The sequence below is a fragment of the Medicago truncatula genome, chromosome 7 (assembly GCF_003473485.1).
Source record: "Medicago truncatula cultivar Jemalong A17 chromosome 7, MtrunA17r5.0-ANR, whole genome shotgun sequence".
NCBI lineage: Eukaryota > Viridiplantae > Streptophyta > Magnoliopsida > Fabales > Fabaceae > Medicago > Medicago truncatula.
In genome coordinates this window covers 36002910-36071710 of record NC_053048.1, presented here as the reverse complement: position 1 = coordinate 36071710, position 68801 = coordinate 36002910, and the positions used below count along the sequence as shown (strand labels likewise).

The 68801-nt window shown below is 33.3% G+C and overlaps 6 protein-coding genes and 1 non-coding gene across 18 annotated transcripts; 3 read left to right on the top strand and 4 right to left on the bottom strand.

Moving 5' to 3' along the window:
• Window positions 1–11594: 11594 nt before the first annotated feature.
• On the top strand, window positions 11595–17092 carry LOC11433194 (uncharacterized). 3 transcript variants are annotated; one of them, XM_039828330.1, is made up of 8 exons: window positions 11595–12259; window positions 12701–12997; window positions 13319–13386; window positions 13556–15164; window positions 15281–15420; window positions 15552–15729; window positions 15914–16033; window positions 16147–16311. In XM_039828330.1, the coding sequence occupies exons 2-8, from the start codon at window positions 12847–12849 to the stop codon at window positions 16158–16160; spliced, it is 2280 nt and encodes a 759-aa protein (XP_039684264.1). In that variant the 5' UTR covers window positions 11595–12259; window positions 12701–12846; the 3' UTR covers window positions 16161–16311. The 3 variants fall into 3 exon arrangements, with proteins under 3 accessions (XP_039684264.1, XP_003623967.1, XP_024627312.1); XM_003623919.4 differs by having other exon boundaries at window positions 11596–12214; window positions 15914–17092; XM_024771544.2 differs by having other exon boundaries at window positions 11596–12259; window positions 15914–17092.
• Window positions 17093–24260: 7168 nt separating this feature from the next.
• TRNAN-GUU (transfer RNA asparagine (anticodon GUU)) lies at window positions 24261–24332 on the top strand. Its single transcript has one exon. It is a non-coding gene; the product is annotated as a tRNA-Asn (tRNA).
• A 4599-nt stretch (window positions 24333–28931) lies between these two features.
• LOC11435596 (uncharacterized) lies at window positions 28932–33527 on the bottom strand. 7 transcript variants are annotated; one of them, XM_024771332.2, is made up of 6 exons: window positions 33422–33527; window positions 32318–32465; window positions 31991–32205; window positions 30747–30828; window positions 29742–29821; window positions 28932–29639 (listed from the first exon to the last, which is right to left on the bottom strand). In XM_024771332.2, the coding sequence occupies exons 3-6, from the start codon at window positions 32116–32118 to the stop codon at window positions 29378–29380; spliced, it is 552 nt and encodes a 183-aa protein (XP_024627100.1). In that variant the 5' UTR covers window positions 32119–32205; window positions 32318–32465; window positions 33422–33527; the 3' UTR covers window positions 28932–29377. The 7 variants fall into 7 exon arrangements, with proteins under 7 accessions (XP_024627100.1, XP_024627101.1, XP_003623964.1 ...); XM_024771333.2 differs by having other exon boundaries at window positions 32318–32470; window positions 33422–33516; XM_003623916.3 differs by lacking the exon at window positions 33422–33527 and adding an exon at window positions 33070–33355.
• Window positions 33528–35681: 2154 nt separating this feature from the next.
• On the top strand, window positions 35682–48756 carry LOC11442155 (mediator of RNA polymerase II transcription subunit 12). The gene is given in 14 exon segments (XM_003623915.4): window positions 35682–35935; window positions 36752–36899; window positions 37012–37226; window positions 38605–38667; window positions 38889–38994; window positions 39242–39310; window positions 39453–39506; window positions 39851–39958; window positions 40502–40648; window positions 40736–41083; window positions 41204–43566; window positions 44072–46684; window positions 46913–47225; window positions 47814–48756. Coding segments are annotated over 12 exon segments (6741 nt in total). The 5' UTR covers window positions 35682–35935; window positions 36752–36899; window positions 37012–37098; the 3' UTR covers window positions 48243–48756.
• A 755-nt stretch (window positions 48757–49511) lies between these two features.
• On the bottom strand, window positions 49512–53114 carry LOC11436941 (rop guanine nucleotide exchange factor 3). 3 transcript variants are annotated; one of them, XM_024770018.2, is made up of 9 exons: window positions 52875–53112; window positions 51934–52308; window positions 51581–51700; window positions 51333–51487; window positions 51102–51176; window positions 50723–51013; window positions 50468–50623; window positions 49906–50250; window positions 49512–49818 (listed from the first exon to the last, which is right to left on the bottom strand). In XM_024770018.2, exons 2-9 carry the CDS (start codon window positions 52265–52267, stop codon window positions 49696–49698), a joined length of 1599 nt encoding a protein of 532 aa, XP_024625786.1. In that variant the 5' UTR covers window positions 52268–52308; window positions 52875–53112; the 3' UTR covers window positions 49512–49695. The 3 variants fall into 3 exon arrangements, with proteins under 3 accessions (XP_024625786.1, XP_003623962.2, XP_039683377.1); XM_003623914.4 differs by lacking the exon at window positions 52875–53112 and adding an exon at window positions 52412–52558; XM_039827443.1 differs by lacking the exon at window positions 50468–50623 and having other exon boundaries at window positions 52875–53114.
• Window positions 53115–58404: 5290 nt separating this feature from the next.
• Window positions 58405–63719, bottom strand: LOC11427527 (gibberellin 20-oxidase-like protein). 2 transcript variants are annotated; one of them, XR_005642865.1, is made up of 3 exons: window positions 63612–63719; window positions 61030–62624; window positions 59444–59542 (listed from the first exon to the last, which is right to left on the bottom strand). XR_005642865.1 is itself a non-coding variant. In XM_003623913.4 (2 exons), the coding sequence occupies exons 1-2, from the start codon at window positions 60260–60262 to the stop codon at window positions 58933–58935; spliced, it is 969 nt and encodes a 322-aa protein (XP_003623961.2). In that variant the 5' UTR covers window positions 60263–60766; the 3' UTR covers window positions 58405–58932. The 2 variants fall into 2 exon arrangements, 1 of the variants encoding a protein (XP_003623961.2); XM_003623913.4 differs by lacking the exons at window positions 61030–62624; window positions 63612–63719 and adding an exon at window positions 59904–60766 and having other exon boundaries at window positions 58405–59542.
• A 3118-nt stretch (window positions 63720–66837) lies between these two features.
• Window positions 66838–68070, bottom strand: LOC11427526 (uncharacterized). Its single transcript, XM_003623911.3, has one exon. It carries the CDS (start codon window positions 68068–68070, stop codon window positions 66838–66840), a length of 1233 nt encoding a protein of 410 aa, XP_003623959.3.
• Window positions 68071–68801: the final 731 nt, after the last annotated feature.

Below are 68801 nucleotides of genomic sequence, written 5' to 3'. Positions count from 1 at the left end.
TACAACCAATGGAAATGGTGTCGCATTTGCGAAGGTTCTAAGGATGGTTGGTGTAGTTGTCTATGTATTCCACCATCTTGAGAATAGTGAAGTTAGGATTTGTCGGACGCTGAAAATCATCTTTAAAAATGGTTTTGTTCCTCCACATTCACATGTACCAGCACGTGACTAGAAAAATTGACGTCCACTTCTTACTTTGAGCGCCAAACAATTTATAATTAATATTCTTGAAGATCCAGACCGTGCAATTAAAAAAAAAAAATTATTTAATTTAAAGGGACTAACCTAATCCATGTTTGGATTGCAATAAGGCAATCTTGTAAAACATGAAGAATAATTTCATTGTCCCTCAGACACCCAGAGGCAGAGGGTGACTAGAGTAAGTTCAAGAATAGGATGTAGAGCATGTGCCCCCCATAGAGGACCTAGTTCATTTCCTTTCCCTGTTTTCTGTAGAATTTTTTTGATTTGAATCCTTTTTAAAATATCATTTTTTTCTTGTTAATTTTTCCATATTCCACACTTCAAATTACCATAGTCACCTTCTTCTAGGACCCGTTTAAACAAAAAAGATAGAAAAATAAATAAATAATGAATAAGATGTTTTAGAGAAAACATGAATTAACTCATGGATTTTATTCCTCTTCAGAGACTCATGGATTTTATTACAAAAACAAGGGGTGCAAATAGAAACTTCCTTTTATAAGGCTAAAGCTCCATATGCGTTGTTTTGCATCAATAACACATGGAGTTGCTTTATACATTCTCTTATGTTACTTATACGCCACTCTTTAGCACAATCATTTTTTTCTTTCCATAAATTACCCTTTTACTGAAGCTATATTTTTCTGTATCTCGAAATGTCTTCTTAAATTAAATTTATAGAATGAAAAAATAAACCATTAAGTTTGGTTTTGAAATGCATAAAATATAGGTTCCAAAAATTTATAACTAGAAAGCATTTGAATGTCTTCAATCATCTAAAACTTAATTTTGACACATATATTTTATGTATTTCGAAAGTGTGATTGTAATTTACATATAAGTTTGAAACAAAATAAAATGTGTAGGAACTACAAAGATCAAAGGAAAATAAAATGTTCATACTATAGCAAGAAGTTGTTGATTGATTAGTCTTTCTTTCGAAACAAAGTTTGATGAGTAAAATTACGAGCATTCTGAAAGTTAATATAGAGCATTTTAAAATTGATTTTTTTTTTTACTACATATCTTGTGTTTTGTAATTTAAATTCTAATAACCAAAAAAATATGGAATTTAAAAATTAATTTTCTGGTACCCATCATAAATGAGTTTCAAATATAAATTTCTAAAAAAAGTTATTTTGACAAAATAAGGAAGTGTGTAAGAAAAAATAGAGATGTAATAAGCAACTTTAAAATACAATGGATTCTCATATGACTTGCAGGTGCCAATTAAGCCCCTAAGTCTGTAAAATCAAACCAGGTGACTATAGACATCTTTTATCTTTGAAAGCCTTTTTTATACCCCACACATACCTTTTCACTCCACAATTTATCAAAAATCTCATTTTTACCCTTTTTAATTTTGTTTATTTTCCCTAAAAAAAAAATTATTTCCTCAGATTTATAAATTTTTTTGAAAGCTTAAATTTGAATTTTATAGAATTTGAGTTTTCAAAAAAAAAAAAAAAAGATCTGACTTCAAGAGTTTTCCAAAATGTGCAAAAAAAACTTAAATTTCAATTTTGCAGAATGCACTTTTTATCCCCCAAAAACTCTCAAGAGTTTTTCAAAATGTGCAAAAAAACTTAAATTTCAAATTTGCAGAATGTACTTTTTATTCCCAAAAACTCATACATTTTAGAAAATTGATATTTGAATTAGCCAAAAAATCCAGATAACTAGAGAATGAAAATAAGTAAAAAATTGAGAAGAGTATAAAAAATAAGTAAATGTGTATTTCTGTAGACGAACCAGGTGTGGAGTAAAAAAAAAGGAAAATGATGAATGTCTCGAAAACAAGCTTCCCGAGATTTTTACGACCTTTATAAAACAACCCTTGAATTGTGGTAACTGCCAATTATAATAAATGGAGCCTTTTTTTTTTTGTTATCACTGAAATTGCTTTTCGTGATGCAATCAGGATAGAATTCTTCAGGATATGGATCCCCTCCTGCCTTCAACCATCCTGCGGTCTCTCCTGTGCAATCTGAACCGTTAGATTAATCCAAATGTTGAGACATAAAATTAAGGAAGTGATAATAGAGGAGAGAGAAAACTATGCACCGCTTATTTTTTCCCTTCAGTTTTCGTGGGTTTTCTTCCTCAGTCTTCTCCTTCTTCAGCAGGTTCCATGGAGACATATAATCATGGTGATTGAACCTGAAATCTCCTATCATTATTTCAGTGAATTTGAATACTCCTTTGAGCAATGTCGTTCTTCTTGTTGTATCTTGTAGTACTTCCATCCATTTCCATAAAACAAATTAATTTAATTTGGAATTGAGATTTGATATTTGAATTGAAATTACCAATCAGGGGTTTCAACGAATTAGGGAGAGTAAGGAAAGAATAACCTAACAATGGAACAAAACACACAAGGCGATGGCACTACCATAGAATTAGGGGTTTTTGAAATGATTTCTTGTTCTTAAAATACTAATTTTGAGTAGTAATGAACACCCCAAAAATTAGTTCCTCATTTTTACATGAGGACCCAGCTTTTACGGTGACGATTCATGGCGGTGGCGTGGTCTTACAATGGGGCACCACCTTTACCGGCGGAGGAGGCTGAAGGCACAGTTCCTCATCCATCGTCGAAGTTCTTCGATCCTCATCTCTCATCAATTACGTTTTTTATTATTATTTTCTCCTTTATTCCCTTTTGTTTCTAGCCGTTACATGAATCCGACGGGTGAAAACAATGCATGAGAGACTGCAGGAGAGAATGTGGCAGGAGATGATCCGGATCCAATTCCTCAGGAGATATAGCACCTCCCAAAAAAAAAATCAATATTTGGTTTCTAGAAAAAAAAGTATACATGTGATATTGATTACAATCAAAATACATTAATTACAATGTTAACGCATGTTTAGATGAGTAATTAAAGAAAGACAATAAGTTATCGTGAGCTTAACTCAATTGATAAGGACAATACATAATGTATGTGTTATGATCCAAAATATCACATGGGACATGTGTCACTTGATCCAATAATTAAGGGAATAAAACTAACAAGAAAATAATCTCTTAACCTTCTAAAAAGGAGACCAATGATAGGAAGCAAAGGCATGAAGAAAAATGATGAAAGTCTCTCCTTTCTCCCTTTGGTACTCTCTTTGAGGGTAATGACTTAAGTCTTTGGACTAAGTCTTCTTCTATCTTTTCTTTAGTATTTTTATGTACCAAGAACATCAATTTTAATTGGGTTCTCAACTATCAATTTTACTTTTGAATTAATAATCCATTGCAAATCTCTATATTTCACATTCTCCATTTTGGAAACCCTTACATTGGTGCTTTCATTATCGATCTCATAACCTCTCGATCTATGGAGCTATTAGTGTTTGATGGAAATTATGATGCCTACTTTTGGGTGCTTTGTGTTAACAAATACTGCAAGGTGCAGGGCATAACATAGAAGGAGAAAATGGTGCTTGCTACAACAACAATTACTGGCAGTGCTCTCAAATGGTGGTGTTGGTGGTCTCCTCGTCATCCTGGGGTGAGTTGGAACACGTTCACAATTGCACTTCTGTGGCGTTTTAAGCCTGAAGATCGTTGTATCTTGCTGGTAGTCGACGACAACGAAGAGGAACCAGATCAAGAATCTTCACCACTGATGAAGCTTGATGACAGTTGTGAGGAGTTGAATGATGTTCTCAAAGCTTAAGATGTTTCTCTTTTATCCATAGAGGAGATTGAAGTGCCTCGTGTTGTCAATGCTCAGATTTGGATCCACACGTAACAACTAATGAGTTTACCGAGAAGCCAAAATCCGATGATTCCCTTCCCATCGACGGTTCCTTGCCTCCACACCATCTTGTTCGATTCCACGGCTCTGATTCATTGGAGGATTTTCATCTCAATACCAAATTCAATTTCCCCCAATTCTCGCAACAATTTTCTTTCAATACGACCTTGTTGCGAAATGATATACTATGTAAGGTCTCTACAATATGTAAGGTCTCAGTTCAAACCCCGAAAAAAAAAGACAACAGATATAAAGATTGGTTCTCAAAATTGTGAATATGATCTAAATAATTGTGAGCTAATAAGCACGTTTATAAAACTATAATGCATCAGTCAAAATGATCAATATGTTAGGTTAATGTAGATTCCACTTGATTCAACTTCATCTTTTGTGTTTCCATAGAAGAAGAAAAAATTAGGTTTGGTTTGACTTGCATGGATGATCCCTACCTAAGCATGTTCTTTATTACAAGATAATGGTAACTTCTACTATTTGGTTGATAATAACATAATAATGTTTTGGTTGAACACTCTAATCAAAGTAGGGCACTGGCTACAATTAGAGAGATAATGTAAATGTGTATGTGAACTTTAATCAATGGGTACCCTAAGGAACATGCTATGCTTGCTCAAAGTTGAGTTAAGTTAATTGCCACACTTCATGATATATTTGTACTTCGAAAGAGTGATATTAACACATTCTTTAATCCATTTTTATGTATTAACGTGTGTTGTTATCATAATTCTTGTAATTTAATAGCTTACATGGACCTCTATAAAGGAATATATATTTTTAGTTTTTTCTTATGTGGAATTAAATATAGTTTTTCATTTTATAAACATTACTTGTAGGCTGTAGCTCATATCTAAAGAAGCTAAAAGGCAGAAAAAAAGAGAAAAGAATAAGCCACGTGAGAAAAGCCAATTAAAAGTCCCCAACACCAATCAAATAAAGTGTATTAAGATAAGATGAAATTTGTCGGCATTGAAATATTAAATGCTTAATACATCACTCGATCCTTTAATTTATTTTAATTTTTCAGTTTGATCCCTTAACTATTAAATGTTTTAATTTGGTCATTATCTTGCTTTCGTCATCAATTTGATCGTATTTTATTAATTTTAAATCCCTAAAAAAGTAAATCATTGGATAAAGGAAGTTCATCATATCTTACCGTATCACCAACACTTAAGTATCTGAAATTTAATTTTAAAAATTCAAAATATAATAAAAATTCATTTATATTAATTTAGAAAAATAAAAAAAATTCAGGATTTTTTTTTTTAAAAAAAAAATCTGGAAAATTACTTTTAATTTTGAAAGAAAAATTTGAACTTTTACGGAATATATTTTCTAATAATTAGCCAAAATCGATTTTTGATAATTATAATTCAGATTTTTTTTTGAAATCAAAAAGATTTTAAAAAATTCTAAAATTTAATTTTCAAAATACACAAAAAGCAAAAATTCAAAATTTTTAAAAAAAGGTCAGATTTTTTTTCGAAAAAAAGTTTTTAAATTTTTTTTTTACAAAAAAAAATTGGAAAATATTTTAACTTTTAAAAATCTGGATACCAATTTAGAAAAAATTCAGATAATTTTTTTCAAAAATTTTATTTCAGAATTACGATTATTTAAAAAATAATTTTTTCTACGAAATTATGAAGATTTTATGATTTTGGCTAATTATATATTTCGAAAAAGTTCATATTTTTCTTTCGAAATTAAAAGCCATTTTCCAGAATTATTTTAAAAAAAATCCTGAATTTTTTCAAATTTTTTTATTTCTAAATTAATATAAAAGAATTTTTATTATTTTTAAAAATTAAATTTCGGATACTTAGGTGTTGGTGATACACGGTTAGATATGATGAACTTCCTTTATCCAACGGTCTTCTTTTTTATGGATTTCAAATTAAAAAAATAGGACCAAATCGATGACGAAAACAAAGATAAGGACCAAATTAAAACGTTTAATAGTTAAGGGGTCAAACTGAGAAATTAAAATAAGTTAAGGGACCGGGAGATGTATTAAGCCAATATTAAACGAGCATTGAAATTTGTTATCAAAACTCAAAGGGTTAGAGCACCCAAATGGAATCCATAAGTAAAAGATTGACTCATTTACAAGATTTACTCAAAGGTGTATATGGATAATAACGATGGCGAATGTTTATAAGTGATATATATATATATATATATTTGTAAACACTCTTTGATGATGAGACTCTGTAGCCTAACTTATTTATTTATTTATTTATTTTTTTATCAAAAAATAATTTGTATATAAATGGTTATAAAATTACAAGAATTATGATAAATGGGTGCGGGTGCGGGGGAACCCAGTTTTTTAGTTCAGGGGCGAGGCTGAGGGATGCTTATACCCGCCCCGCATCCACCCCGCCTCGTCTCCCTTATTAGAATTTACCTTATTATATTTAATAATAATAATCTTATACATGTTAACTTAGAAATATGTATCAAGCTCTTTTAATATTTGTCTTGCTCATTTGAAAGAGGTTTATTAGATCTTTTATTATTAACTTTTTTTTTGTTGATATAAAAAAAACGAAAAAACATAATTTTTTTATTTTTTCTAAAATGCAGTTTCGCGGATGGAGTAGAAAAACCCATCTTTATTGAGGGTGGGGGTGAATGTTTAATTATTACACCCAAAAGGATCTAGGAGCAGGGGCGGGTACATAGAAGCGGGTGAAGGACGGAGCCGATAATACTTAGACCCGCATCATCCCGTCTTGTTGTCATGTCTACTAAAAATAATCCACTCTCAAATTACAACTGATTAAAAGTCTAAAATAGTCTTAAAATTTAGAACCCATGTGTCCATCTTTCTTATTACGATATACATAATTTAAAAATAAAAAATAATAATTGTATAAAGAAGTCGTGTTTATCGCATTAGGTATCATTAGGAAATTGGAAAATCACAAACTTTTATAAATTTTTAAGAATAGTTTATTCTTAATCAAGGTACACATCAAACCATGAGAGACCAAACTCGGCAACTCCAATAAGGAATCTCCACATTTATACCCTCCAAATTCTAAATTCTAAAGGATGATTAGTTGTTAGAAAGTTGTTTAACCCTATCTTAACTCCTATTTTATGTAAGCTGTTTTGTCTTATTGTGAAACCAATATGGTCTCTAAGCACAGATTGATTTTTAGCTCTCTCTTTCACATTTTTTTTTTTTATATTAATTTCATATTTTCCAATGCTCCTTATCATTCCTTTCTCCATCTTTGCCTAATTTCAAATATATAAATAGGCATAGTACAAAAAGATAAACTGTGCCAAATGACTTTTAGATTAGTGATGAGTGTGTATCTATCAAACTCTTTTTAGGGTCAAAACTATCGAACTCTTTGAACATTAGAAACCAAACTATGAATGTATCGGGTGTGTGTTAGGTGAGTTTTGGACTCAATTTGTTCAACAAAAATGGGTTATGTTGAGTTGAATCTCATATTGAAGAAACTCAATATTTTACAAATTCAAACTTAACCATAGCTTTTTTCACAAAATATTTATTAATTACCCATTGCAACTATGGTTGTTGATTTTACTTTTATTTTTCTTCAATAGCATATATATTAATCATTAGATTAAGAACCGTTTTTATAACATAGCATGTATAAAAGAGGCAGGCAAGGAGAATCCAATGCTTAAAGATAAGTGGCTTTTTTCATATCTTTGTGAATTTTCAATTTATTTATTTTTGGTTCAAATGAATTTTCAAAATTTAATAAGTTCTATAACAAGTAACAACGACTACTCTTGACTAGGTTGACCTTCAACTTTTAATATTTGAATGCTACAAAAATGGCATATAAATTATTTTTCAAAATTAAAATTATAGACTATCAGTTACAACAAGTCACATAATAACATGTTAACTACCACCTTTTTTGTCCTCTGCACCAACACAAACACTGCCAAACAAATTAGACAAGTACATATAAATATATAATAGATTGATAATTATGTAAGAAATGACATTTTTTTTTTCCTAATTAACATAATCACAATTTGAATGAATGTGCCTCCTCACCCTCACCCACCACAAAATAATGAAAGATCAAGACAAAAAGGTTGACCAAGTAGTAAGTAGCACCGGAAACATAATTAATCATCAATAATATAATCTTTCATCCCTAATCCCATTATCATATGCATTATATTATATGGTCATTTTCTAAGGCATCTTTTTACCAGAATTATTGCTTCATATTCAAGAATTGGGATATGAAAGGTGAAATTGCTACATGTCTCTACCATACCATGCATGTAACTAAGATTGAAATATTTGGTACATGAATAATTGAATTAGGAGTGAGTGCTTATTTTTAAGTTCTTTGTGGTCCTCAATTATGTCACCCACCAGCCCTTCACTTTACCTTTAATTATATTGTATATGGCTTTGAGGGAAAGTTATAGAAATGAAATGACCGTTTTCACAAATCTACTATGCTCACATATGTCTCACACAGTAATAAGTGATTTTGTTTAGAGCATCACCAATGGTACAAATAGTGCAACCAAAAGGTATAGTGTTATCATGCCACGCCAACTTTATGTACTTTAGCATATATTTCTATTTAATTCAATTATACAAATATATAGTTATCAGTATGTCTTCCATGTACAGGTGGCATGGAAGCCACATATAATGATAAATTGAAGTGAGTACGTAGCATTCCTGAGTATTAAAGAGATTCAACAAGAATTCTACTTCAGACACAGAAAATAATTATTGCCTGATTTGTATGCAAAAACATGGTATCCCATCCCTTTCTCCAAGTCATGATTTCACAATATATGTGTAACTAATGAGTTAGATATAAGATTAGATTCCATGTCTTGTGGTCCCAAAGATATAATCCTTGAGACCTTTTCCAATTACTCAAAACAAAAGCTGTATTGATGAGTCCAATAGATTCCAGAATTATGATACAGGTGCTACATGTGAGAACAAAATATATATGACACATAGATAATTGATTGCTTGTTAAGTACTATCCAATCCATTTAATTTATTCATGACTAATTAACCACCATGTATATGCCTCACTAAAGTACATACAATTAGACATGAAAAAGAATTGCACCCTTTATTTAATATGATATGATATTTTTTATTTTTATTATCATTATGAAAACCATGCATAATATTAATTGAAGTGCCCCCAGCTGGAGCTGGTAGTAGAGGGGGTAATACTACAATACAAGTATCACTAACTTTTGTCTCACAGAGGCATAGATTAAACAATTAACAAAATTGCTCTTCTCCCACCAAAAAAAAGTTCACTCTCATATAAACTGATCAAAATACCCTCATATGATTTAGGTCACACATGTGTTAAATTCAACGTGACTTTAAGTCGCTACATTAATACATCCCACGTGAGTTAACTCATGTAGGTTATAACCCCACCGTAAAATAACTCATGTAGGTTATAATACAGAGTAAGTTAACTCATATACGATATACTTCAGTTTACCGAAGTTGAGTTATTTCAACAATTAATTACACCCTTGAAGTTTGGGAAAAGGAAAAATAAATGTGGACCCAAAGTTAGCTATTTCTAGGCCCAACTGCTTCTCACATGTTGCAAAACCAGAAATTAATCTGCAGCATGCTTCACACCTATAAAAACATGTCCCCACTTGGTATTAAGGTATTAAGATATGTTTTCGTAACAGAAGCAGTATACTAGTATTGTTTTTTCATATAAAAAATTTGTATCGTTTTTGAGTAGATAGGTTTTATATGACCTGCATAAATATTATTTTTATTTCTTATTTTATACTATTTCTTAGAAAAAAATGATACACTATAATATAATGGATTTAGGTTAACTAAAGTATGTATATAGTTTCCTTAAAAAAAGTATGTATAAATTTTAAAATGAATTTTGTATTTTGAGTTGTGACTCATGGTCATTGATTATGGCGTGCTTAAACAGTTTAGTTCAATTATATACTATTAACACAAATTACTACTATTGGTCATTGATCATTTTCAGCATTAGACCTTTTTATAATGAACTTTTACAGTTGTCACCAAAATAAAATGTGTGTTTTAAATAAATGTGTAAATGTAATTATTGATAAAAATGTTGATAATTTGAAAAGAAAAAATGAAAATGTTAGGCCGGCCTATAATTTGTTGTGAACTGTACGTAATTTTTTTTTGTTTACAATGATAAAAGGAAGAAACAACAAAACAAAACGAAAAAAGGTAACTACTCCTGAAGGAACAAAGTGTCATCGACATTGCTTATGAGAAAATTCATAAGAGCAGTAGGAGGCGACTCATAAAGAAGAAGATCAACATTAGAATAAGATTCAAGCTTTGCCATGAAGTTTGCACGCTGTTTCCCCTCTCTAAGAGCGTGAGAAACCGTCACATTGATTTGGTGGAGCAATTGTTTTATGTCTTGGATAAGGACAAGCAAACTCCGCATAACCCAAATCATTTGCCATGGTTTATACCGAGATAGATAGCAGAAAGTTCAGCCAGCAAGATATCATCTAAGTCTGGAATAAAACCATAGAAGCCCGCAAGGAATAAACCCGAGTTTCCATCCTGAATTGTATATTTATATGTTGCAAACTTTTAACTTACTTATTTTTTATAATTATCAATATTAATTCTTGTACCCTACAATATATGGAATGTTTGTTCCTATGAACTTAACTCAATTGATAGAAATAATGTATAATATATGCAGGGGTCGAGGTTCGAACCCCAAACACCCCACACCTTCAGTATTTTCACAACCAACTATGTGCCTTCGTGATTTCTCGGGATAGATTTTCTCGCAGTATATAATAGTACTAAATTAATTATACTAAAATACAATCAAACATGACATAATTAATTATATACCTTTATAATCAATTTTGATCTTTCTACAAATGGAACCAAACATATGATAATCCTCATCACTAATGAGTCCTCGAGATGAAACTCGCCTAAATTTTTGGTTTGCCAAAAAGATCTGTAATTGAATATCATTTTTGTTTATTTTACTTTAACGAGTTTTTTATTCTAATATGATTTTCAACATATCTTTTTGATCGACTAAAAATTTAGGCAAGTTTAAACTGTAGTTGAAAATCATATTTGAATAAAACTATTATTTGGAGTAAAATAAAATACAAAAATTGAGTTAAAAAATTACTTGAATGAAATAAATTATAGATTTATGGAGGAATATAAATTTAAATTAGATGATCAGATTTAAATATAATACAAATCAAAGAATTACTGAGTATGAATTCTACTAGGAAGAGTACAAGACATACCTCAAATAGAATTACCTTATTCAAGAAGTAATGAAAATAAAAAGTTAATTGAAAATCACTCTTAAACCTGTTTTTACATAAAGAGTTTTGTAATCAATTGCAGATTCAATTCCTATAATAGATATCTGCAGTTACGCTCGGATAATATCTGATTCACACCAAAAATAAATAATTGGATCATGTAATAAACATTTATGTTGAGTAGAATCAAATTACAATCACATCATTAAAAATACAAAAACTATATGTGGAATGTGGACCCAACATACGTAGGATACCTTAGTGTTAGTGTCTCTTTTCTTCTTTCTTCCTTTTCTGTCTGTCCTTCAACATAACCAAACCCTGTCTTCTTCAACAACACCCCTTCCCCCACTCTCTCTCTTTCCCTTTTTTTCAATGCTGGGTCGGTGCAACTTTCCATTTTTCTTCACTTTTTCGCTGTAAAAAACAAACCCACTTGAAAAAATCCTTCATTTTTCTTGTCTATACTCTTTGCAAAATTTGTAGCAGAATTCCACCATAAAGTTATATTTTTCATTGCTTTTGCATTCATCAATTCTGTTTTGCAAAAATCATTGAGTTTTATCTTAGTTGGTGCCAATCTTTTGTGTGTATTTGAAGCTTTTTTCTATTTTGTGATTATAAAACTTTTCCATTAAGTTTAATCATTAGTTTTTTTTTTCAATATTGGAAGAAAGTTGAGGTGGAATCTCTGAACTTTTGAGCTGTAAATCTGTTGCAAAGAGTTGGTAATTGAAAATTTCAGCTTTTTCTTTGAAATTTGAGTTAATTAAGGCTTGTGCATGAAGAAAAAAGGCATTGAATATTGATACCTTTCTCTCCAAAGGAAGTTTGTATTGTTCTAGCTAGATAGCTTCATTCAATTGTGATACTTTGGGAATGAAATTGGAATTCCTTGATGCTTTGTAAGTGAACTCATCAAGCTTTTACTCTTTCAGCTTGAACAATAGGTACTTAGTGTTAGTTGCCATTATTTTCAGTCTTTCTAACTTGATTTAGTTTCATCTTGTTCCATTTTCTAACCCAAATTTGTGTGTTTTGAGTAGTTGATGATTCATATGACCAAACTATATACTACTCCGGACTTAAATATAAGCAGAATTCGGTCAAATATGGACCGGATATGGATCAGATACATGTACTTCTTTGCTTATATTTAAGTACTAAGGGAGTGTGTTATTGAGCCTAAATTTTTTAATCATGTGACATGGTTTTTTGAATCAGATGATTTAAACAAACTTGTTTAGCATGAAGAGATTAGTTTGGTCTGCAAATATTTATTGCATTATTTGTCCCTTCTTGTTTGGGTGTTGTTCACAAACTAAGATTTTGGAGCATTTTCTTGACTATTAACTACATTTGTTTATTGAATGTGTTTGTCCATCTATCAGGTTATGCAAGATTGTACCACTGAGGAGTGTCGTTTGAACATAACCAACAAAAGGCTTAGATTGCCTTTTTAGCATCAAAGGAGAAGGAGAATTGAACCGATCGATTCAAACGGAAGTCAACTGTGCCAAATCCAAATAATTTCAATATGGCAAAGAGGTCTCAAAGATTCCCTGTGCAGTATGAGAAAGATCAGTCAGGTTGTATGTGGGGATTTATTAGTATGTTTGATTTTCGCCATGCTCGCTTTACTCGGAGGTTGATTGCTGATAAGAGGCACAACAACAAGCATGCTCTTGGTAATGTTTTGATGAAATCAATGTCTGACTTTTTACTTCCAAATAATTTGTCAACTTTGCTCTTGTCATATGTCTATATCCAAATAATTTGTAAATATATAATAAAAATGTGGCCGTGCTAAACAATTTGGACTGGAAAATCTTGATATACTTTTGTGTTTTTCCGCATATCTTTTCAGGAATACATTGTTTTAGAAGTAATGGTGCCATGTGTGATGTCTGCATATCACTCAATGTTTGAGTTCATATCGTTCATCATAATATGCTTTCGTTGCAAATAATCATCACATTCGTTAAGCTTTTATATTTTTCTTTCTACAGGTGCTGTACTTACCAAGAACAAATTTGAGGCGTTGAGCAATTTGGATGAAGAATATCAAGCCAATTTGGTAAGTTTGTTCATCTCTATGATTATCCAACTCTGGATCTTTTTTCTTTCTTTCAGCCAAAAATCTGTAGTTTAAATACACGAAAATTGAGCACAAGTTGCATTGGATTATGATTTCCTTACATTATGCATAGTCATGTGCTGATATAACGGTATCGTTTATGTTTCAGGACAGAGGAGAGAGTAAGAGACTAACAGTTGCAATTGATGCTGACAAGCTTAGTGTGAAGAAACTCATAGAAGAAGAGATGTTCATTGACCAGGATGAAATAAAGAATCAAGGTACTGATTTAGGGTCTGAAGATTCCCTGAAGACAGATTCTAAAAGAAAAAGAAAATCTCGCAAGAAAAGCCGAGATATGGACACCAATGATCCGAGTGCGACTTTGAAATCAGAATTCTCACATAATCAGCACTCAAACCAACAATCTAAAGATAATATTGATTTGGACAAGATAATGGAAGATTTTTGTCAAATTGAACGTGCTTGCTCCTTGATGCATGACGATGATAATAGCAAAAGTCATGATCAGTCAAATCAAAAGAATGTCAATTCTGAAGAGCTTGCAAGAGATGCAATTCATGATTTTGTGAATCAAAAGATATTGAATGGGAAAGATATGGTAGAGGATAAAAAATTCCTTTGTTCGAATGAAGTAATGGAAACACTTCAGGTTATAAGCTCGGATAAGGAATTGTTTCTAAAACTTCTACAAGATCCAAATTCACATTTACTGAAGTATATTCAGGAATTGGAGAATGCTCAAGGGAAAACTGAAAAAGAATACAATTCTGTTGCTAATTCCAACTTCACCGAACAAGACCTTCACAATCTAAAACAAACTAGGGAGATTGTCAGCCGCAAGCATCGTAAATTTTTCTGGAAAAGGGTAAAATCTCCATCGAAAGTTCCAACAAATAAAAATACAGAAACTGAGATTCCAAATAGAATTGTCATTCTGAAACCTGCACCAACAGGCATGCAAAATTCAAAAAATGAAAGCAATGTTGATTCTCGTGATATTGTCCATTACAAAGGTCCTTCTTCTGTGAGAGTTGGTTCACATTTTTCCCTTACAGAGATAAAAAGGAAATTTAAACATGTTATAGGAAAGGAGAAGCATGGAAACCACGAACGAAATGTTGAACGTGAAAACAACGGCTCAAGAGGAAAAACCATTGGTAACGATAAATTTGAAATGAGATCTCCTAATAAAGACCGTTTCTTCACTGAAAAAATTGCAAGACCTATGTTTGATGTTGTAAAAGGAGACAAGATTGCTACAGTGAAAGACTCCAAATTTAATGCACAACGTGAAAGCGGTTCTACTAAGGGAAAGGTTTCAAACATATACGTTGAGGCAAAGAAACATTTATCTGAGATGCTAGATAATGGAGATGATAACACAGGCATTTCTAGCAGCCAGATTCCTAAAACCCTTGGCAGAATACTAGCTCTTCCTGAGTACAACTTCTCTCCTCTTGGGAGTCCTGGAGGGAATTTGGAGCATCATCTTGTGACTGCACATTCAAGACTTTCATCTTCAGATAAAACTCTGGAGGATAATGAGGATCACTTGTCTCCCAAGGACGCAACCTCTATTGATCAACCAGACAAGGAAACAAGTAATTCAGCAAACCAGTCAAGTGTTTGTGGTGAAAATGAAAGATCTAATGAAGTACTAGAAATTGAGTCAGAGTCAACTTTCTCGCATGAACTTGGTCATGTTGATACTTCCGAAGCCGGTTATTCTGTTGGAGATGAGATAGTTGCTGAAGGTACTAGTTCAAAGTACATGATTCAAATTATAGATGCTATGATAAACTTCAGTCTGTGTGTTCTTGAGTACATTTACTTGTATTCTTTCATTTATCCTATCTTAATTTTTGTGCAGGTAATGTAGAATTCACAAAAGATATAAATGTTTTGGAATCTTCCTCGAATCCAAATGGTTGTATTGCCGGAAAGGACCAACAAAATCATGATATTGCAGAAATTCCTGATGATGGTAGATGTTCTGAGTGCTTGAATGAGGTGATTTCACTCACTTGAATATATGTTAACATAAATCACTGATTTGGGGATATCTTTGCTAAGATTGCTTTCAAAGCCTCTTTAAATTTAAGATTTTTTTTAAAGTAAACTATCATTTGATTCTTTTACAGGATGTAAAAGAAGAGAATCAACCATCATCTCCACTGTCCTCCCCTTCTCACTCTTCCATCACAAATACAATTGAAGAGCTAGAAAGTAGTACAGATGTATCTGGTCGACCAAGTCCTGTATCTGTACTCGATATACCGTTCTCCGATGATGACCCTGGCTACTCCGCATGTCAGCCTGGTAAAATTCCTGCCCTAGAACCTTGAGGATCATCTGGCTATGTTCTTAAAGTTCAAATAATATTTTCAAAACAAGATATTCCCTGCAGATAGAGACAAGTTGGAAGTGTTTTAGAAAAACCAACTAACCTCTTTCGTTACCATATCAAATTTAATCTTGTAACACATTCATTCATGATTTTCAGTTAAACTGCGAGTACAGCCACTACACATTCGATTTGAGGAACATGACTCTTCACCAGTGGAGCGATTCGATAGAGGAAAATGTTGTTTTGAACAAAATGAATTGATATATGAGTACATAAATGCTGTCATCCACACCGCTGGCTTGACACAAGATCAACTATTGATGAAATGTCTTTCGTCGGACAAGATACTAGATCCTTCGTTGTTTGATCAGGTAGAGTTCTTCTCAAACATGCTTTGCCATGAACAGAAGCTCCTATTCGACTGTATCAACGAGGTTCTCATGGAGGTTTGTTGGCATTACTTTGGAGTCTCGCCTTGGGTATCATTTGTAAACCCTAGTATAAGGCCAACTCCAAATATGAAAAAGGTTATTCTCAAGGTCTGGGAAGGAGTGTGTTGGCATGTCCTTCCTTTGCCCCCACCGCACACTTTGGAACAAATTGTCAGAAAAGACATGGCGAGAAATGGAACGTGGATGGACCTTCGACTCGATGCTGAAATAGTTGGTTTTGACATGAGTGACACCATTCTTGCAGAACTGATGGAAGATACAATATTGAGTCTTGTGAGTCAAAGTACGGAAAGTTAATGTTATGTGCTTCAATTTGAATTGAAGGACAGCGAGAGCGGCATTAACTTGTAGATGACAAATCAGAGGAACATCATGCACCGGAGCACCATTAACTTGCAGAAAGTTAATGTTTTGTACTTCAATTTGAAGGGAGGTAAAAAAAATTATACATCATGCAGGAAGAATAATGAGGTGTCTTAAACTTTTTAAGGCATGAATGGACTTTGGTACTATTTTTTTAATCATTCATGATGGAACATATAATGAGAATCAGGATACTCAATAAGAAATCATGAAGTCACAAAAAAATGTAGGATGCTAGCCAGTCACTTGCTTCTTGCAAAAGTACTAAAACAGCAATTTTATTTGGTGTGACATACTTCACCCTGTGAGGGCTAAAGATGTTTGATTGTAGATTTTGTAAAGTTTGATTTGCTGATCACATTACCTGGTGTGTTATTTTTTTGTTTGACACGATACTTTGTATATTTGTTTTTTGGTTTAACCTATTGTATTGAGTGTGTGTGGAAATAATGAAATGTGAACTCAGCTTACCATAGTATCCAAGAGAACAAGTAGAAATATGAATAATATGTGACAATAAGCAGCTGGATGACTGTAGGATACTTCGAATATGTTTATCTGAATTATAGTTTACTGATTTTGCTTCTTTTTCATGTACCTTTCTTCAAGGGAATGAGATGTTCAACATCAATCTAATTGAAAATCAACACAAATATCAACGAAAGAGAATAAGCTTTAATACTTTATTGAATATTATTCACTTCACAAATGTGTTATTTACATTGCAATATAAGTCGTATTTATAGAATAAAATGAGGTAAGTTACAAGTACATAGTCATAGAGAGCCATAAGACCAAATGACAATAACAAATGAATATACGTATTCATTCATAGGAGTTAAGGGATATAGAAAGTTTAGGAAAAATGGACATCCACACTTGTATTTAATATTAGACTATTACTTTTCCCACCTTGTTGCCTTCTCGCGCGCCCTGCAAAAATTTCATAAATTCCAGATTGTTAGTGTTTCCGAAATATATAATCCAGACAAATACGATATGAATATTTTGTGTCTTTCTTTAATGTCAAGGGTCTCTGTTGACCGTTATACGACCCCCGCATAAGCTGCAATGCAATTACAGGGGTCGTATAAGCGGTCAACAATGACCATGACACCGCTAACACTCCTAAAATCTACCTAAAAAACTAAAAAAATTTGAAGAAAATGTAAGAAAGGAGGGTGAAGAAGAATGAAAAAAATGTTGAAGATCCAAGCCTTTTTATAGCCTAAAACAAGTCATAGGTAATTTGGAAGTCAAGGAAAACGTGTTTTTCGTTCAAAACCGTCCAAAAAACGTATTAAAACTCCACTAACCGACATAACCTTTGGTGAAACGTCACCGGCCAAAATGTTACTGAGGGTTTCCGGATTTTATAATCCGGAATGCATGAAGCTATTCCGGATTTTAAAGTCTGAACTATATCAGACCCTTTTGTTTGGATTGTTTTCGATGCAAATGCCTTGAAAAAAAATAGAACAAAGGTACATAACATAAATTGAAGCAACATAAGACAAATAAACGGTTAAAAAAAACCATAATAACAGAAATGATGAATCTTTTGGGAAGGTGTTTTCAAGAGGATTTCTTTGAGTTAGATCTTGTTGCCATGCCAAATGACATATTCATTTGGTAGGCAGCAAGATCTAACTCATAACAATCTCTTGATATTTTTGAGTTATCTATGTATCAAGGAGGCATCAAGGAGTATCTATATATTTTTGACAGCATGCTGAGGATCTTCATCATGCTGTTATATAGAGATCTATATATTTAAAACAACATGAGAAAGATTCTCATAACAATGACAAAAATTTGCATGGTCTCTTTGATGTGCTTGTTTGTATTTTTGACACATACAAAAGATCTTCATCATGCCGTCAAACAAAAAGCTAACTCATTTATTTGCGACATCATGAGGAAGATCCTCAGCTTAATGTCAAAAATTTGTGTTTGTGTGTTTTGATGGTGTTGAAGCTGAAAACCGGAGAGGATGTATTTATAGAGGTCCTTGGATGTTGTGGACCACAAAAACTCCTGGTGCAATGTGGTCTATACAAAAGAATCCTATGTTGAGGTATTCCGGATTTCGTTTTCCGAAACACACATACGCCCTAAGCAAATCCGGATTTCGTAATCCAAAAATCATATCTTTGGTTATTTTATCGAATAAATGAACATATTTGACGTAAATTAAAACATAATTGACGTAATATATATATATATATATATATATATATATATATATATATATATATATATATTATTCAAAATATAATGTAACAACACATAACTAACACGCAATTAAAACAACATAAAACACGGGATTAAGTAAAACATAGCACATTATCACGGATCATCTAAACTAACTTCATCCTCCTCTGGTCCCTCCAGCAGAGCCCGAATCTCTTCATAGATCCTGGTCCGGTGCAAAATTTTCAGAATTTGTTCAGCAGATCTAACCAACGAAGCGTCCAACTCGATCGGTCCTCTTGTACTGTGCTGACCAAAGACAAATAACATGGTACGCATGTCGTCGTCGTTCTTGAGTTTCATCCAGCTGAAGCGATGAGATCCGGCTGAGTTGGACGATGGACATCGATATTCAACTCCGACCACCCTCCTCGTGTCTTTGTGATTGAGTTGATGGTTGATTTGATCCAGCTCATCCTTCAGCCCGGAGAGGGTGGCATCGTCTCGAATCCTAAACAGATGGGGTGGTGTTCCACCGCTGTAGTAGACTGCTGCTAGCTTGGTGTTCGGATCAAAGCTAGAGAATTCCATGTTTTTTTGTCTGATGTAGTTTAATTGTAATGAAAACAGGAACCCCTATTTATAGAGGTATGTGAGCGTTGTGGACCACAAAAATTGTTGGTGCAATGTGGGACACACAAAAGAATCAAATGCTGAATAAATCCAGATTCTAAAATCCGAACGAACCCTCACCATACTCAAAGTCCCAAGTTTCCCTTTGTTCACTCCAGTATCGTATGTTTCCGGAATATGAAATCCGGAATATATGTGTATTTCAGATTACACCATAAACTTTTTCAAACATTTTGGACGGTGGTCAAGTTGAAAAACGTGTTTCTACACGTTATTTGACCGGCATTGATGGCTTCCCCACGTTTTTTTTAATCCCCCTCCCCTATAAATATGCTTCATTTCCTCACAAATACTCACACCCTCTTCTTTCTCCTCTTCTCCTCTACAACGATGTGGTTCCATCGTTGGCCTTTCATACAAAGAGGCCTATTTGGAAATTCACCAGGGGTTATATGATCAGTCAATAGGGAAGGGGTCTGTCTGGGTGTGAGGTTGGTTTGCATGGGTGTCATGTTGACCATCATGGTCTCTTGTTCCCTAGAGGCCCCTGTGCCCCCTCTGTCTCCCCACCAATACCAAAGCTACTAGTATGTTCTATCAGGCAGCTTTGGTTTCTTCTTCCCCCCCTCTTTCCTCTCCACCGATGGCTGGAGCCACCGGTATTGCTTATGTAATAAGTTAAGAGTAGAAATATATTTAGGATCTTATGTAATAAGCTTAAAAAGCTTGAAAATTATTGTAATGTATTGTTCATATATTAATAAAATGAGTTGTTTTTATGTTTGTGTCTTTTTATTTCTGTTTTTTTTTTATTTGCATTTTATTTTACGAATTTTGAAGATTAAAAGTGTAACACCCCGTTTTCCCAACATAAAAATTTCATAACAATTATCAGAGTATTCAACACATAACGGAATGCTACACTTCTTAAAAATCATAAATGAGATAATTAACTAATTATCTTTCCAAAAATCATCAACATATTAATTCAAACTTTGCAGCGGATTAAATTCATTAACATAAATAAGTCTTTGGCACGTAGGCCTCATTAAAACATCTCTTAAAATATCCAATTTAAAAACATAAGCAATACGTAAAGGAATAGAAAATAGCCACAAAATATCTCATCCCGTTACGTATCAGAGCATCCTAAGACTCAGTGAGGAATAAGTCACTCACGACAGCAACACCAGCAACCTACTAACGATCACCTGCAAGTTACTCATACGAAGAGCAACATTTCCAAGCAGAAGGGGTGAGATTTCACAAAATAATAATATTAAGCATATAATTCAACAATTACATTTTACAACCTAAAATCATCATAATATTCATCATAGACATTAATATATCATATATCACATCTTTAATAGTTCATATAAAGAATCACAGCTTCAACAACTTGGTAACTTAAACATCTTTGACTTGACAAAGGCGACTCTAACTTGACTATGCAACTTAGACCTCTTATATGCATGTGGTACCAATCCAGGGCATCAAGCCCCCAATGTATTTGAGCGTAAATAGGCTCCCAGGGCATCAAGCCCTCAACTTTATTTGAGCGTAAATAGGCTCCTAGAGCATCAAGCCCTCAACTTAAGTGAGCAAAGGCTCCAGTGAAGGGATTTTAAGAGGGGATTTTCAAAATTTTAATCCTCTTTGCAGAAGAAATCCCATTGAAACGGATCTTGATTAAATCATTAATCACAAATCAAACAGAAACTTAAACATTTTAAGATTCATGTGTTTACCTCTTGAAGAGCAGAACCTTTGTAGAAGAAATATTTCTGATCACGAGCAAAGCAAAGCAGCGATGCCTCTACTCAGTTCACACGAACATAACTTCTCTGATGACCGGTGCTAGCCAATTCCAACGAAGATTCAGAGAGAACAAGGTTTAGAGAGCGGCGGCTAGGGTTTCACAACTTTTGTGAATTAGGTTAAGCACTCACAAAAAGTTAGTAATGCTTCAACACAAGGGTTCTATTTTTTTATAGAATCACTTGTGTGGACAACAAGACAACACTTAAATACACCGTACCTTACGGTGGACCGCGTTTCTCTATTTTTCGTAAATTAAATAATAAAGTCATATTTAATTATTTAATTAATAATAAGTCTCACTTATTATTTTATAAATAAGTCTTACTTATTTATTTCTCTCATCTATCTGTTCTTTGTGTGTGACCCTATAGGTTCCCGTAACGTTGACAATAATATTAAATCACATATTTAATATTATAAACAGTGAGCGGTATCTAGCAACACATCGCTGCTACCCAAGTGACGAGAATGTCATGTGATCTGACGAAACCTTTCTGTGATAATGATCATGTGTATAATTACCCTTTTGCCCTCATGTCTATATTGAACACAAGGCATAGACCGTGTCATCCTTGTCTAGTTCAATATTGGGCCCGTAGACATTTCTCCTGTTATGTAGGAGGGGCAAGTTCCATCTAGGTCACTCATGTCCCTCAGCATGATTCATGGAGTACCCATCAAGCAACTTTATAGTCATCCTGTTACGGACAACGTTTGAATGGTGACAAAGCACTCGACTCCAACATCTAGGGTACATAGTGGTTTCAGGTCGAAGGGTGGAATACACCACTATCACTATGAGAATATCTTATGACACTTTTCATAACTTTTACTATGTAGTATTCTCATGGCGGATCAATCCAATATAAATATTACTCCTAATATTTATATCTATGTGAAGACTTGATAACTCTTTATCCATGATCTGTGAGATGTGATCATCAGTCTACCTACATAATAGTCTCTATGCTTTAATGATATCCCACTTCTCAATAAAGCTTGACTACGGATACTTTGAGAATAGTTTCCTTATGTTTAATGGGGTCTCACAATTAAGTTATACTTAATGTTCCATTAAACTGACTAACTATTCTAGGGACTTTATTATTTTGAAACAAAACAAAATCAATAAAGAAATGCCTTGTTATTATATATATTCACAATATATATTTATATCAATATTATGATACAAAACCAAACCCAATCAATATAGATTGGCTATTAGGGCTTACTCCAACAATCTCCCACTAGCACTAAAAGCCAATCAAATATTAACTCAATATCTATTGGTCAAGTGTTAGTATCAAGCACACCATGGGCAAGATACTATACTAGCAGATAAGGAAATCTTTCCTATGTTGGTAGGTTATACTTCTTTCAATTTCCACTTTCAATCTTCTATCGAAAAGAAATTAAAGTGTCAAAGTATACATTTGGATCATTGATGAGATCAAGTTTTCATTGCTCGCAAGATTTAAACCAATTTTACCTCATACGAGATCAATGGAATCTGCAACGCAAGAAACAAATGTTTTCACTCAGTTATGAGCTAAACAATCCAAATCATATATATTTGACATCTGTAATAGAAACAACAACTATTTGAAGCTTGTACTTTTACAAATTTCATAGTTGATATCCTAGCATAACATTTATTCCAAATTACGATATGGATATACTGTACACCGATATGAATTTGAGTTCATAATATAAAGGTTTGCATTCGTTGTGCTGTTATAAGCTTGAATTCATTTTTAGACCGTGATTTGTCATTTCATGCTATGTGGGAAACCTTAATGATCCAAAAAGATATATGAATTTTATATGCTCCATTAATTTACTGTAGTGCTTTTTCGTAATATAAATGTTTGTACTCATTGTGCTTTTATGACCTTTTTGCCACTGCTATATGGGTTGCTTCAATACTTCTCTATTTTTGTCTTTGAAGGTTCTGATGTGTTTTAAAGATGGTGAAACACGCTCCTTTCATCTTCTTTAAAAAACGAAATATAAAAAATTTGCAGTTTCTCCTTCAACGGTAACATCTCTACACTTTTTCAGGTTTTAATTCTTGAATTTTTTAATAGTGGAATTGGTAGTACCAGAATGATTCAGCAAACTCTGCTTTTGTATGGATACCCTTTTGGCACCGATGTCTTGAAAGATAATTTATTCGTTGGACTAGGTAATGGAATTTTCACAAACCTTTCTGGTTTTTTAATAACTGGTACATGTTGTTAGGCTACTAACCATTAGGGTGCCTTGACAACCCTAAAGGAATGAATCTGTAGAAATTTTTTGTTAGATGGTTAGATGGATCTAAAAGGAATACCGTGGCCAATATATTCATAATGTAATCCATTACTCGATGACCGAAAGGAATTAATGAATATTATTTGTTTAAAAAATGGTGCAAGTGTTTGGATGCCTCGATACCCTAAAGGAAACACGATGAACAATTCATTCATAGTGTAAAAGTTGCTTATTGCCCTAAATGTGTTATTGGTATGAATTTGTATTCTTAATATAAAGGATGGATCCGTTGTGCTCTTATGACCCTGAATGCAATTTCTTAATTGTAAACTGCCACAATGAGATGGAACATAGGATGTCTCGATGACCCGAAAGGAATAGGAATCATGGATATTTTCGTTAGCCCAGATAATGGAATTTTCACAAACCCTTCTGGTTTTGAAAGGACTTTTGGCATCGATGTTTTGAAAGACAATTTATTCGTTAGCCAAGGTAAATGGAATTTTCACAAACCCTTCTGGTTTTATTGGTACATGTTGTTAGGCTAAACATTTTCACAAGAACCTTCAATCCTCTGCTTTATACAAATATAGGCAAATGCGGACGCAGAGATCGATTGATCAATATGAATCTCGAGAGTGGATGGTTGACCGCTGCACGGAGTGGCTTGCTATCGTTACCTTTTCTCCTGGTGTATGTCGAAAAGAATCACAAACCCTTTTTTGTTCGATCATAGGTTGGTGTCCAAGGAACGAGAGTCGGCTTCCTTAACTTAAGTCCATTGTTCCTTAGTAGCTCAGGGGTAGAGTGGTCGGCTGTTAACCGATTGGTCGTAGGTTCAAATCCTTCTTGAGGAGAATTTTGAGTTATCGCTTTTCTGACCTAGTGACCCTGTCCTTCCCCTGAGTTTCTAAACTAGCAGAATAGTGGGACATCAAAGGTGGAAAGTTTATTGTGTTTTTTTTTCTAGTTGAGACAATGAAAAGAACCTGCATGTTAGAACCCAATATGAGGTATTTAAGTAGAACATTCTTATTACATAGATACCTTACTAATTACGCAAACACCTTGGCACTGCAGCGACCGAAGTCGTGAAGTGCTGGTTTGTCATTTCAAACGTGCTAATATATTTGGAGAAGTGTGCCTCTAGATTCCATGAGAATAAGTAGTGACTGTAATGCCCCTTGGCCCTTACCCTTAACATCATGAGAGAAGTTATACATGGGGATAAAATAACTGTGATTTATCAATAGGAAATGTGTTGAAGCTTTTTTTATGTAATTTTTTGTGATAAAATATGACATGTGGAAGCTTTTTGAAAAAGTAAATTTAATTTGAGTTAAATACTTTGGTTGTTAACTTGAGATCTATATGCAGCGAAGGTAAATTTTCGGCTGTGCAAGCTGATAGCTGTACTTGAGATCTATATATAGCTAAGTTAAATTTTCAGTTGTACAAGCTGATTTGGGCTAAAGCCCAGATCTCGGGTGGCTCACATGCGTAAAATCTTCACAATCTTAGAGTCTGATGCAGTGGGTGGTAATCATCTTTGTTGATGATCTTTGCATAAATCATTCATGTGATGGTTTAATCCTACTATTTTTTAACCATTTTTTGTATCCCTTGATCATGCATGTATGCTAAATCAAGAGGAGGATTCTTGCTGGCGGTCAAGCAAAGACGACTTTGGAAGGAAGTTCTCTTTTCCCTCCAATTTCAGGTTTAGAAAACTTTGGAAGGAAGTATGGATGATTGATGGATACGTTTGGTACTGATAATCACACACTACATTAATTCCTTTTTCGGTGCTTTTCCTATTTCGCTTATCAACGTCATCTTGCCTTTCCTACTTCGCTTATTAAATATATGAATCACAAAAAACTTCTATTCCTATTCGCCAAACATTAATGTTTGGCGGATAATTCTTGTATCCTTTCAGCAAGATAAACAATGCCAAAAAGTAAATGGATGAATCAAGAAATCTTAGATCATGGTACTTCTACGTTTTAGATTTATATAAAACCTATTACTTTATTAGTGCTATAGCACAAAAACAATTCCCCTTTCTGAAACAACATCGCAAGCATAGTAGCTAGTAAGAAGAGAGATGCTGCTTTTAAAAAAATGTCATCATAAACATGAATATAAATATAAATATAAATAACTGAAACATCTTCAAGTGATTAAACAAGTTAAAGAGGGATGATATATGTAAAAATAAACTAATTGACTTAGGGAAGTGAATGTGCACGTATGTGGAAGAAATGTAACTTCGGTAAGAACTGAGTTACGAGTTTGATGAAATTTGGTTTCTAGATTTGTATAGATTTTAGTTTGTTTACGAGTTTGATGATTTTTTTGTGAATTTTTAATTATGTTTTGATAAAAAAGAATAACAATGTTGGTTTTTTATAACATAAACGACTAAATCGAAAGAAAAAATAAAAGACGAAAGTGTTAGCCGATTATAAAAAAAATATTACATGAGATTAAGTTAATGGACGAATTGTGTAATTTTGCTTATAAAAATTAAAATATTAATCGCTCAAAAATTATAATAAATATAAAACAGTAAAGCCAGTTAACTAATTTTTTACTGGAGAAAATTAACTAGCTATATTCTAGTATGCCCACAAAGTCGAGATTTTTAACCTCACATATGAAAAGGAATAATGATCACACATTATTTTTTGTACTATTACTGATCTAAAGATGTAACTAATTGGTCTCTCAACTTTATTGTTTCATATTTAACGAAATGTAAGACCTATTGTGGGTTTTTAGTGTCTCCACCAAAAAGTGTGGGCGTACTAAACATAAAATTTATGAAAATGTTTATATTTCCTCATTTTTGTTCTAAAATAAATTTATTAAAAACCAATATTTATCATCAAACAAATTCAAATTATAAATTTTGATACTCCAACGGTGAAACGAAATACATATCAGCATCACGTGGACGGCACATGAGTGCTTCGTGGTGCTTTCCCTATATTTTTACCTCTCTTCATCACTTCTTGCATATGTAACATCAGAAACATTGTTATTGGAACTCCTTCTTTTTATTGTGACTGTCCTTCTTTTTCCTTTCTTTCTATGTTATTGGAACTCCTTTTAATTAATTTATTTTTCTTTGGCATGCTTTGTTAATTTTCGTTAGTTGACAATTTAATTAAATGTGTCCTTGAACAAGTTCTGTCTTGGTGCTAAAGAGTTCAAAGTGGTATAAAGAAACTTATCAGCAATTAAAAGTTAGTAAAATGATTCGATTGAAATTGACTTCACACACCAAAAAGGGGTGGAGACTTTGTTATCTCTGACCCACATATTGTTATGAGAGGTGAAAGAAATTAATAACTCTGTTAAAGGAGACAAACATAAAGGTGTTGAATTGAACACAAAAAAAAAAGAAAAAAAAAAGGTTGAATTGAAATGATTTTTCTTTTTTTAAATTGGAGCCTTCATGTGATCTAAATATACATGTGTAACAAAATTGCTCAAGCAATGATGAGTTTGTGAGGGAAAACCGTGATTCCACCTCCACAAAACACACTCTTGGTCTTGGAGGCCTAAGAGTTTAAGTTGTGACAAAAACACCAAAAAAGAGATTAGTCTCGTAGTAAATTAAAAGGAACGGGGTTTTAGGAGTATTGAGAGATTATCTTGTTAACGTGAATGCTTTTTAATCGATCACTCTCCTAAATTTATTCGTGAACAATTTTGCCAACATTTTATACACATCTTATATTCTCTGTTGATTATATTTTTTAGGGAACAAGACAGTGAATGATACAATGCAATACACCCTTTAACGAGAAGTTGAATAACAAGGAAATCACTCTTGATGTCGTCCTAGCAATCCTTGATAAATCCAAATGATACACAGTCAAAATCGGACTTTTGAGGCCATCATAATCCAACATTGTGTGTGTTTTTAACCTCTTCACTAAACCATCTACCCGTGCTAACGCACCGGTCATATGGAAGGTAATATTTGACGGTAATAGATAACAAAATAGTTTAGATGAATGTCATAATTGTCATATAGTATTTCATAACATTAAGAAGCATAGACGTTGATACTGTACCATAACATAATTAGGTTAAAATTATGTTAAGTATATCGAGACGGATTAACATTTATAAGTAAGAGATCTCCCAAAAAATAACATAATTAGGTACATAATTTTATTTTACTTTAGATAAACATTAAATGCAAAAGCATTAGGTTAAGTATAGCGAGACGGATTAACATTATAAGTAACGTAACATAACAAGCTAAGTACAGATAAGTTAACATTTATAAGTAAGAGATTATGTTAAATATAGCGAGACAGGTTAACGGTTATTCCTTTCCAAAAATACAGCTTATAATTAGGAACATAATTTTATTTTAAATTAAATTAAATCTACAGTTAATATAGTAAAGTCACGCGAAAAAATTAGGTTAAATCTAGGGTTAATATTGCGTGTTAACTTTTAGAAATAAGAGAGAGGGGACGACTTCCTTTTGATTTTAATAAAAAATAGGTTTATTTTGTTTTTCATAAAAAATAGGGTAATTAGTTTTGTTTAGGTTTCATAAAAAAATAAGGGTCGATTTTCTCTTGTTTTTAATAAAAAATAGGTTTGTTTTGTTTTTCATAAAAAATAGGGTAATTAGTTTAGTTTAGGTTTCATAAAAAAATAGGGGTTGATTTTCTTTTGTTTTTCATAAAAAAGGGGATCAATTTTCTTTTGTTTTTAATAAAAAATTGGTTTTTTTTTTGTTTTTTAGTAAAAGGAAATAATAGGAGTGATCTACCGTTTTTTTTTTGTTTTTTTGTTATCCCATAAGTTGTTCCAAAATATAAATATTATTTTTTTATTGGATAGTAGTATGCAAGTAGTCACATGATTTTTTCATGTCCGCTTAAAATAGTTATCATGATCTTTTTTAATGAGTTGTATCTGATAATTTTTTTAACAAAAAATCAAATTAAATAGTACTGATAGGCCGGCCCAATTTTTGTATGGGTTAAAAAAGCTCAAGTGTGACCCATTTTTTACAGCTCTTATTGCTCCACCTCAAATGGAAGTTTTATTTGGAGGGAAAGATAAAATCGTCCTTATTAAAGGAATGGCCTATTTCTGTAAGCTATGGAACATTAGCTGGTTACCTGATGGCATTGGTTGCATCATTAGGCTTTGTTCTTGCTCATCATAGTAGGTTGCTACATGGTAGAAGTTAACTTTCATCCATCTTTCTATTAAAAAATAAATAATCATTTTGGGATTGTTTGTGTTATTTTGTTGACTGAAGTTTGAGTTTCCATGACCACACATAACGCTAATTCATGGAAGAGATAAGAGAGTATTATCTGGTACTGACAATACATCACAAGATCTATAAGCTACTTAATCTAATGGTTCTCAAATATTGGTCTAAGTTGGATCACTAAATTCATGGGTCCAAATTATACAAACAGAAAAACCATATATTGATGTATGTTCCACAACAGGAGGCACCAATCATTTGCTAAAATTAGTACAAGTTTAAACGTTTACAATGACAAACAGACCAAATATATACCACAATACATATCATTTCCAATTTGAACATTGCTGTTTATTTCCCTTGTCACAATTAAGATCCTTAACAACACTAAGAGGGGATAATTAGAATGTGGTCACTAAAACCAGGATTACTCACTCATCTAGGAATTCCTAAGGTAGCTAAGTTGCCAATTTGGTAGGTGAAGAGCTAAGTTACTTTTGAATATTCTCCTCAAGTGAAGAACTACATTCCAACAAATGGCTAATGAGCAATGGCTTCCAAAAGAAAAGTACTGCAGACAGCAAAGTAAATGCAAAATAAGCGAGACAACGCAAAGCCTACATAAAAATAGGATTCATAATAGTGTCACTTCTGCTTCTTATTTCCCGGTATAGATAGGGTCACAGGAGCTGGTGCCTTCCTCTTTGCAAAAGCATTAGTTCTGCTTTCGTCTTCGTTGTCTTCATCATCATCATCTAAAACGCCACAGGAGTTGGTGCCTTCATCTTTGGCAATATTGGCTGCTTTTCTTTTTTCAGCAGCCAATTTGGAATGCAATCTCCTTTCAACGGGATCATCTGAAAGCACTACATTGGATTGTCGTGGTACTTTTGCACCTAGACCAAGCCTACAAAGACGTGTGATGGTAAAACATAAAGTAGTTAAATATCAAACAGATTTGCAAAACCCAAATTGTTAACAACTTAACAGCGGTGGTGATTATACTGACCTTTGAGGTCGACCCTCCGTATCCACATTTGTTGTTTCATCACCAGCAGATCCGCTCATATTTTTTACCCATACCTCAGCCTGCCAATCAGAAATAGTGACAAGTAAATCACAGCAGCATCAAGCAATTCACAATATTTGATAAAATCCCTCCTAGATTATACTCAAAAAAATAAAAAAATTAACTTTTGAGCTAAAAGGAATTTGAAGATATACATGAGTTATCCACTCACCCGAGTTTGTGACAAGATTTGGATTTAAACATATTTTTTTACTTTGAGGATGAGAGTGAGAGTGTAGATAAAGAATTATATTACAAATCCAAATCAACCATAAATTGGTTCATACTGAGATCCAACATAATGAATGAAAATTTCACATATTTCTTTCTGAAAATTTCTCAGGAGATCAAGAGCCACGGCAAAGGAGCCTGTGTGAAAATTAGAGGGTAGTGGAAATACACGTAACTTCCATAACAAATAAATAATTTTTTCAATCTTTACTTGCATGTTAAATTAAGGTTACCAATTTTTAAAACACTTTCAATTTCATAAAATAAGATTATGGGAAAGAAAACAGATTTTGTTATAAAATTGAACATCATAAGCTAAGAGACACTAGGAACGAATTTTGCATTTTATTGAAAATCAAATATCACTCCTCTGTTATTTATTTTAGTTTTTTTGAAATGCAGCCTTCTAAGATATCTTCATAATTTTGCATATAATCAACACACTCACTTCAGAAAGTAAATATAAATCAAACGGAGTAAATCCTTCAGAAACATGGAAATCATTTTTTAGAATAAACTCCGGAAAACAACTATGTTGTTACCTAATACTTGCCGCAATCTTAGCAAACAGATCTAACAAAACATTCATCGCTATAAGTTACTACTCCAAAATCTGAATGAATGCATATCAAATAATTCACCAACCACTTCATAGACATAAAGTACATAAACCTTATTCTTTAGTAATAGCAAATGAGCAAAGATAATATTTACCAATTTCAAGGCCTTATTCAACTTAACAATTGGCGGAGCATCAGTTTTCTTTGGATTTTCCGTAACACTCATTTCTAGCTTCCTGTGGGTTGATAAAATTGAAGAGAAACAATTAATATACACAAAGCTATGTTACAGCATCATGATTTGGGTCAGTAAATAATTTATAAAAATGTATGACAACACTTTAAAAATCTCTACTATATCTTCAATCATTAAAAAAGTAGTTTTAGAAAAGAAAAGAAAAAAACAGCACGCCAACCCCGAATAACAGGCTTTCATCCTTCATGTTTAACACAATTCTGAACCTATGATACTTCGGTTTAATGGCATCATTAACAAAAAGTGGTTTTGCCAAAAAGAAAAAATAAAGTGGTAATAATTAAAAAATAAAAAGTTTTGCTTATTTAAATGATAGAATGAGACCAAAAAAAACAAATAATAGAAGACACACACACACAAACAATATATAAATATATACACAAACTCCTCTTTGTTATAAAGAAAGGGCTGGCTGGGGTTCGAACCCCGGACACTCCACTTATTTATAGCGTAATTTGATCCATGTAGCCGACCCAGCTTAGTGGGATAAGGCTTGGTTGTTGTTGTTGTATACACAAACTCCTGCACAATTGCTACCATTCTCTGGTTTTATATGGAAATCATATGATTATTACTCCTAACTTTTAAGTCAAAATACTATTTCAGACAGTACTTTATTAATTCAGCATAATAAAGCATTAAATTTCAAGAAGCAAAATCCCACATGTGAATGTGATGCCATTTTCTTCAGTTATTAATCACCACATCTAGGAGGTTAAATATTTGAACTGTTCCTACAAATTTTAATTTAACAATCTCTAGTAAAATACTGAGGCACTGTTTTGAAAAAATAACAGAACCTAAGATGAAAATAGGATTGATACTTAACCATTATATAGAAATAGAACCAACATAATTAAGGAAATATACATTGTTCGATCCTGTAATAAATACTAAAACTAATAACTATAATATTCTAATTACTTGAGAAAAATGAACCAGCTTTGTAATAGTTTTCTAGATTCAGAATGACATCAAGTGAAGAAAATCAATCGCTATTGCAAGTTAATAGCTAACAGACACAGAAGCATGAGAAGCTGTATCACAATTCAGAATAGGCAGTACATTATCGCACGTGGAACAGTCACAATCAAAATTGCAAAAAGATTCTAAAAGGACAATGTCACTTGAGAGTATCTTACCTTGAACTAACAGGAAAGTTGGGTGGCAAGGAAGATGAATCAATTCTTCCAATGTCTCTAGCCGATGGCCCACCAATTGTATTGTTATTAACTGCACTAGTGCAGCTGCCAGCATGATACCTTTGCATTTCCCTCGACTATAACCGGCATACTGCCTTCAGCATCAAGCCACTACAAGTAGCAGTGCTAATTGAACTGCTTCGTTGAAAATATTCCTGTGCCATTTCCAACCAAAGCAATTATAAAGCTAAAAACTACAGTGAAAAAGTGTAGGAAAGAGATTTAAAAAAACGACACATAACTGATTTAATAATTACAGCAACTGACCTTACGTGTCAAATCTATGCCAAATTGAACAGCCTTCAGCTTCTAAAGAATATGTAATGAAATTCTAATGCCCCAAAAACTATAAACCTCGATCTTGAGACACAACTTGTGGACCCAAACGTGTAATGCAGAGCACTACTATTCTCACCTGAACTACAAAAAGAGTAACAAATTTAACAAAAACAAAAGGCTCTAATGAAATCACCCTAAGAACCATTAAGAAACACCAATTTTGCATCAGAAGAGTACAACTCATAGCCAATGAGCATGTTCCAATAAATAAAATAAAGAATATACATACTCTAGTCTGAATGTTTTACTTGGAATACAAGGAATACAGCATATTGTAAACTCTTGTCCGCGTTGAATCTACTTTCCAACATACTAATTACCAGAACAAAGAAAACCTAAATAACTAACAATGTAATGCTTTTTTTCTAAGAAACAGTTCAAACATACCAATGAAGTTAGAAACCTTAAATACAAAGACACCTCCCCTATCTACCAACCCAAACATGATCTCATGAATCATACAAATGAATTAAACTATGGACATTGAAACAGAATTTAATCATTACAATTGGAAACATTGCATTAGAATTAAAATGTTGCTACACTATGAAATTCGACAAAAACCCATAAAATTAAAAGGGGCGAATACACCCATATGAAGTGGAACTTGAACCGTATCATATAACATTAATAACACATTATGATTAAAAAAAGCCCTTTTTTAAGCTTATTTTCCCTACCAGAGCTAAACAATGAAAGGGGCAAGAATTGAAGAGACAACCCACCAGCTGAATCGTTGAAAGATCTCAACTTTATGATCAGAAATCCATGTAATTTCAAAAAAAAATCTACAAAATCGAATCTAATTCTACGAAATTCGAACTCCTAAGCGCGATCCAAAAGCTAGGGTTTTTTCAGGACGAAATTGAATAGTTGAAAATTGGGGTAATGGAAGCGTAAATAAAATTAGGGTTTTTGATTGAGAATTCCGCAGAATAAAACAAAAGGGGGTTTCGTTAAAAAAAAAATAATAATAATGGGAAATTTAACGGATTTTGAAGAATTAGAAAGGGAAAGTTTGGAAGGGTATACCTGGAAAGAAAAAATTGCAACTTTGACAGAAAGAGAGGGAAAGTGTAAGAAAATAGGAGAGAAAAGAAGAGGGTTCTTTGGGGGTGCTAAGTTATGATGGCTTTGACTTTATTATTATTTTTTAACTATTTACTTTTTTTTCATCATATCTATTTATCGCGCGTCCTTGTTTACTTACGTTTGGATTATATATGAAATGTATGTTTCCCTTATTTTTGGAAAGAAAACTGAATTTTTCACCGATTTGAATTTTATAATCTGAACACCCAAAAAATGGGGCACATTGTGCCAAAAATTCAGAGGAAAAACTGTTCGGATTATATAATCCAAATTATATTATTACAAATATCGAGCATGTTTGTTACAGAGGCAACCAGTTTAAGGGTCATACTAATCATAATCGCTAGTCATTGATAATTGTTTCCGCCGTGTCTCAGTCCAAAATTTAGTTTTTGTGATAGAAGGGACTTCGTCCATCAAAATCCAAAATTCTATCGGATTTAGACTTTTAATTTTTTTTTGCATATTCTCATGAAAATCATAACAAATTTGCATTAGTTTTATTTGATTTTTTAAAAAAAATTATGGTATTTTTATATTTTATTTCACATGTTTGATCATTTTTTTACTTTATTTATTTTTTGTTGTTTTTAAAAGCGAATTCGGAGTATATTTCGGAGTATATTTTTTGTTGTTTTTCACATGATAGAATTTCGGATGTACATCCGAAATATACTCCGAATTCGTTTTTAAAAACAACAAAAAATAAATAAAGTAAAAAAATGATCAAACATGTGAAATAAAATATAAAAATACCATAATTTTTTTTTAAAAATCAAATAAAACTAGTGCAAATTTGTTCTGATTTTCATGAGAATATGCAAAAAAAATTTAAAAGTCTAAACGATAGAATTTTGAATTTTGATGGACGAAGTCCCTTCTATCACAAAAACTGAATTTTGGACTGAGACACGGCGGAAACAACTATCAATGACTTAAAATACAAGAGCGAGGGTTATGATGATTAGTATGACCTTTAAACTGGTTGCATGTGTAACAAAAATGCTCAATATTTGTAATAATATAGTTTGGATTATATAATCCGAACAGTTTTTCCTCTGAATTTTTGGCACAATGCGCCCCATTTTTTGGGTGTTCAGATTATAAAATTAAAATCGGTGAAAAATTCAGTTTTCTTTCCCAAAATAAGGGAAACATACATTTCATATATAATCCGAACGTAAGTAAACAAGGACGCGCGATAAATGGATATGATGAAAAAAAGTAAATAGTTAAAAAATAATAATAATAAAAAAAAGTCAAAGCCCTCGTAACTTAGCACCCCCAAAGAAGGTGCAATTTAATTTGGGAAAGACTAGTTTTTTCCCATCATGGGAAAGTAAGTTTTAACCATTAGATCTAATGAAGAATACACTCTTATCATACTCCCTCAACACTCAATTTTTCTCCCTCCCTCCCTCTTCAACCACACAAACATCAACCAAATTTCTCACTTTCTCTCTCTACGTCCTCCTCCTCTCCTCCCTCTCGGAACAGTACCATCATAACCACCACCACCATGTTTAACACCTAGATCTCCCTCACTTTCTCTATATTTTGTGATGATTTTGGATTTTTTTTTAAATTTCTTATTTTTCATTCCTAATTTTCTAGATTTATAATTAATTTTGTGAGATGAAAATAATAATGGAAAGATGAACAATCATATGCTCTGAAATTTTTGGTATAAGGGAGTTGATTTTCTGTTATGTACAGATTAGTTGCTGATAGAAAAACTAGAAAACCAAAAGGTCATGGATTTTGTGAGTATAAGGATGAAGAATTGAAGAAAAGATTATTCTTTTGATATTGATAGAGAAAACACATTGTATAAGTGTTGAATTAAAGAAGAGATCGAGTTGTGAGATGTGTTACGGTTCAAAACTTCTAATACCGTTACAGTAAAAAAGGCACAAAAGTAGGGGAGAAGGATGGTGGTGGAAGATGATGAAGAAAAAAATAGTGTGTTGAAAGACCATGATAAAATTGTGTTCCCTATTTAATCAAATGGTTAAAAACTAACTTTCCCATGGTGGAAAAAAACAAGCCTTTCTCAAATTAAATGGCACCTCCAAAGAACCGTCTTCTTTTCTCTCCTATTTTCTTACACTTTCCCTCTCTTTCTGTCAAAGTTGCAATTTTTTCTTTCCAGGTATACCCTCCAAACTTTCCCTTTCTAATTCTTTAAAATCCGTTAAATTTCCCATTATTTTTTTTTTTTAACGAAACCCCCTTTTGTTTTATTCTGCGGAATTCTCAATCAAAAACCCTAATTTTATTTACGCTTCCATTTCCCCAATTTTCAACTATTCAATTTCGTCCTGAAAAAACCCTAGCTTTTGGATCGCGCTTAGGAGTTCGAATTTCGTAGAATTAGATTCGATTTTGTAGATTTTTTTTTGAAATTGCATGGATTTCTGATCATAAAGTTGAGATCTTTCAACGATTCAGCTGGTGGGTTGTCTCTTCAATTCTTGCCCCTTTTATTGTTTAGCTCTGGTAGGGAAAATAAGCTTAAAAAAGGGCTTTTTTTAATCATAATGTGTTATTAATGTTATATGATACGGTTCAAGTTCCACTTCATATGGGGTATTTGCCCCTTTTAATTTTATGGGTTTTTGTCGAATTTCATAGTGTAGCAACATTTTAATTCTAATGCAATGTTTCCAATTGTAATGATTAAATTCTGTTTCAATGTCCATAGTTTAATTCATTTGTATGATTCATGCGATCATGTTTGGGTTGGTAGATAGGGGAGGTGTCTTTGTATTCAAGGTTTCTAACTTCATTGGTATGTTTGAACTGTTTCTTAGAAAAAGAGTATTACATTGTTAGGTATTTAGGTTTCCTTTGTTCTGGTAATTAGTATGTTGGAAAGTAGATTCAACGCGGACAAGAGTTTCTAACTTCATTGGAAAGTAGGGGAGGTGTCTTTGTATTTAAGGTTTCTAACTTCATTGGTATGTTTGTACTGTTTCTTAGAAAAAAGCATTACATTGTTAGGTATTTAGGTTTTCTTTGTTCTGGTAATTAGTATGTTGGAAAGTAGATTCAACGCGGACAAGAGTTTACAATATGTTGCATTCCTTGTATTCCAAGTAAAACATTCAGACTAGAGTATGTATATTCTTTATTTTATTTATTGGAACATGCTCATTGGCTATGAGTTGTACTCTTCTGATGCAAAATTGGTGTTTCATAATGGTTCTTAGGGTGATTTCATTAGAGTCTTTTGTTTTTGTTAAATTTGTTACTCTTTTTGTAGTTCAGGTGAGAATAGTAGTGCTCTGCATTACACGTTTGGGTCCACAAGTTGTGTCTCAAGATCGAGGTTTATAGTTTTTGGGGCATTAGAATTTCATTACATATTCTTTAGAAGCTGAAGGCTGTTCAATTTGGCATAGATTTGACACGTAAGGTCAGTTGCTGTAATTATTAAATCAGTTATGTGTCGTTTTTTTAAATCTCTTTGCTACACTTTTTCATTGTAGTTTTTAGCTTTATAATTGCTTTGGTTGAAAATGGCACAGGAATATTTTCAACGAAGCAGTTCAATTAGCACTGCTACTTGTAGTGGCTTGATGCTGAAGGCAGTATGCCGGTTATAGTCGGGGGAAATGCAAAGGTATCATGCTGGCAGCTGCACTAGTGCAGTTAATAACAATACAATTGGTGGGCCATCGGCTAGAGACATTGGAAGAATTGATTCATCTTCCTTGCCACCCAACTTTCCTGTTAGTTCAAGGTAAGATACTGTCAAGTGACATTGTCCTTTTAGAATCTTTTTGCAATTTTGATTGTGACTGTTCCACGTGCGATAATGTACTGCCTATTCTGAATTGTGATACAGCTTCTCATGCTTCTGTGTCTGTTAGCTATTAACTTGCAATAGCGATTGATTTTCTTCACTTGATGTCATTTTGAAACTAGAAAACTATTACAAAGCTGGTTCATTTTTCTCAAGTAATTAGAATATTATAGTTATTAGTTTTAGTATTTATTACAGGATCGAACAATGTATATTTCCTTAATTATGTCGGTTCTATTTCTATATAATGGTTAAGTATCAATCCTATTTTCATCTTAGGTTCTGTTATTTTTTCAAAACAGTGCCTCAGTATTTTACTAGAGATTGTTAAATTAAAATTTGTAGGAACAGTTCAAATATTTAACCTCCTAGATGTGTTGATTAATAACTGGAGAAAATGGCATCACATTCACATGTGGGATTTTGCTTCTTGAAATTTAATGCTTTATTATGCTGAATTAATAAAGTACTGTCTGAAATAGTATTTTGACTTAAAGTTAGGAGTAATAATCATATGATTTCCATATAAAACCAGAGAATGGTAGCAATTGTGCAGGAGTTTGTGTATACAACAACAACCAAGCCTTATCCCACTAAGCTGGGTCGGCTTCATGGATCAAATTACGCCATAATTAAGTGGAGTGTCCGGGGTTCGAACCCCAGCCCTTTCTTTATAACAAAGAGGAGTTTGTGTATATAATTATATATTGTTTGTGTGTGTGTGTCTTCTATTATTTGTTTTTTTGGTCTCATTCTATCATTTAAATAAGCAAAACTTTTTATTTTTTAATTATTACCACTTTATTTTTTCTTTTTGGCAAAACCACTTTTTGTTAATGATGCCATTAAACCGAAGTATCATAGGTTCAGAATTGTGTTAAACATGAAGGATGAAAGCCCGTTATTCGGGGTTGGGGTGCTGTTTTTTTCTTTTCTTTTCTAAAACTACTTTTTTAATGATTGAAGATATAGTAGAGATTTTTAAAGTGTTGTTATACATTTTTATAAATTATTTAATGATCCAAATCATGATGCTGTAACATAGGTTTGTGAAATTTTATATCACAAACAGGGAGGTTATATTCTGAGTCAACCAACAGTTAGTAAAATGTGTGGTCTGACTTTATGTCGACTTAGCATTTGAAACATTCCTTTGATCTAATGTAGAAATTTTGCCCTAGTTGTTTCAGTTATGAAGAGTTTGTTTAATTTGGCACTCAGTAATAATATGGTCTGTATGAATACTGTTTTGTTATGCTAAATCAATTATCTGATGCTGTTAATCACTTTCGACCCAATGGTTTTGTGATTTCAGGCGACTTCCACCACCATTTACCCTGTACAAGTTGAAGTGTGATAAAGAGCCCCTGAACTCTAGGTAGTTCATTAATGTAAACTTTTGTATGTATGCTGTTAGTATCAAAGAGATTTGCTGATACACTGGTTGGATGCCATTGTTTCTTGGTATTTTCTTTTATATCTTGTTATTCTACATTATTAAGGTGGTGATAATATGAACTCTGCAGTATTTAATTTTACTATGTTTCCTTATTTTGTAGTTGTTTAATTTTAAGTATAGATACTTCTATCTAATCTCAGGCTTGGACCCCCAGACTTTAACCCTCAAACACCAAATTGCCCTGAGGAGACTCTCACCAAAGAATATTTGCAATCTGGATATAGAGACACAGTTGAGGGGCTTGAGGTACATCATTAAATTTTAATTGTGTTGATATAAAATAAATGATGTAAAATGGCAATACATCATTTATTGATTTGGTCTGGTATGTACTTGAGTATGTCAACTTTGATTCAAGATGGTTGAAATTGTGATCTAGGCATTTGTATATTCTTGATTGTTTTCCTTGACGAGTCATTGAAAATCAATCAGTGATTCCAAAAGAGCTGATTTTTAGCTGTTTATAACATGGAATTACTTCATATGTCTTCAGGAAGCCAGAGAAATATTGCTGACCCAAATTCCTCATTTTAACAAGACAATTGTCCTTAATTGCAAAGAGGTGACTCAGTTGTCTTTGTGAGAGATTTATCATCTGTTGTTTCTATAACTATGCTGTGAATTTAATGCAAATTCTCCACATTTGGTTTTTGTATTCATTGCATGTCTTTGTAGGTTAACTTTGTCTTTCATCTTCTCTCCAGGCTATTAGAAAACGACTAAGGGCCATCAATGAATCTCGTGTTCAAAAGCGGAAGGTGATTACAGATTATTTTTATTATGTTATATAATTGAGGAGTGCTATGGACACTCTGCACCCACTCTCTTATTGAGTGAAACCCACATGGGTCCCACACTATGGAAATGGATCCCACATAAAGTGGTGAGACCCACATGAGTTTCACCCAATAAAAAAGTGAGTGTTAGAAAGAGTGTTCCTAGCCTTTCTCTATATAATTGTGCTTGTTGAACATTATGTCTGCCTCTTAAGATATGCCCAAATTTGTTTTATTTCTATTATTTTGGGATTGGTGGGTCCTTCCTACCCCAGTTTGTTAGGAAGGTATTTGGTCTACATAATATCCAGTACTTACTTTGACAGGCTGGTCAAGTCTATGGAGTGGCTCTTTCAGGATCACAACTTTCGAAGCCCGGTGTTTTCCCTGAACAAAGACCATGTTCTGAAGACTTCCGGAAGAAATGGATTGAGGTATTAATTAATTCTGCTTCATTCTTTCCGCAACTTTCCATATACATTACTTTTCTTGTTCTTCATTTCTATCAGAATACTAGGATGATTGGTTTATTGTTAGTTAGGTTGGCTTGTACCGGTAGTACCGATATTAGACCAAATTATTAGTATAAGTAAATAGTCTAACACTAATCAATATTCAGTTGATTATTGTTTACCTTCTTTCATTATGTCCCTCCCCCCTAACCATATAATTCTTGTATGTTGAAATAGTAGGTTCTAGGTAAAGAGATGGAAATTCAAGAAAAACAGCTAACAACATGATGTGAGACATATTACATGCATCACACACTTACCCTAACCTGTTGTTTATAAAGCAAATGTGGATGTATACATCAATTATTCTATAAGTTCCTATAAAGATTGCATAGGCTTTTTGTTGTCTAGGCTGATGTTGATGTTAAATCCTTGAATACTTTTGTAGATATTGCTTGATAGTGCTTATTTTCCTGGGATATTTTTTCTGGTACTATCATTTTTATATGCTAATTGTTTTTATAGGGCTTATCTCAACAGCACAAGCGATTGCGTTCTTTGGCCGATCATGTTCCTCAATATAGACGGAAATCAGTTTTAGAGGTTCTTATTAGGAATAATGTTCCTTTGCCAAGGGCAACCTGGTTTGTAAAAGTTACATACCTCAATTTGGTAAGAATGCAAAATGTTATATAATTTACTTAAAGGCACCCCTTTTCAATATTGAAGGTAACTTATGTTTGAGCTTTGAACTTGCAGGTTCGTTCTGGTTCTGCCAGTGTTCCCTCTGGGGGGACTAATGACAAAACACAGCTGTCTTGTTCTGAGCTTTGGACCAAAGATATTATCGAATACTTGCAAACTCTTCTGGATGATTTTTTCTCAAAAAATACTTCTCATTCTATTCATAATCGAGATCGATCACCCCAAATCCCTTATATGACGTCAGTTAAGCATAGAAGTAACCAATTATTACCAGTTTCTAATGGTGAAGAACCATCTTTACATTTTAGATGGTGGTATGTTGTTCGGCTTCTGCAGTGGCATCATGCTGAAGGACTGCTTCTTCCTTCTCTTGTCATCGACTGGGTCTTACGTCAACTACAGGTAATTGCATAAAACAAGTTTTATGTGCTCATACATATAAAGCTGATCATTTTATGTATTTTTCTGATTCCAATCCTTCAGACTTCAGGCTTTGATTTTTCACTCTTCCGTTTCTTTCAGGAAAAGCAATTGCTTGAGATTTGGCAGCTGCTTTTGCCTATTGTATATGGCTTTTTAGAAATTGTTGTTCTATCTCAAACATATGTACGCACTTTTGCTGGAGTAGCTCTTCGTATTATTCGTGATCCTGCTCCAGGTGGATCGGATCTAGTAGATAATTCCCGGAGGGCATATACGACTGCGGCTCTGATTGAGATGCTCCGGTATTTAATACTTGCAGTTCCAGAAACTTTCGTTGCTTTGGATTGCTTTCCTTTGCCATCCTCTGTAGTTTCGCTTGCAATTAATGATGGTAATTTTGCACCAAAAGCAATTGAAGCTGCAGATAAGATAAAAAGTAGTTCAGCAGATGTGTGTATATTTAGAAGTAAAGGCCTTGATGTGCGATATGAATCACTGGCGTTTGATCGTGTTATTTCGAGCATTCAAAAACATGCAGAAAACCTCACAAAGGCTGTAAGCCCAGGGTATCCAGGTCACTGTCTGGCTAAAGCTGCACAAGCCTTGGATAAATCTCTTGTACTTGGTGATTTATGTGAAGCATTCAAATATCTTTTTGAAGACCTATATGATGAACCTGCATCTGATGATTGGGTTGCAAAAGTTAGCCCTTGCTTAAGGTTATCCCTGAATGTTTAGTATTTTCTTTGTGAATGGGCAACATGTGATTTTAGGAATTTTCGGACTGCTCCTCCATGTGATATAAAGTTCACGGGTAAGAAAGATATTTCCCAAGTGCATATAGCAGTTAGAATTTTAAAGATGAAGCTGAGGAATATGCATACTTTATCAACACAAATGAATGGAAGCACTCATCATGGAGCTGGTTATTTGGCAAAATGTTCAAGTCAGCAGAATAATTGGAATTATGGATGCAAAATAAAATCTAGCTCAAAAACTATGAATCAGATTATCCGGTCTTCAATTGCATTTGAAAGCCCGGGTCCTCTACATGATATCATAGTTTGCTGGATTGATCAGCATATCGTGCATAAAGGAGAAGGCCTCAAGCGCTTGCATCTCTTTATAGTGGAACTAATTTGTGCAGGCATTTTTTACCCTTTGGCTTATGTACGCCAGCTGATAGTGAGTGGGATCATGGATACCAGTGTAAATATGGTTGACCTAGAGAGACAAAAGAGACACCGTCGAATCGTGAAGCAGCTTCCTGGGAACTTCATTCGTCATGCTTTGGAAGAATCAAAGATTATTGAAGGACCACTGCTTATTGAAGCCTTACATGATTACTTGAATGAGCGGCGCCTCATACTTCGTGGTTCCTTTAGTGAGAACCATGACAATGCAAGTAGTGCCAATGGTTTTGCAGTCAATCAAAAACATTGTACATCTTCAGCAAAAGACGGGTCTTCTACAGTATCAATCGATCAGCGGAAAACTATTCCTTCAAGTAAAATTTCTTATAAAGCTGAGAAGGATGGCAATGGTGTTGACGACCTGAAGAAAGCCATCTCAGTATTGTTACAGCTACCAAAAAGTTTATCTAATTTGACCATAACTGGATTGGGTGAATCTCAAGGCAGTGTGAAAAGACCTTTTAGGTGCCACAACAAGATTGATGTCATGGAGGCTACACCTGGGTGTGAAGAATGTAGAAGAGCAAAGAAACAAAAATTGAGTGAGGAAAGAAGTTCATTTGTTCAAGCTCATTTTCCAGTTTTATCTGATGATGAAGATACATGGTGGGTGAAGAAAGAGCTAAAACCTTTGGAGCCTCTCAAAGTTGAACAACCACTTAAGACAACTAAGCAGGTTGCTAAGAGTAGGCAAAAGACTGTGCGCAAAACCCAAAGTCTTGCTCAACTGGCTGCTTCTAGAATTGAGGGTAGCCAAGGGGCATCAACAAGTCATGTGTGTGATATTAAGGTAAATTGCCCTCACCATAGAACTGCTATGGATGGAGATACGACAAAATTTGTTGACGGAATCCAAACCAGTCAATTTGAGGATATTGTTTCAACAGGAAGAGCACTAAAACGCCTTCGCTTTGTTGAGAAAAGGGAAATAACAGTTTGGCTGATGACCGTAATTAGGCAGCTTATTGGAGACACTGAAAAAAGTATTGGTAAAGTTGGCCAGTTTGGCAGGCCTGTAACCACTGTGGATGATAGAAGTTCAATACGGTGGAAACTCGGGGAGGATGAACTTTCTGCTATACTTTATCTGATGGATATATCCGATGATTTAGTACCAGCTATCAAGTTCCTCCTGTGGTTGCTACCAAAGGTTTGCAGTAGCCCGAATTCTACAAGTCATAGTGGAAGAAATGTTTCAATGCTGCCAAGAAATGTGGATAACCAAGTTTGCAATGTCAGAGAAGCTTTTCTGCTATCATCACTGAGAAGGTTTGTACTAAACTTTGTTTATGTAGTTTTATTGGTTGTCTCAGTCAAATTTGCTATTTTGTTTCTTTGATGAGTTTATGTGCTCTTCTTCCAACTTTCACTTCTAATCCATTAGTGTTTTGCTGGTTTATTTTAATAACATTGGGCCTTTTATTGTTATACTTAGAATTATTATTACTTTGTTTTAAAGAAGTAGTTGGAAAATGTTGTATCTCAGTGCTTCATATGCTCCTTTTGTTTTTCATTAAAAATAAATAAATCAAGTTTGGTATCATTTAATTATTTTTTACTCCAATAATTCAGGCTTTCCCAATTAGAAATCCTTTTTCTAATGGTTGATAACATAAACCATTCTGTCTTGTTATAAGGGCCAGTTGCTAGTTTGTAGTTTTAGAATGAAATGCAGGTTTGACATTATGTTTGCCATGCTTTTCTATGAGCTCCCAAGTTATCCCCCTCTTTCTTTTTATAACCTTCATCACTGAACAAGTGCTTTATGATGCAGGTATGAGAACATTCTTGCTACATCAGATCTTATTCCTGAAGCTCTGTCCTCTGTAGTGCAGCGGGCAACGACTATTATAGCATCTAATGGACGAGTTTCAGGTTCAGGTGCCCTAGCTTTTGCCCGTTATTTGTTGAAAAAATATAGCAATGTGGTCAGCGTCATTGAGTGGGAGAAAAATTTCAAAACTACATGTGATAAGAGACTTGCTTCTGAACTTGAGTTTGGAGGACGATTAGTTGATGCAGAGTGTGGGCTTCCCCTTGGTGTTCCTGCAGGAGTTGAGGACCCGGATGATTATTTCCGTCAAAAGATAAGTGGGGGTCGGTTACCATCCAGGGTAGCCTCAGGCATGAGAGATGTTGTACAGCGTAATGTGGAAGAAGCGTTTCACTATCTTTTTGGAAAGGACAGAAAGCTCTTTGCTGCTGGAACACCGAAAGGTCCTACTTTAGAAAAATGGGATAATGGATATCAAATTGCTCAACAAATAGTTATGGGTCTAATGGATTGCATCAGGCAGACTGGTGGTGCTGCTCAAGAAGGAGATCCCTCATTGGTCACGTCTGCGGTATCTGCCATTGTTGGCAGTGTTGGGCCATCTTTAGCAAAGTTGCCCGATTTTTCTGCTGGTAATAATCATCCAAATGCATCACTGGCAACAAGTTCATTGAGTTATGCTAAATGCATCATGCGAATGCATATAACATGTTTGTGTCTGCTTAAGGAGGCCTTGGGAGAACGTCAGAGCCGTGTATTTGATATTGCTCTTGCAACAGAAGCATCTAATACTCTTGCTGGAGTTTTTGCTCCAAGTAAAGCATCTAGAAATCAGTTTCAAATGTCACCTGAAACCCACGATACTAGTGCTACTATGTCAAATGATGCTGTAAACAGCTCTAGTAAAATCGTCCTCGCAAGAACAACGAAAATTGCTGCTTCTGTTTCTGCACTTATCGTGGGTGCAATTATATATGGTGTTACCAGCCTGGAGAGAATGGTAACTGTTCTCAGGTTAAAGGAGGGCCTTGATGTAATTCAATTTGTAAGAAGCTCAAGATCCAATTCAAATGGAAGTGCACGTTCTGTTGGGGCTATTAAGGTGGACTGTTCAGTTGAAGTACATCTCCATTGGTTTAGATTGCTTGTTGGAAACTGCAGAACCATATGTGAAGGTTTAGTGGTGGATCTCTTGAGCGAACCATCCATTGTAGCTCTTTCAAGAATGCAGCGTATGCTTCCTCTAAGTTTGGTCTTTCCACCTGCCTATTTAATATTTGCTTTTGTTATGTGGCGGCCCTTCATTATGAACGCTAATGTAGCCATACGCGAAGACACAAATCAACTTTATCAGACTCTAACAACGGGCATAAACGATGCAATAAAACATCTGCCTTTTCGAGATGCATGTTTAAGAGATTCTCAAGGTCTTTATGATCTTATGGCTGCAGATACAAGTGATTTGGAGTTTGCTACCTTTCTAGAGTTGAATGGCTCTGATATGCGTTTAAATTCCACAGCGTTTGTTCCGCTTCGGGCTAGACTTTTTTTAAATGCCATCATTGATCGTAAGATGCCACAGTCTATTTATACAAAGGACGGTGGAAGCCAGATTTCTGGGCATGGTGAATCTAAAATTCAATTTACCGACAGCAAGTCTAAGCTTGAGGATAAGCTTGTAGATGTTTTAGAGGCCCTGCAACCTGCCAAATTCCACTGGCAATGGGTTGAACTCAGGCTGCTTTTAAACGAGCTGTCTCTCATAGAAAAACTGCAGACACACGATATGTCATTGGCTAAGGCTATACAGTTGTCTTCACCGAGTCCTGAGAAGGCTGCTGCTTCTGAGAATGAGAACGATTTTATTCAAATAATCCTCACAAGATTACTTGTTAGACCCGATGCTGCACCCCTTTTCTCAGAGTTGATTCATCTTTTTGGGAAGTCGCTAGTGGATTCTATGTTGTCGCAGGCTAAATGGTTCCTCGTTGGTCAAGATGTCCTCGTTGGTCGAAAGACCATCAGACAACGTCTAATTAACATTGCAGAGAGCCAGAGATTTTCTATTAAGCCTCAGTTTTCGGAGCCCTGGGGTTGGTGTAGCCCATGTACTGATCCAATAACTATAAAGAGGGATAAAAGGAAAGTTGATTCTCTGTCACTTGAAGAAGGAGAAGTTGCTGAAGGAGTGGATGTGAAAAGGCCCCTAAAAGGGTTCTCTCAAGTTTTTGACTCTGAAGGTTCAACCATTAAGCAGTTGCATGAGACTGAGAGGGCTTTTCTTGAATTAATTCTTCCATGCATAGATCAAAGCTCCGATGAATCTCGTTATTCGTTCGCAAGTGATCTGATCAATCAATTATGTTCTATTGAGAAACTAATAGCTGCAGTTACTCGTGGTCCAGGTAAGCTGGCAGTAAGTTCACCTGTGACTGAAGGTCTGACAAATAAAGTAAATACCCGCAAAACTATAAAAGGTGGCAGCCCTGGATTAGCCAGACGACCAACATCTTCAACAGATTCTTCTCCACCTTCTCCTGCAGCTCTACGAGCCTCATTGTCATTACGGATACAGTTAATAATGAGATTCCTTCCCATTCTTTGCACAGACAGGTAACTAAGACAAATTTTCTATTCAAATGGCCCGCTAGGCCATGTCGTAGTATTTTCTTCTTCTTGGATTGGAGCATGTGTTGATGATGATAGTTCATTAACATGTTTTTTAAATCAAAAACTATTTCATGAATAAATTTTGGTGCTGGAAATCGACTAACTTCTGGCCGCATTAGTTTATCCATTATAGGCTGTAGATAGACAGTTTAACTAGATGAAATTTTGCAGGGAGCCCTCCGTGCGGAAGATGAGAAACACACTTGCCTCTGTAATTCTTCGACTACTTGGTAGTCAAGTTGTGCTTGAGGATGCAAACATTTTGGTTAATGCCACACACTCTTCTCATTCAAAGAGGGATGTGGAGTCACCTTCCAATGTTGCTTGTGTTGCTTTTCTAGATTCCTCTGTTGAGGGCCTTTTTGATCAGCTGTTGTTGATTTTGCATGGTTTGTTGAGTAGTAGTCCTCCATGCTGGCTTAGGTTGAAAGCTGCTTCAAAGACAGCCAACGAACCAACAAGAGAGTTGTTGGAGACTTTACAGGTTTGACCTTCCATCCTTTGATAGCTTCTAGTTTCTGTGATTGATCAAATTTAGCTACAAAGTTTATCTTTCATTGAACATTTTATCATTGTTTGACATTTGATTTAACACTAATTGTTGTTAACACAGAAAACTGGTTGGTGCAAAGACTCAACCACATTTTTTTTTTTTTTTTTAAGTATTGGGGGATTTTTGGGTTTCACATAAAATACACAGTTCCCTTTTATTTTCTATTTAATTTTTTTCGGTGTTCTTCTTCATCTTAAAAGTTCTGTTACTAATAAGATTCTTAATTCAATCAGAGAATTTTATTGTTTCACTATAGCAAATTTAATTAACGAATAAGTTGGAAAAGCTGTGATGAATGTTTATCTTTTCTTTCTTTCTTTCTCATCTTTGTCACTATCACTAAAACTTTGCAACTGCTGAACTTTTTTCTTTGCCATTTTTTCACGTCATTTCTGTTCAACCTATTTGGTAACCTCGGAATTTAAATTTTGTTATTATATCTAGGGATGATGTTGATTAGATAGAAGGATTTAGGCTACATTTGGCTTTTTTCTTCTGACTGTCTATTGTGTAATGCAGAATCACTTAGACTGCATGCAACTGCCAGACTCTATACGGTTGCGTATCCAAGCTGCAATGCCTGTACTCCCTCCTTCTACGCGATGTTCTTTCTCTTGCCAGCCACCATCTGTTGCGAATTCTTCTCTTGCATCTCTGCAATCCAACATTAAAAATTCTGGGTCTAATTCCGGCAGTTTGGCTACTTCTCAGAGGAGCCCAGTTCCACTATCAAGGACTGCGGCATCAGGGAAATCAAAACAACAGGACAATGATTTCGAAGTTGACCCTTGGACACTTTTAGAGGATGGTGCTGGATCTTGCCCTTCTGCAAGTAATGTTGGAAGTGGTGACCGTGTTAATATTCGTGCCGCCAGCTGGCTTAAAGGGGCTGTAAGGGTGAGAAGGACAGACCTTACTTATGTTGGTCCTGTGGATGAGGATAGCTGATCTACAAAATTTTTGATTGGTTTTGGAATATTGAAAGCATACCCCTCAGCAGGTGTAATTGTTGTTTCATTATCTATTTTTGATGCATGATTGGCGAAAAAATGCCGTCATTTTGTGCTTGCCCTTGTGTTGAACTTGAAGGGACATCATTTTGAGAAACAGGTAAAAGGGATGGGTTCTTTGGTGAAGAAAAGATGTTGTCACTAGTCCCATCCTGTGTTGGTCCTGACCTGGTTAACTTCTAACCTGTTAATTACACCCTCTCTCAAACCGGACTTGTGCATTTCTTTACACAGTTCAGGGGTTTGTTGTACATATAGGATGTTTTGTTTCACTTTTTCAATTTATTTGAGTAAAATATCTCAAGTGATTTATATATGTTTCTTTCTTTAGGAGTTCACATGCACACACGAGGGCACCTAACCAATCTTTCTTTTTGTAATATTCATCCATATTATCAAAATTATCCATGTCATATGGAGAATCTGCATGAAAAGCAACATTCAATTGTTTACTTGCAAGTCCATAGAGAACATCACAAAGTATCATTAGTTTAATTAAATACAGAGTGACACATCATAAGCTGTATTATATATCCATTCAATAATGGGTGCATTTGTTTTAGCTTTTTAAAAAAAAAAGATTGAGTTACAAAAAATTTAGAATCTATTTTTGGAGATTTTTTAAAAATCTGAATATATTTGTTTGTATACTACAAAAAAACAATTCACCTTTTAAAAAAAAGAAAGATATTTAACTAGTTTATGTGTTACCTCTTGTTTTTGAAAAAAAATAGATTTGGCGAACAACAAATCCTAGTAGCTTTTCATTTTAAAGTCAAATGGTTTTTTATGGTTTTTTTTAATAAAATAATTTTATTAAAATTATAAACAAACGCTTCAAAATGAAAAGTGATTTTTTTTTTTTTTTTTTCTGAAAAAAATCCTAAACAAACACACCCTATATCGGCCTTTTTAATGATGTAATGCGTGTAATTTGGAAGTAGTTTTGGTTGTTCGTCAAAATGGAACTTGAATAGAAACATGTCAAATCAGAGGAAAAATTTAGCCTTGTTTGGACAAATTTTTTCAAAAGGTGAATTTGATTTTATCAAAATCCTGTGTTTGTTCATATAGGGGAAAATGAGTTTTAAATTTTTGAAGTAATTAGATTTGGTTTTAACACCCAAAATCTAATCATTTTTAGATGCAGACAATTATACTGATTAAACTTTTGTTTCATGTGTTTCATTTTTTGAGCCTGCTATGCTTTATATTTCAACTGAATGTTGAACTTCTTCTATTCTATATACTGTTGACAAATAAGCTTCACACAGATAACAAGTGAATATCTTTTCACACACCATCTACCAACTGTCTACATTCTTCTAAATCTATGGTTTACAAAAGACTGTTAAATGGAAGAGAAACATTGTTGTAATGGAGTTGTATTTCTAGACTTCTCGATTCGCCATTGATTTATCTACATAAAGAACATCTTCAATCCAAGCAACAGTGTTGAATGCCAGGCCTTCCAAAACTCTTGAGTAGCTTTCTAGTACTGCTTTCCCCACATCCTGCAAAAGATGATTTTCATTCTTAGTTCATGTGTTATTTTTCAATGCTTCACATATGATACATGACATCATAGAATCTAAACTTACCTTGTTGTATTGGATCTTGCATGCGTCCAAAGAAGTTTGTGAAAGTTCAGGATATCTTTGCTTGAGGCTAAACAACAAAGCTTCAGCTCTATCAGCTAAAATGTAGTTTTTGTCCTTCCAATCTGTGTCATCCATAAGATCTTTTACTTCTTTCCATGATGACTTTGAATGGCTAAGACAAGCTTTACGTCTCCATGTGTACATCGATGATTCAACCCTGTCTGCTAGATCAAGTGCTTCATGTTCAGAGCTTAATTTGAGACAGTCAAGAAGGCGTTCGGGTGAGAACTTGTCCACAGTATACATATATTGGTAAATTGTGTCGCCTAGATTTCCTCGTCCACTCTGAAGAAATTAATGTTTGAAAAGAGCACAATAAGTACGATTAAATTTCAGACATTTTTGATACAAATATGTGAATGAAATTGAATACATTATACTAGTAGCATGAAAACAGTTCTTCTCATGCATTAACTTTATATTAGTTTTACATTTTTATAACTAATTAAAAGGGATAAACATAAGATTAATGCATATCATCGAAGTTTCGTGCTACTAGTACCTTATATGGAATAATATCGTCGCGTTTTTTACAAGACTCAGCTGCTATTATTGGCTTCCATAAAAGGCTTATGAAATTTGATGATAAATTCCAAGACATTTGCCTTATAGGGTCACATTTAAAGGAATCATCAATCACTTGGCAATAGAATTTCAGCTGGAAAAAAAGAAATGCAGACTTAAACTTTTTGATCAAGACTTTCCGAAAAAAGAAATGTTCTTCAGCAATAGGGATCAATCAACAATGAAGGCTAACCTGTGGAAGATCATCTATATATGTTTCAGGAATATCTATATCTGCAAGAATATTACTATTTATCGCCATTGCTGCTTTAAGAATTTGATTAGCACAATCCCTTTTCTCTGTAAGGTGTTTCCTTGACTTCTCAGAGAGGCCACCAGGGAGAACACAAGGAACTGGCAACCACCATTTCTCGTCTTTCCTTTGAGCAATCCTTCGAAACGAGGCTGCACGTAAACGAGGCGAACTTGCTGATACGTTCTCTGCATACCAGAATTCAGTATCCTCAAAAGAATCTAATATTTCCTGTAAACAACATTGTCATGTTTATCAGTCACAAGAACTTGATGAAAAACTTAGTTCTCGCATGAAAGAAGCAAATGAGGTTTCTTACTATAAGCATTGTGTCAAGCTTCTGCAGTGCTGGGAGATTGATATAAATATCTGACCTTGGCCTGCTTTTCATCATCTGAAAGAGAACACCATATTAGAGATCACAAACAGGTTTCATCGAAGTTATAGCTATCATTTGGCTCCACTGTGAAGGAGACAATACGAACATAATAACAACTATTATACTAATATTTGTCTATAAAAAGAATATCATTTGGCAAACAAAAATCACCTCCACAATTGTGCCATCTTCTAAATATTGTGCAGTTGGGGCAAATTCTTGTATGTAATCACACACAGATAGAAGAACTTTCATTTCTCTTTTCCACATGATTTTCTTCTCAGGCTTCAGCGGCTCCAACTTTAAGCTTTGTCCGAATACCGTCGCTACAGAATTTCCAAACACAAACATGTTCATTTACAAATAACCCTTTCTTTTTTTATTTATCATACTATGCTATGAAGACATGAGAGAATTACCATAGAGATTGGTAATGGCATTTGAGATTGTAACTGCTGTGCTAACACCTTTCCCTCCACCAGACATGTCTTCTCCTAGCAGAAGCTTCGCGAATCTTTCCTTCATCATTTCAAGCTCACCTAATGTCGACAAAATTTAAATTTAAACTCATTATTGTCATCATAGAATTGTGACTCGGGGTCACATTTTCAAATCCTAGAAACAGTCTCTCCGTTGGTAGGGATAAGACTAGGTCGCCTTATTGTCTAGATAGAATTGTACATATTTAAGAGGAAAAGTTTACAATTAACTTTGCAAACCAAACTAAATTCTAAGATGAAAAAATGTTGTCAAGTAATCATTGCAAACAAACCTGAATCAAAGAGATCATTCTCATCAAGTTTGTCATCGATCGAATGCTTGCGTAGCTTCATTCCTAACCTAGAAAGACCAGGTTTAGCCTCTCTCCACCGAGAAGGTGAAGGCGAAGGCAAAGGCGAAGATTCACTGGCATAGCTGCTATCATCTACAGAATCTGAGAAGTTTGAGTTTGATGCATCCGAACTCGTCCAAACTCGGCAGTATCCGAAAGAATCACCACTCAATCTAGAAAAAGCAGGAGTGTCACTGACTAAATGATGATCCATTGAAGGTGAAGGATGATACTCCACATCAGAAATTTCACCAAACTTGAATGATTTATTCATCTTAGTTCAAGAATATGTGATCAATGAACTTCCTCAAACACCTGCACATATATAAACATAAAGGGTTGAGTTGAGTTACAAATTATGTTTGTGGACTCAAAAAATAAGTACTTAGTAAATTGTAATAATCACTTTGACACATACCATGATATAAATAAAGCGTGACATGAAATTGAAACTAAGCTTGAACTGTACAATTTTCATTTAAATCAAACTATAGATATATAGAAAACAAAAGGTGAAAAAAAAGGAAATTAAAAAGAAAAAGCAAAAAATTTGAATGTTCTTGTCTTGTACAAAATAAAAAAGCAAAAGCTCTTAAAACAATGTTGCTTCTACTCAGACTCAATAATTCAATGAAAACACAGTAAAGGGTTGTGAACTGTGAATGAAAAAAGCAATAATGGACAACTTTTTGAGGTTGAAATTGAAACTAACTGAACTTTAGAACTTCAAAACAAACGGTTGGTAAAAAAAAAGCAGCAACGGTCCCAAACATTCTTTTTCTAATGTTACTTTCTTTTATGTGCTATATTTGAATTTGAAGTTTAAACATAACTAAGGTAACTAGTTAACAATGTTTGAAACACTTCCCTCCTAACTTTACCTTCTTCACTGAAGAATTTGCATGCAAAAGAAAGAAAGCAGTATTTGAACACAACCGAACAAAATAATGTGCCTTTTCATGCTGCTACTGTAACAATGTGTTAATCATATAGTAAGACCAAGTTGCAGAAATGGCCAAATTATTGTGTAGATTCAAAGGCATGCAAGGTGTGTGTGCATTAGTTGAAAAATGAAGAAATGAAGATGACATGTGAGAATTTTCTTTCAGACTTTTGCATGTGGTTCTAATTAAATAAATGCCATCTAAATAATTGATATTTTTTCTTCTCGTGCAGATTATTATAATTACATATTTGAATCCTCTGAAGTGAGTAAAATGTAAAGCGACTTAATGAAAAATCAATGGTTATTTTCTTAATTAATTCATGATTTTTTATGATGTATCTATTCGATTTGTTATTTAATGATCAGTATTAGTTACTTTACGCTTTAATGCAAGTTTTGTTTTTTGAATGGGCACTCTAATGTAAGTTGGTCACTTTAGAGGCGCATAATTCTATAATTATTGTGAAAAATTAAAAAGACATATTTAAATAAAATAGTTTCACATTATAAAATATTTGTATTCGAATTAACGAAGATAAAGTTAGAAATAAAGTAACATAAAATTCTGCAAAATAATTGGTCCAAAAAAAGAAGCAGCAAAACCAGGCCTAGTAGGTATGTGTTGTTTCCCTCTCAATTTTTTTTCTTCTTTAATTGAAGCTGGTGTATATAGTTAAAGAACATTGTTTAGACGTTAAATTTTGAACTCAGTTTTGAATTGAAATGTATAGTTGAAAAGTTGTTATATCATAATATTTGTCATTTCAAAAGTAGTTTGTTACTTTAGTGCAAAATTGTTTTTTTTTTTGACAAGCTTTAGTGCAAAATTGTTATCTCATTTAAGTTTAACTTCCATGGACAAAAAAAAAAAAAAAGCTATTTTGCACATGCATGTTAAACACATTCTTCCACAAATCATTTTAGCCTTCTATGTAATATTTTGTTTAAGATTAAACTTAAAACTAAGATTCTGAATTAGGACCCAACTTGCCAATGTTAGTTCAATGGTATGAGTTGAAATACTGAAGAAATATTAATATATTAGTTCAGATGCATTCTCTTTTACTTAAAGATTTTCTCTCTTCCTAACAAATTAACCATCAACATTTGTCTATAAAAATATATAAACAAAACTGCTAGCTGTTTGAATTTGAAAAGCACACATGCTAAAAATATTAAAATTGATGCAAAAATATTAAGTAATTTGTAGATAATTAATCTTTATTAAAGTTTTTTTAATTTAATGAGTTGAATTATGACTAATTATTTAGTGTTTGTGCAGCATATCATATGCTATTCGTTATATTGAAAATGAAAAAAAATTCCCTGATGGTGCAAAAACGTGCAGTCCATTTCTTACAATATAGTCTGTCAGAACATTATTTGATTCACGAGTATTTGATGAACATCATAAAGAATATATGGTAGTTGTATCTTAAATGCATTTCAGGTGCATTTTGAAGTTTTGGTTTGTTTAATTGGTAAAGTTCTAATTTGCAAATATTTTAGAAAGATATTACAAGAAACTAATATACCGAGTAAAAATTTTTATAAATAAATTACGAGATTCAAATTTAAATTGAAAAAGTTACAATAACTTTTAGATGATGTTGATATCTATCTACAGCCATCTCTTTCACTTGGCTTAAAAAGTATACGATAATATTATTCGTAGTTATTTTTTGTTACACTCTTCTGTTTTATTCTAACTCATTTTAAATTGAATAAATCCAATGTTACGGTTATAGTATATCAGCTATTTTGGTTCCTTCGGACTAGTCAGTTCTTAGATCGATTACCAAATTTTAAAAAAAAAAAATAGTGTATCAGTTGTACTTTAAAATCGTTCGAGAGATACTTTTTGAAGGACATATATATTTTAACACCATAACTCAAGGAGGACATTTTTCGGCATAAAGATATATTACAGGGGCCTAAAATGTACAACTCATAGTGTATGTAGGGTCATCCCAAAAGAGCTACCACTGAAGCAAGAACTTTAGGCTCTTAAATTTTTTAGACTTCGTATTTGATCTTCGAATCTTTTTTGTTTTAAATATATTTTTGAAAGTCAAATTTGTTAGATATTTTGCGTTTACCTCAGTGGGTAGTTAAATTGAGAGTTGTATACCTAAAGTTTATGTTACAAGTTTGATCATAAATATAGCTATTTTATTGGTTATAAATATCTTAAAATCTTTTTTTCTTCAGATTTCTATTAAATATGATGTTAGTTGTTGGAAATATATTATGACGCTTCAAATTGGGGGAAAATTTAACAAGTTTAATTTGTCAATCCGAATTCATCACGAAGTTGGCATATAACATGTTAAAATATATTTCCCACGACTAACATCATACTTGGCTTTCTTTGATTTAATTTGATTTTGGTTAGTAACTACTTGGGTTGTATGTGAAGCACATGTTATGGTGTTTCTTTTAGATAATTTGGCAAGTCAAGATAATGCTCATAATTTGTTTGCGAAGAGTTTTTATTGAAGTCAAATTTGAATTTTTTATGTTGTTTCTCTCTCGGTTGGTTGGTGCGATGATTCATCTCTTTGATTGGTTCTTCTTTGAGCTCTCTTTGTTGATATTTTGGTTTTCTCTCTTTTGGTTGCTTCTTCCTATTGGTTCTTATGTTTGATTGCTTCTTTGCCAATTGATTGTTGTGTTTGATTGCTCCTCTCCCTATTCATTTCTCCCGTTTGATTGATCCTCATCTTATTGGTTATTCTATTTGGTTGATTCTCTCCATAGTGGTTTCTTATGTTTGATTGATTATCTCCCTATTGATTCTTCTGTTTGATTGGTTCTTCTCTCTATGAGTTCTTCTGCTTGGTTGCTTCTCTCTATGAGTTATTTTGTTTGGCTAATTCTCTTTTGGATTGATTCAATTTGATTTTTCTCTCTGTTGGTACCCTCTCTTTAACTGTTGTTTCTCTCTGATGGTTTCTTCTCTTTGATTGTCGCTCATCTTTATGATGATTTCTCTCTTTGGTTGTCCCTCTCTATGATAGCTACTCACTTGGGATGCTCATCTCAGCTGGTTATGATTTTTGTTGGTTTGGTTTATTTTCAATGTAAATTTTATAACAAGCTTAAAACATTGTAAGTTTTTGCTTGAGGATTAATATTAGAATATTATATGTTTTGAGTTTATATTATTATGTTTGTTTCGTTTTTTTTTGTTTGACAAACTCTAGATGTTTCCTGTTGTTGCATCACGGGTTTGAGGGGATGTGTTAGTAATAAGTTATTGAGCTTAAATTATTGGCTTAAGTTTTTTTTTTTTTTTTTTTAAGTTAGTAGTTTAGTCGATTAGCTTTTACTATATATTTGCTTGCAACCTTTATTTTATTTTAATAAGTTATGTCATTGATATTATTAAAACCCTAACCATCATTGTTATTATATCTGATTCTCTATATTGTTAACACTTAGTTCTTATGTAAGGTATGAACTATGAGTACACTGTGTTTTCTATTGATCTATATAAGAATTAAAAAAGCTTTTGTGTGCGTTTCATTATATATCGATCCTTTATAAATGAACCGAACCGAATCTTCTGCTATGATGGGAGAGGATTCTTGTTATGATTTAAAATATCATGAGAAAATACACTTGTGACAAACATAACTGGTTGAGGCAAATGGACATGTGGATAAATAGAAAAATGATGAAGTCTCTCCTCTCTCTTTTGGGTACTCTCTAATAGAGTAATGCCTTATGTCTTTGAACTTGGTCTTCTATTTTGGCTTAATTGCATTTTTCCCCCCTATAGTTTGCCAATTGTGCGATTTTGCACTCCATTGTTTAAAACGAGCGATTTTGCCCCCTATAGTTTTCCCCCTTTCTGATTTTATGGTTCCCATGACATTTACTGCTGATGTGTCTGTTATTTATCAATTAATGTGTGCCACGTGTGTAATTTCATTTTTTTAAAAATAAAAAAATGATATTTTTCAGATTAATTGATAAAAATACCATCATTTTCATGTGCCTTCTTCTCTCAAAATCTGAAAAAAAATACCTTTTTTTTAAAAAAAAAAAAAAGGAATTACACACGTGGCACACAATAATTGATAAATAACAGACACATCAGCACTAAATGTCATGGGAACCATAAAATCAGAAAGGGGGAAAACTATAGGGGGCAAAATCGCTCGTTTTAAACAATGGGATGCAAAATCGCACAATTGGCAAACTATAGGGGGGAAAAGTGCAATTAAGCCTTCTATTTTTTCCTTTCTCATTTATGTACTAAGAACAATAATTTTAATTGAGTTCTAATTAGGTATGGCAACAAAATCCATACCCGCAGGTACCCACCCGAACCAAACCTAATTTGACTGGGTTTGGGTATGGATTTTCCCCGATTTCAAAACACGGGTACGAGATGGGTAACATGGATATAGGTACGCCCACCCTAAACCCATACCTAAACTCGTCTCGAATGTAGAAAATCAATTTACTACCCCTTTTATATAAAGAGAAATCCAAACCCTAAATTATTTCACTAAATTTCACTAACATAGTCAGAGTCTCGGTCTTTTAGATGACAATCACTTATCATAGCTCTCTTTTTTCTCCTTTCAAATCTCACGTACTCTCGGCCTCTTTATTCTCAATCACCATAATCATTGATCATCATAATCTCTTTGTTGGATAATGCATTACAACATTCTGCTCGGGCCTAAAAAATACTTTATTTTTATTAGAAAAAAAATTATCCACTACAGGGATGGGGATGGGTCGGGGATACCCGATCCCGTTGGGGACGAGGATGAGATTCGATTTCACATCTCCGTTGGGTATGGGTAGGGTAACGGATAAGCATATGAAAGTAGAGTATGGGAATGGGGAAGGTAAAACCCGTCCCCACCCCGTCCCATTGCCATGCCTAGTTCTAATCTATCAATTTTACCTTTCACTTAATAATCAATTCACAATTATCAATTTATCACACTTTCAATTTTAGAAACCATTACAATTCTATCTTTGTAAAAATTGCTATATTATCTAATACAGTGGTATGTTGTCTTAGTTATAAGAAACTTTGGCTTAATTGCACTTTTTTCCTCTAACTTTTGCTAATTGTGCGATTTTCCACCCCCTCTTTTTTTTAGCGATTTTGCACCCTATCTTTTTGCCCCATTTCTGATTTTGCACCCCCTTTTTTTTTTTGAGTGATTTTGCACCCCATCTTTTGCCCTCTTTCCCCTCTTTTAATGATGATTTTGAACAAAACACAATTGGCAAAAGATGGGGTGTAAAATCGCTCTAAAAAAAAGAGGGGGTGCAAAATCGCATAATTATCAAAAGATAGGGAGAAAAAGTGCAATTAAGTCAAAAACTTTTGCTGCCTAGAAGAGGATCGGAATCCTTTATAAATTTGTCTCTATCTGAAAAGTTATGGTTTGTTCTTTATTCGACACAATAGAAAAATAGCAAGAACACATAGGTTTGCATAGTCCAAAATGGAATAAAAAATGGTGTAGATATAACTATCTTAACAACCTGTCACAGTTCTAGCTGTGATTACAAATTTAATATACTCAATAAATGCTATGTGCATCAAGCAAGCAATATGAATAGGAAACATCAAATTTTCATACAATACCTTATCAGGTTTCTCCTAACTCAACAAAGTCTCACACTTCTTTTTTCTTAAACATTTACACAATGAGAACATTGCGAAAAACAAACACATATACATGTTTGGAGGTGAATTTGACGAAATCATCGTGGAATTTTAATTTTATTGAAGCTCTAAAGAGTAGTTTTTGTCAAAGTCATCGTGATTCTGTCAAACTCACAGCCGGTCCAAGAGCGAAGACAAAAAAGACATTTCTTCCTATTTATTTTATATATACTTAACAACTTGGAAGCAACATAAATGCAAGTTATATTATGCAACAAACATATATTATATTATTATATGTATGATTCATTGGGATAATGAATGAACAGATTTTCACTTACGCAACCATTTATAAGTGAGCCTTATTAATCCCAGCAAAATCTTTAACAGTGAAACCAACTTTTTCAAACCTTCCTCTTTCATTATTCTCTCTAAATTTCAAATAATCCAAACACACAAATGGTTTATACTTCCTCTTATTTCCATCTCCAACAACTTCATCAGGTGCCAAAATTACTTTTTCATCCTCAAAACACCAAAAGAATGCTAGTGAAAATCTGTCAACAATATGCTTCAAAACAACTCTATGTTCTGAAGATCTTAATTTATCATTACTCCATGCTTGAAGCATATCTCCAATGTTCACAACTAGTGTTCCCTCATTTGGACATATATCTATCCATTTTCCTTCATTTGATCTTACTTGAAGCCCTCCAATTTCATCTTGATACAAAATAGTAATACAACTCATGTCAGTGTGCATTCCAAGCCCTTCAACTTTATCATTTTCCATTATTTCTTGACAAGAGTAATTGTTTATCCTTAAGTATCCATGACAGTTCTTAAACTCAGAATCATAAAACTTTTTCTCAATACCTTCCCCTAAACTCATCAATACAAGCCTGAGAATTTTCTTAGACAACTCCTCCATCTTATTTCCATATTCTTGTAGTATCACACTAATCAAATTCAAAAACATAATATAAATAAACAAACTTATAGTCTATTACATAAAAGCAGACATAGGAAAATTCATCAAGTCTTTTTAAGCTTGTCTATTAACATAAGAATTTGTGAGAGTATCTCGAAGATCTTATGGAAACAACTTATGACATGTCCATAAGCTGTTTTCAACATATTTCCGTAAGCACTCTTCATGTCATAGCTTTCTAAAGCAACTTATAAATTATATGAAAACAGTTTGACATTTATACGATAAACCCTTATGCTATAAGTGCTGAATTAAGTTGTTCATCCAAACAGTGTCCAAATTGATAAAAGTAGAAGCTTAATAAGATAACACTGTTTATTATGTTTTACCTGAATTTGGAATCCTGTTTGTCAAAGAGGATTTCTGAAGAACTCTTGGCAGAAACATAAAAGTTAGGTCCATTAACTCTTAGGCTCTCAAAGAATGGAGAGGCAATGAAATGAGGAGTATAAGATTTTAAAGATGAAAATGGACCAACTCGAAGTTTAGTTTCAGAAGGGAGGCTGAATAGGTATTTTGATATTGAATGAAGTTGACTGCAAAGTTCTTTGGAAATTCCATGGTTGATTATGTGGAAGAATCCCCAAACTTTGCTTGCTTTAATGAGAGAGGATAATGAAGATGAATCTAATGTTTTTGACATGTCTAAAATTGGAATTTCAGCATGAGATTTGGAATCAGACATCATGTCTAAGAAATGAACAAGTGATATAATTTATTTGACACCAAAATCTAATGTGGAAGAGTAATATATGCAGAAATTTTGATCATAATCTATTGAATAGATAGGTATATTATTTTTGTCAATGAGTGAGAGATATGCCACCAAAGATATAATGCAAAAAGATAAAAGCAAAACTAAACAGGTTGGTGCTTTTGTGTAAAGTGTAAACCTGAATGATTATGGGCAATTATGAGTGTACGACCTTGACAACTATCAGGTGCCTACCATGTTGAAAAGGCTATTGATAATAGGGAAGCATCATACAATGGTTGAAAAATCTGTCACTAGAAAGTGCACTTTTACATATTTGTGCAAATTAATATGTAAAAGTTCAATATCCTAAATTGGAACTGGATCACTAAAGATTGGACAATTTGGGATTTAACCCATATTTTAGACAGTACTCTATCCCTTGTTTTGGTAGATGTAAATTTACTATTTCCCCCATTTTATAGCAGCAATTAATCTATTAAGCTCTGTTATTTAATTGATTAGTGTGTTGTCTAGGAAATATAAGCTGATCTTAATAGTCTGTGCAATGCCTTCCAAATCTTTGTCAACAATGAAAATTGTCAAGATAAGACTAACCTCTAACTTGACCCTTACACTAAAACATCTCATAGATATACTCACTAAAAAAGCAAGGCGTGCAAACACCATGCTGAACTACGGGACCTTTGCAATCATAAAGAATTGAGAAATTCATTTCTTAAGTTGAAATAGTGACTAACCTTAAGTATAAATGTCAACTATAGACTTGATGAAAACTACTTAAATACTTGCTTCACACTGAATCGTAGCGTGAAGCTCAAGGGGTCCACATTGATAGGCCCAAACATGCTGAAAGTGGAACAGGGAAAATTTGCTCTTGTTTTTAATTTTTATGGAAGTGCACCTTATCCATCCCGATGTCAGAAAAATATGGCTTAATGACTACTGGTACATGGAATCAACAGACAAACAAGTAATGAATCCAAACTTAGCTAGCATAAAAGGATTGAATACAATCTCATAATTTGTAATATTGATGATAAAGGAACATAAAAAACTAATAATCGAATGGATCATTAATTAAACCTAACTTGAAGGTGACCAGATCAATCCCACTGAAGTTGTGGTAGAACCCAAAAATGTTGCATCCAGTTGTTGGAAAGCACTGAAGGTGGTCTCTGAACGCTTCCATCTTTCATATTATAGATATAGATATCTATCTCTAAACCACCATTAACAACATAAATTGAATCCTTTTCCAACTTGGAGAAAGCAGAGGCCGGCACAGAAATGGAATCACCAACACTTCCGACAAATAAAATGTTGTCTTCCAAACTCTCAAGTTTGTTCATCTGTTCAAGTTTTCCACTCTGGGCATCCAGTTCCAATTTGAAAACGTAGGGTCTGATCAAATTTTTTCCGGTTAAGAATCTTCTCATCATCCATATGTCTCCGGTCAATGATTTCACAAAATAAGCACGCCCATAATAATATTGTTCTGGAAACCAAATTGGTGTACTAGCCATCTTCTCATAGTAGGCAAAATTAGGATCAAATGAGTCATCAGAAGAAGGATTGTTCAGCTTGAAGGATACAATGGTATCTGTGTTATCAGCAAATATCAGGCCTTTATAAAATACAACACCAGTGAAAGAAAATTCATTTGTGTTTACACGAATCCAAAATGATTGGCTTGGTCTTTTGAAAGCGAGAGAACTAAAATTGTAAATCACTGCAACCACATAATCACTTGGGCTTGTAATGGGGTCATCAGACAAGGTAACCTTTTCAAGAGATCTGGATTCGAGAGGTGGTAGACTAATGGGAGCTATACTGCTCTTAAAAGGATTCACTAGAGTTATAGCATTGTTATTATCCACTAGTGCAAGCCAACCATGGCTACAACCCAAACATGTTTTACTCTTAATGATGGAAGGATGGGATAACGGAATAGGATACTCTTTCTGACCAAAAATACTAAATTGATGAAAGGATGGGATATTACACAACGATATCTTCATCCCCTTCGAGAGGATCATAAGCATAGGTAGTACATTAATCCTAAATTGATGATTTTTATGGTTAAGCTTAGCAATTGATAGCCAATTCTTACACACCACACCAAACCTAACATAGTCTGTTTGTACTTCCAACTTTTCAAGAACCAAACTAAGAGGAAGTCCTCCTAAATTTGCCCAATCTACATTCGTCATTGCTAAGAGCCTTGAATTGATAAAGTAGAACTGACTGGTGGAGTAATTGAAGGTTGTGTAAAGGGAAGTCACGATGTAGGAAAATCGAAGCACAAACTCTCCACCATAAATAGCTGTATTACCTGCAAAAAGTATAAACAAAAACTCCATTTACAATTCAGTAAAATCTTTAATTCCAAGGACAAAGAAACATAGCCATGTACCAGTATTCAGGTCTGTTTGGATTGACTAATTTGAGTTTATCTAGTAATATAAACACTCGTGAGACTATTTGTAGAGCTTATGAAAATAGCTTATGACATGTCCATAAATTGTTTTTGGCTTATTTCCTTAAGCTACCCAAAATAGTTTATGAAAACATCTTATAATTATACAAAAACATATTGACTTTAGTTTATACACTATGAAGTATGAAGTACCGATGCTTCAACAATAATATATGTGCGATTGTAACCTGATACATAGATATGGCTTATATGCATACCCACTTATAATAATAAATATGTGAATAAGAGGATCATAAGCATAAGTAGTAACATTAATCTTAAGATGGTCTATGTGTTCTTCCAACTTGTCAAGCACCAAACTGAGAGGGTAGCATTCTAAATTTGCCCAATCCACCGTAAGTACCTTACCTGACATAATGTATAGTATAGACAGAAACTCCGTTTAAATATCTTTATTGGCCTACGTACTTAAGAGTTTGTTTCAAAATATTTAAGAAACGGTTTATGACATGTTCATCAGTTGTTTTCAGCTTATTTACATAAGCTTTTCAAAATAACTTATGGGAATAACTTATACAAAAGTGCTTATCATAATAAGTGGTTACGCTGTAGGCTGCAAATGAAGTTGTTTTTATCCAAACAAGCCATATTGGCATATTAAAGTAGACGTTTATTTGTATTGTATTAGAGTCTTTTGAGAGAGCTTATGGCATGTATAACCTCTCAAAAAATAGCTTATGCAAACAAGTAACAAGAAACAATTTGACTTTATTTTTATCTTTCTTTATAAAAATAGCAACAAACCAATATGCAATTAAGAGAAAGAAGAGAAAAAAAAAAATAGAACTCATTTGTGGAGAATGAAAAGACGAAGGAAGAAACCTGAATTTGTGTCGTTGGGGAAAGAAACCTTTTGATCAACTCATCGCTCTGAGTGTTTATTTCTTGTCTTAGGCTTTAATCAATTAGGTTGGGCTTGCTTTACAACTGTCTGCTTCTTTATTGTGTTAACGCTTATTTTGATTTTGATTTTGATTAAAATTATATGGATAGATAATAAAATATTTTGCACTTTCATATTTTAAGAAACTATACTTATATTTTTTAACAAATAATATAAATTCTTATCTTTTTGAATCACACCAACAAAATAATTTTTTTAGTGAACTTTGTTTAAGAGTATAATTAAAATTTAAAAGTGAAAAAGTTAGTTCAAAATCATGTATTTTATTTATATTTACGTGTCTGTCTTCCGCTCTGTTTGTTGCATTAACGTGTGTAAATTATGAATATACTCCCTCCGTCCCTAATTATAAGACCCTTTTGAGAATTTTTTTTGTCCCTTTTTATAAGACCCTTTTGTTATTTCCAACTACATTAATTATTTCTTTACATACATGCCCCTATTTATTATACATCTTTTTCTTCAATCAATAATAAATAACATGTTGAAAACATAAACTAACATTCTTTCTTAAAGGATAAAATTCTAAAAACAATAGTGATTACAAACAACTTTAATACAAATATCCACTATCTTAATTCCCGTAATTTTGACAAAAGGGTCTTATATATAGGGACGGAGGAAGTATTTTATAAGAAATTTTGATTTTGATTAAAATTATAAATAAAATTATTTGTGACTTTTTACCTTAAAAAAATATATTTGTGACTTTTAAATTGTAACAAACCAACAAACCATGTTCATCTTTTTGACAACAACAATTTAACAAATATAATATAAATTCTTATGTTTTTCAATAACACCAACAATATAACATTATTGTATAATTTTTTTTTTTATAAATTGTAACAAACCAACAAACCATGTTTACCTTTTTGACAACGTTAATTTAACAAATATAATAGAAATTCTTACCATTTGTAATAACACCAACAATACAATATTAATATATAAACTTTTTTAAAGGTATAATTGGAATAGTAAAAAAGTCGGTCCAAAATCTCAATTCTCTTTATATATTGTATATATAACAATGTTCCTATTCTAGTGGGATAATCCTAATTTAATTGGATTAATTTTTTTAATTAAAATTTAAAATAATATTATTAAAGGATAAAATTGTAAATAAAATAGTCAAAGTAAAATAGGTAAGAAAAAATCCAGCTCAAAACTCATGTATTTTATTTTATTTTTATTTTTTTAAGGAAGCTCAAAACTGATGTATTCTCTTTATATATAGTACATATAATGTAATGTGTTTTTTTTATAGATAATGTAATGTGTTTTTTTCGATTTCATTAATAAAAATAATTGAAGTGTAAAATTTTATCTTTTTTTGATAAAGCCATAGCATAATAATCTTGGGGGACATAAACCTAACATAGTAAAAACATACAAATGTGCAGGGCAAACCAAACAGGCCTTACAAACATTTTAAGCCACACATATGATCCAACCTCCAATGATTAATCCTAAATAAACAAAGGTTTTCCTACACTGGTGTATGAACCAACCGTTAGCATAAAATAGTCCAAGAACCAACAACTCCCTGCAGCGAGGCAACAAGCAACACGACTCATTTGAGTCCAATTAGTCCAATGTTAATCATACGACTTACTAGAATTTCAAAGCAGTCCGAAGTCAACCACAAGTACTGCGACAAATATTCAAACAACATCGACACGTCACCATATCTTTGAAACCTGCAGAACGCAAGAACTCTGGATAATAATATGAGAAATCAAAGGCATGACCCCACGACAAATACCAATTAGAAAAATTAACCAAAACAACCCTAAAGCTTTAAAAAAGTCAAATAAAAAACATCAAAGAATGGACAATCTACCAACACGAAACATACCCACACACCACAATAAACAAGTGAACAAGTGATATAATTTATTTGACACCAAAATCTAATGTGGAAGAGTAATATATGCAGAAATTTTGATCATAATCTATTGAATAGATAGGTATATTATTTTTGTCAATGAGTGAGAGATATGCCACCAAAGATATAATGCAAAAAGATAAAAGCAAAACTAAACAGGTTGGTGCTTTTGTGTAAAGTGTAAACCTGAATGATTATGGGCAATTATGAGTGTACGACCTTGACAACTATCAGGTGCCTACCATGTTGAAAAGGCTATTGATAATAGGGAAGCATCATACAATGGTTGAAAAATCTGTCACTAGAAAGTGCACTTTTACATATTTGTGCAAATTAATATGTAAAAGTTCAATATCCTAAATTGGAACTGGATCACTAAAGATTGGACAATTTGGGATTTAACCCATATTATTGATAGTACTCTACCCCTTGTTTTGGTAAGATGTAAATTTACTATTTCCCCCCATTTTGTAGCAGCAATTAATCAATTAAGCTTGTCTAGGAAATATAAGCTGCTAGGATTTGATCATAATATTCTGTGCAATGCCTTCCAAATCTTTGTCAACAATGAAAATTTTCAAGACAAGACCAACCTCTAACTTAACCCTTACACTAAAATCTTTGTGCAAACACCATGCTGAACTACGGGACCTTTGCAATCATAAAGAATTGAGAAATTCATTTCTTAAGTTGAAATAGTGACTAACCTTAAGTATAAATGTCAACTATAGACTTGATGAAAATTACTTAAATACTTGCTTCACACTCAATCGTAGCGTGAAGCTCAAGGGGTCCACATTGATAGGCCCAAACATGTTGAAAGTGGAAGAGGGAAAATTCTCTCGTGTTTTTATTGAAGTGCACCTTATGATCCATCCCAATGTCAGAAAAATATGGCTTAATGACTACTGGTGCAAGGTACAATACGAAGTTCTTCATATGATCTGCACATGTATGGTTGTTACGGCCACCTTAATCGGAATTGTAAAAAAAAAATCATCAATAAGCCATACCGTGAAAAATCATTGTACATATGCATGCTGGATGTTGACAATAACATAACAAAGAAGCCAATTCCTATGCCTACCAGAATAGATTGTACACATGGAATCAATAGACAAACAAGTAATGAATCCAAACTTAGCAAGCATAAAAGGATTGAATACATAATTTGTCAATATTGATGATAAAGGAACATAAAAAACTAACAATCGAATGGATCATTAATTAAACCTAACTTGAAGGTGACCCGATCAATCCCAATGAAGTTGTGGTAGAACCCAAAATTGTTGCATGCAGTTGAAGGAAAGCACTGAAGGTGGTCTCTGAACGCTTCCATCCTTCACATTAAAGATATAGATATCTGTCTCTAAACCATTAACAAAATAAATTGAATCCTTTTCCAACTTGGAGAAAGCAGAGGCTGGCACAGATATTGAATCACCAACACTTCCGACAAATAAAATGCTGTCTTCCAAACTCTCAAGTTTGTTCATGTGTTCTAGTTTTCCACTCTGGGCATCCAGTTCCAATTTGAAAATGCAGGGTTTGATTAAATCTCTGCCGATTAAGAATCTTTTCATCATCCATATGTCTCTGGTCAATGATTTCACAAAATAAGCACGCCCATTATAAGTACGCCCATAAGAATATAGTTCTGGAGGAAAAAAATATGGAGTACTAGCCATCTTCTCATAGTAGGAAAAATTAGGATCAAATGAGTCATCAGAAGAAGGATTGTTCAACTTGAAGGATACAATGGTATCTGTGCTATCAACAAATATCAGGCCTTTATAAAATACAACATCAGTGAAAGAAAATTCATTTGTGTTTACACGAATCCAAAATGACTGGCTTGGTCTTTTGAAAGCGAGAGAACCAAAATTGTAAATCACTGCAACCACATAATCACTTGGGCTTGTAAAGGGGTCAGCAGACAAGGTAACCTTTTTGAGAGATTTGAGAGGTGGCAGACTAATGGGAGCTATACTACACTTAAAAGGATTCACTAGAGTTATGGCATTGTTATCATCCACCAATGCAAGCCAACCATGGCTACAGCCTAAACACAATTTCATTGTATTGATGGAAGGATGGGAGAATTGAATAGGGTAGTCTTTCTTACTTAGGATATTATACAATGATATCTTCTTTGTCTGTGATATTGCATGTATACGCGACAATTTTTTTGAGAGGATCATCAGCATAGGCAGTACATTCCTAAATTGATGATTTTTATGGTTAAGCTTAGCAGCTGATAGCCAATTCTTACACACAACACCGAACCTAACATAGTCTGTTTGTACTTCCAACTTTTCAAGAACCAAACTAAGAGGAAGTTCATTTAAATTTGCCCAATCAACCTTCCTCATTGCTAAGTAAGAGCCTTGACTTGATAAAGTAGAACTGACTGGTGGAGTAACTGAAGGCAGTCTTTGAGGTAAGATACTCCAATTACCTGCAAAAAGTATAGACAGTAACTCCATTTACAATTCAGTAAAATCTTTGATACCAAGGACAAAGAAACATAGCCACGTATTAGTATTCAGGTCTGTTTGGATTGACTTATTTGAGTTTGGCCTAATACATAATTTTTTTAAAAAAAAAAATACAATTTTCAGCACATCCTCAACCGTTTGAATTATAAAATCCGAAATGATGAACAATTTATTTATTATATAATCCAAACACGTTCACCACCTAGAAAATATAATGTGATGGTTGAAAATGCTTGAAATGTCATGAATTACACAACAACAAAAAAAAACTATGAATCACACAATGTGCGGTGGTTCGGATTTTGGAAGGTTTGTGAGAAATTTAGGGGGAAATTTCGTAACTGTTGACATGGTGTGGTTTTCTAGTTTTGCTTTTACATTGGTATCGTTAGGATTATATAATTCGGACTGTATTTTTTTCGTTTGGATTATATAATCCGAACATGGATAAAACAACAATTTGGAGGGTGCACAAGAAGTGCATGGGAAAGGAAATCTTTAAATATAACTTTTTTCCTGGTAAAAATACTAGGTTTGTTTTATTTTTAAATAAGATGAAATTATTTATTAAAGTAACATTAAAAATTTTGAACTACAATTCCCGTGAGCTTAACTCAGTTGATAGGGATATTGCATATTTATATCCAGGGGTCGGGGTTCGAACACCGGACGCTCCACTTCTCCACAATTAAATTGTGTGAGCTCTAGCCACTAGACTA

Bases quoted from the DNA above. Each gene is read 5' to 3' on its own strand.
- LOC11427526 (XM_003623911.3), bottom strand. From the start codon at position 68,070: ATGGAGTTACTGTCTATACTTTTTGCAGGTAATTGGAGTATCTTACCT.
- LOC11433194 (XM_003623919.4), top strand. From the start codon at position 12,847: ATGGCAAAGAGGTCTCAAAGATTCCCTGTGCAGTATGAGAAAGATCAG. The intron at 15,165-15,280 runs GTACTAGTTCAA...ATTTTTGTGCAG, and splicing joins AGATGAGATAGTTGCTGAAG to GTAATGTAGAATTCACAAAA. The intron at 15,730-15,913 runs GTAAAATTCCTG...CATGATTTTCAG, and splicing joins CTACTCCGCATGTCAGCCTG to TTAAACTGCGAGTACAGCCA.
- LOC11435596 (XM_024771332.2), bottom strand. From the start codon at position 32,118: ATGCAAAGGTATCATGCTGGCAGCTGCACTAGTGCAGTTAATAACAAT. The intron at 30,829-31,990 runs GTAAGATACTCT...ATCAACCCACAG, and splicing joins AACTTTCCTGTTAGTTCAAG to GAAGCTAGAAATGAGTGTTA. The intron at 29,640-29,741 runs GTCAGTATAATC...ACGTCTTTGTAG, and splicing joins ACGGAGGGTCGACCTCAAAG to GCTTGGTCTAGGTGCAAAAG.
- LOC11427527 (XM_003623913.4), bottom strand. From the start codon at position 60,262: ATGATGTCTGATTCCAAATCTCATGCTGAAATTCCAATTTTAGACATG. The intron at 59,543-59,903 runs GTAAAACATAAT...GAATTTGATTAG, and splicing joins AAACAGGATTCCAAATTCAG to TGTGATACTACAAGAATATG.
- LOC11436941 (XM_024770018.2), bottom strand. From the start codon at position 52,267: ATGAATAAATCATTCAAGTTTGGTGAAATTTCTGATGTGGAGTATCAT. The intron at 51,014-51,101 runs GTAAGAAACCTC...TGTTGTTTACAG, and splicing joins AGCTTGACACAATGCTTATA to GAAATATTAGATTCTTTTGA. The intron at 50,251-50,467 runs GTACTAGTAGCA...TAATTTCTTCAG, and splicing joins ACGATATTATTCCATATAAG to AGTGGACGAGGAAATCTAGG.